Raw genomic sequence first — 72,089 nt, 5'->3', positions numbered from 1 at the left:
AAGGACCTATTGACAGTAAGCCTGCTGCTGCCCAGGGCGGGGCCCCAGGTTGCTTACCGTCTCCCAGACTTGAAGAAGGGAGTTCACACACAGCAATTATCTTCTCAAGGTCAGCATTCTGATCTTGCTCTAGTTCTTCACATATTTATAAACCTTTAAGCCCGGAGTCCTGATAAACACTCCACCCCTTCCACACACACACACACACACACACACGCCGGCTCTTCCGCTATTACCCTCATCCACTGACCAGCATTTTCTTTTATCTTGGGAACCAACAGAATTAAGATACAGATCCTTGGGGTTGTCCTTTGAAGCAGATCTTCACTTTATGAAGAGTATTATTAAAATGCATGGATGCTACTTTGTGGCATGTTGCTCCAGAGGTCTTGGCATTTGGTTAATATGATTATGTCCAGCAAATGTAGCATACAAAAGTTCCTGGTAAATGTAAAATTTCTACTAAAATTTAGGAAAATAAAGGAACAGGCTCTCTAGACAGAAGAGAGAATATATTAACTTCAACAGTTCAAATCCCAATATGCCTTGTTTGCTTGGAGTCAAAGTTAAATTGGAGTGTATTCAAGTTGTTGCTTAAAATATAAAAGTAACGTTGGTGTTCAGTAATTTTTTTAAAAAGAGTTAAACTAATAACCCACTCTCACTGTAAAGCCAATGGGAAATGTCCTACACATTTCCTGCCCTCATTTTATCCTATTTCCCATGGCTCAGACAAAGGTCAGGAGAAAAGCATTTTCTTGTGGGCTGCACAAACATCCAGCTCATGTGAAGACTCTAGGATCCACCAAGAAAGACACCTGAGGTAGCTAAGGGAGGCCGAAAGGAAGAAGTTGTGCTTCCATTTATCTTTCCTTACAGCAAGTCCCAACCCCCTTCCTCTGCACAGCAGGGGTTACTTATTATATCGTTTACTTTATATCTCAGTTTTCAATCTTTCACTAGTAAGAGCACTGGACAAAGTTCATCACGATTTATTGCCCTGACCAATTGTGTGGTCAACAGGTCATACGGTGTCAGAGCCATCAGAGTAGTCTATTGCCATAGATAAAGATAATAGAAATTTATGACCACATGTGTTTTTAGCAAAAGGAAATTGAATTGCATCCTCAAGTCCAAACAAAAGCACTGCTGTGTAATTGAATAAAGTAATATGGCAGTTAATTATTTTATTATGATGACTTGTTGTCTAAGTATCATCTTCTCTGGGTTATTTTATTGAAACCGATCATTGCATCTTACTTGCAGACTGAGATTTCTGGCATTTTTGCCTTGACCATCTCCTCCGAAAGCCAGCCTTCACATGTCAGTGTGAGAGCCATGGAGAGGAGCACGAGGATGCCGAGAAGTTCTCAATATTTGTCCAGAGGAAAAGCAAGCAGAGAAAAACAGCCTCAACAAACAACAAAATCTATGAAACTTTCGGAGAAGAATGTTACCCTTGTTCCCTCTTTACTTATGAGATGCAGTGCAGCACCAGGAATTTTATTTAGAGCAGCTTGCTCAAAATTTGGAATGCACCATGAGCCCTTGGGGAGCTTGTTCATGATTCAGATTCTTGCTCTTCACACCGTGGATGTTCTGACTCAGGAGGTTTGGATGGAACCTGTCGTCTCACTCCCTGTTTCCAGCACTCCCTATCGCCTTCTCTGCTTTATTTTTCTTCACAGCATGATCACTTTCTAACATGCTAGATAAGTAAGTTATCCAGTGTGTATGTTGTCTCTTTGTCAGTCTCCTCCCATCTGTTTTGTTCACCAGAACGGCGTCTGGCACAGGGTGGGTTCGAAGGAAGGAAGGAAGGCAGACAGGGTGATTAGCCATGTGGTCTTCCCAAAGCCCTGTTAGTCTAGTGTTAGAACCAGATGGTAATCCCAAGGCTGAAATGTCCACTTAAATTCCTAATAAACTGTATGCCGGGTTTGGCACAGGCTGTTGATGATTCTTTTGAGGATTGGCATACACGCTACCCACTCACGTCACTCTCACCTCCTGGTCAACTTCTCCGCCTCTCCTTATTACTCATCACACTATGTCAAACGTTCGGAGAACCAGGAAAAGTTGATGGGAATATCGTCAAAGACTAACAGGGGGTGAATTTTCCCCTTCTCATCAAAACACGAAGGAAGGAAGGGAATGTGAAAGAAGGAAATAAGAGAAAACAACTGAGAGAATTCTCTAGATTGGCCCTGGAGGCAACTGAGTGGGACTTTGCCCAGAATCTGCCCAATTACAAGTGCGAATCAACTTTCACAGAAAAAGCCTCGAGAAACTCTACAGAGTGTATCATTTTGGATCCACAAAAAGCCAAATCTGAATCATGTTAGAGCTCGCCTTTCTGAAGAGTTTGCGATGCAAACATGCATTACTTTTAAGGAGAAAACTGTGAGAAATTTGGAAATACTGAAACATTGATGGGCTGGGAGCTTGGTTCACGCTCACATGAGACATGACCCAGAGTTCGCTCCATCAGGCTAATTAAAGAGAGCCAGGAAGAAACAAAATGGGACTAAACTGGGAAACTCTTAGGCTAGACTTTAGGCTGGGTCATTTAACCATTTAAATGTCTCTATTGTTTAAAAGAGATCTAACAATGTAATAAGTACGAAATCTTGTAATGGGCATTTTGTTACTGTTTTTGGTAGACATTTGTCCAACAGGTGAACTCTCTTGACTTTGACTATAGAGTAAGTTTCTATAAGGAAATTTCCCCTACTGATTTCTATTATAAATTGGAAAATTATTCTCAGAGGAAAAATAATAGTATAACGGTAAGTGAGCATAGAAGCTTTTCCAAAAAAATATAACCCAACTACCTTTCTCCTATCCTGTAGATCGTGGTGTTACAGGCTCAAAGGTAGATTTTCTGATGTATTTGCACCATATATTGCACAAAGAAAAACTGATTTGGGGCATGAAGCTATTTTGTAAAAAGCTGTTCTCTAGGCAGATTAATCTGACCACTTATTCACTCAATGAATACTTTTTTTTACAATGCTTAATAACACCAAGCCCTGGAGGGAATGAAACAAATTAAATCCCTGATGACAGTGTCTATATAGCAAACACACAGTGGAATGTCAAATTAATGATATCTATTAAATACATAATATAAACTCAGCATTACTCTAGGACTGTAGGGTTGGTGGGAGAGGTGTGGAGAAATAAAAGATGACTTAGTCCTTAGGTTATGAAGTTCACAAACTTCAATATCGTGCTGTATTTTTCTATGAGGCACTGATTTGCAGCTTGAAGAATCCCGTCAAGTGTGCAGCAAAATGAATGAAAAGCAAAGAGCAGAAAATAAAATAAAAAGGCAAATTTAAGACTGAATATGCATATATATGTCATATCAATGAACAAATGGTGTAGAAGTCACCTATCATAACAAAAAGATTCTGACTGGATATGGAGTAAAATCCAACTAAGTGTTGCCTATAATACATTTTAAACAAAGTGATTTGGAAAAGCATTTCAGAAACTTAAAAATATGGTTCCTGAAGTTAAGAAATAATAATGATAGGAGCTGGCCCGGTGGCGCAGTGGTTAAGTTCACACGTTCTGCTTCAGAAGCCCAGGGTTCACCAGTTCAAATCCTGGGTGTGGACCTATGCCATGCTGTGGCAGGCATCCCACATATAAAGTAGAGGAAGATGGGCATGGATGTTAGCTCAGGGCCAGTCTTCCTCAGCAAAAATAGGAGGATTGGCAGCAGATGTTAGCTCAGGGCTAATCTTCCTCAAAAAAAAAAAAAATAACAATGATAGTGATAAATAACATGGTTGAAAGATAAAGTCAAGGAACTCCGGTATAATAAAGCTAAGGGGAAATGAAAGGTTCAGTGAATGCTCAGTCCACTGAATTGAAAACAAACACAGAAAGGAATATTATTTTGAAATTTCAGGATGCCAGGAATAAAGAGGAGATCCAAAAAGCTTCCAGAAAAGAAAAGAAAGACAAATACAAAGGCACAAGATAGCAGGCACCCCAAGAGAAATTTGGCTGCTGAAAGACAAAGGAGAAGTACCTTCAAAATTCCGAGAGAAATAATTCAAACCTCAAATTTTAGAATCAAATGTGGATGAAGATAGTTTGTGGAATTTTAAGTGCTCATTGTGGTAAACCTTTGTTTTGTAGATTTGAAGGGACAGACCTTTTACAAGCAAGTTCACGAAATCATGATTAGTTACAAACATTAATGAAAACAAATTATTTTCTATTGGAAAAAATTTTAAACGAAAGTTGTTTATTTTAAAGGAGTCAAAATACAATGCAAGATTGGTATCTTGGTGTCTGAAAGCAATCATCTTACCACATGCGTTTTAAGAATATTGTTTCTTATATTGCTTATTGATCAAGGGGTACAAATTTGCAGCTAGAGGATGAATAATTCTAGAGATCTAGTTCACAGCATAGTGATATAGTGAGCAAGACTGTGTCGTATACTTCAATTTTGCTAAGAGACTTCATAAAAAGGAAATAATTATGTGAGGTGATAATGGGCGGTGGCCCGGGATTTGCCAGTTCAGATCCTGGGTGCAGACATGGCACCGCTTGGCAACCCATGCTGTGGCAGGCATCCCACATATAAAGCAGAGGAAGATGGGCATGGATGTTAGCTCAGGGCCAGTCTTCCTCAGCCAAAAGAGGGGGATTGGCAGCAGATGTTAGCTCAGGGCTAATCTTCCTCAAAAAAAAAAAAAGATAACAGAGGTGTTAGCTAACACTATGGTGGTAATCACATTGCAATATATAAATGTATCAAATCAACACATTGTGTACCTTAAACTTATACAGTGTTATGTGTCAATTATATCTCAATTACAAAAATCATCATCTTGTACATCCTAAACCAAAGAAAAAGAATACAGCTGGTCGTCCATATCCGCTGGTTTCACATTTCTGGATTCAACAAATCAGGATCAAAAGGCCTACAATGGTTGTGTCTGTATTGAACATGTATAGACTTTTTTCTTGTCATTATTCCCTAAACAATACAGTATATAGCAACTATTTACTTAGCTTTTACATTGTATTAAGTATTATAAGTAATCTACAGATGGTTTAAAGTATACAGGAGGATGTGTGTAGGTTATATGAAAATACTATGTCATTTTATTTAAGGGACTTGAGCATCCTCAGATTTTGGTATTTATGGGCACCCTGGAACCAATCCCTGGCAGATACCAAGGATGATTCAATGTTTCTAAATATGAAAATAACTACCTGAAGAAACAGTTAAGAGTTAAAGGTGGTTTTGTGTGGGGGTTTTTTTTTTTTTTTTGCCATTATTAAGCCTCCCAAGATGATTCACTTTTTTTTAGCTATCAGATGTATTTAGTTTATTTAAAATGTTTAATAAAATACAAGATACACATTACAAAATAAATAAAGAACAAACAACAAACACCTTCAGAGCTCACCAATATTTAAAACACTGACCCCAGTATTTTTTGCTTGTTTATTTGAGGAAGATTAGCCCTGAGCTAACATCTGCCACCAAGTCTCTTCTTTTTGTTGAGGAAGATCGGCCCTGGGCTAACATCTGTGCTCATCTTCCTCTATTTTATATGTGGGACTCCTGTCATAGCATGACTTGATGAGCAGTGTGTAGGTCCACACCCAGGATCTGAACCAGTGAACCCCAGGCTGCTGAAGTGGAGAACGTCAACTTGACCACTACCCCAAAGGGCCGGCCCCAACCCCTGGTCATTTTTACCCTGTGATGTATTCCCACTATGGTTGATTTCAGGCTACCAACATGACATCACTGAACGTGGAGTTGGGAAGAGATGCAAAGTAACACACTATTGTGTAATATTTCCACCATAGAGAATAACCTTAAGATCACAGATAATACTGAAGTACAGTAAAATAATTAGGAAGTGGTGAATTTTGAGTATTTATTAACTGTATTCTTTAATTCACTTTAATTCATTTATGTTAATTCATTTAGTTATAGGTTTATATCCTTTAATTTTTTTTTAATGACTGTATGTAAAGCATCCAAAACTCCAGGGAATTTAACAATCGTCACTTGCAAGCCTGTGTGAGCCAGCTTCAGCACACAACCGATAGCTGACATTAACATGCTCATCATACTCCTGTGGAATTGGGTAGATGTTGGATGGATGGATGGATGAATGGATGGGTAGGTGGATGAAGGATCAAAATGTAACTAACAGAGAACACTAACCATCCAAGAGGCAATTCTCAGGGATGCGTTCCTCTTTTGTGATTAACACTTGGAAATTGAAGGCAATGTACCCACAATGACAGTCATTCTGTGCGGTGGCTATAGTCATCTATAAAAGTACTGTTTTCGTTCTTTCATTAAAAGCATCGTTGGTTATTTTCTGACAGTTTTGGCCACATTCACAAAAAAATTGGAATGTTTTATTCAGTAACACTATCTTTAAATCTAAAGAAACCATCAATAATCATCAGTAACTGTAAATTTGGACCCAGAGCAGATATTTGCCTGGATTATCTCATGAGGCTAATTGTGTTAATAGAACTCAGTTATTCAAGTAAATTACAAGTATTTGAGACAGATATTGTGTCTGGCTTATTTTTCTAGGCTCCAGAGCACTCACACAATGTTTAAAGGTAGGTTGGAATTTACCACTCAGTATTGCAATTACCTGTATATGCGTTCTTCTCTTCTAATAGACAGTGCACCCTCCTTGAAGGTGAAGTTTTTATCTTGTCAGCTCTATATGCCAGTGCCTGGTTGCCATTAACCTCTCACTAAATACAAGGTCAGTTAGATTGAAGAGTTTTCCAATAAATATTTATTGAAATAAATTAACTAAATTGAATCAGAACTTAATTTAACGTCATGTTGGCATAATCCAAAAAGGACTATCAAATAGGCAAGGCTTCAGATCATCAGGCAATATAATGTATTCTGAATGGGTTTAAATTCTAGCTCCATCTGTTAAATGCTTCCAGACTTTCATCAAGTACATAATCTCCATAATCCTAACATGTAGATAATAATAGCATGGTTGTTAGGATTAAATCCACGTAAAGTGCTTAACATGATACCTAGCACACACTAAGCTCTTAATAAATGCTTGCTGCTATGTTATGATGCCTTTATGTCATAGACAAATCTGATATGTGGTCATGAAACATGATTGGCCTAAAGGGTAACTTGGGCCTTTAGAACAGTGAAGCACATTCCCAATTGCCAGCCACACGGCTTCTCACAAAATTGAACTTGATAATGCCCAAGAGATTGTCATAGCTTCCCTTCTAGATGTTACCTGTGATTTGCCAACCTAATTCAAGACAGAGTATTAAAGGACTATTGAATTTTGATCTTTTTCTGCCTTAGGTTTGCTTTTAGATCTGATATGCTAATAGAAGCTGTATATTGGTCTTCACATTATCTCATTGGATCTTCACGCCAACCACGGCTGTTAAGTTTTGCTAACCCTGACAGGAAAACTGATCCCCGAAGTCAAAAAGCTCCAGCATAGAATACAGGATTTTTGACTCATCAATCCTCACCACACGAAGTCTTTTCTGCTACAGAACACTGCCTCTCTTAGATTGCATAATATCTCACCTCATTTTCCTCACCAAGATTTCTATCTTGAGATGTGTGATCCAGGGAAACCAATTACGTGCATTCACTCCTGATCCTCAGTTGTTAAAGTGAAGCTGTATACTGAGGCAGTTTTTAAAAATGGCTGAAAATTCTCTGACACCTTTTCAGTTGAGAAGTGGGGTCTATGTCCCCTTTCTTGGAATCTGGGTGAGTTTATGACTGCTTTGACTAATAGAACATGACAGAAGTGACACTATGTTACTTCTGACGCTAGGTCATAAAAAGTTTTGAATCTTTTGCCTTGTTCAATGGAGCACTTGCTCTTGGAATCCTGAACTGCCATGGGCTGCCTTGTTAAGAGGAAGCCCAAGCCATGTGCAGAGGCCAGAAGTAGGCCTTCTCATCAATGGTTGCCAAATGAAGCCAAACTTGAGTCACCCCAGCCCAGGAGTCAGAAATGTGAGTACAGAAGCTTCCAGATGATTCCATCTCCCAGCCATTCAGGTCACCACTAGCTGTTCCACTCTTCCTAGATGAAGCCTCAGATTTATGGAGCAAAGAAAAGGATCTCTACTGTGCTCTGTCAAAACTCCTGGCCCCCAGAATCTGTGAGCATAATAAGAGGGTAGTTGTTCTAGACACAAAATTAGAGGTGACTTGTTATGCAGCTATAGTAACTAGAACATTAACATGAACTACAAGGGAAGCCATAGAGACGGAAATTCACAGCCAAAAACAGAAACACACCGTCTGAGGAATGTGCATGGAAGGACACTGTTGCCAGGAAACTAGATTCAAGTGCTTGTTGTACAGGTTTATAGCATCTCCTATATTTATCTTTTTAGTACCAATGAATGTTGTCATCTTCCCTCTAATCCTCTGCCTCTATCTTGTTGTGTGATCTCTGAAGCTATGCTAGATACCCCAAAATATAGACTCCAAGATAATTTCCCTGATGAACTATATGTGAGATGAGGCTATATGTGGGAAGAAATTTTTCAAATATGAGAGAAGGAGAAATCTCTCCTGCTGAGTTAAGGAAAGAAAAGAGCATAAGTTTGGGAAAGTTCTTTTTCTAACGGTTACTCTTTAATTCTATTCTTTTGAAATAAATGATAGAGGTATGAAAGAATAAGAAAAACCATAACCTTTTTTTAAAAACCTGATAGAAAAGAAAGATGACTTATTAATTCACCTTGCCAAATCATATACAAAATCTTTTGACGTCTACAAGGTCCTGGATATTTAACAGTGCCTGCTATCGGCTCTCTGACCTGACATGTCTGTAGAATATAAGTGATGCGACAAAATGTTGAAGACTTTGCTACACGCTGTGTTTTTTATTCCTATTTCTCAAGCTAAAAAACCAAAACACCATCAATCACAAAACTAAAAGCCAGTGTAATATTCATGGTTGCAAAATAAGTGAATCTCATATAAATGAAAATACAAAAATAGTCATTAATATATTTTAATAAAAGGCAAGAAGTTAATTTAAAAAGGTCTCGGTAACCCTATAGTTCTTCAGAGGTATTATTTGACATGGATCTTGCTAATGAATGACAGCTATAATTCAATAATAATTAAGGCGATTACCCATTTAATTTTTACAACAACCCTCTGAGTTGGGTACGTTTTCCCCCACTTTACAGGTGAGAAAATGAGTAGGCCCAAGGACACGTCACTACTAAGGTAGAGCCGGAATAAAACAGATGTTGTCTGTTCTCAAAGCCTCTATGCCAGGTTGGCTGTATAAACAGCACTTGATAATTTAAAACATACATGCACAGGCATCATTTCACCTCATTGAATCTGGAAATTCCAGCAACGCTGTGAGCCAGCCTGTTCTTTCTGTTTTATAGATAAGGAATCTTCAGTTCTGGGAAGCCGAGCCAATTTCTCCAAATCAAACTGTAGTTATGAAACACTTTTGTACATCAAACTCCTCAATAAATAATACCTGAAATGTGTTCTTCCATGAGAATGATAAACAATATATCAGTTGGAATTATGATGCCTGGTGAAGAGAGAGATTTTGGTCTTGTGGGGGATGTTTTTAAGAAAAAGAATATATAATTGCAAGTACAAAATTAGGTATCAAAGTGAATATTTGTTCAGAATGAGAATACAAGTCACCATAAATTACAAATTTTAAGAAACTGAAAAATACCTCTGACATTGCAAAAATCCAGAAATTTACAAAAAGATTTTTAGGAAAAAACCACTGACATAGCTCTGCAACAGCTTTTCCCTACATTTTAAGTTGGATGCTCCTTTGTCACCTCTTTATATGACAATGATTTTTTTAAATAATATTCTATAGAGCAAATAACATAATTCATTCTTTTTTCCAACATGACCGATTGACATCTGTTCTTTATTACTGATATTTGAGAGGACTAAAACACGTGACCTCACACACAGGCTTTCCTTTTTGTAAAACAACCATGAGTTTATGTCGTACAAACACAGGAACTCTGATAAATTCTATTTCAGCACTTCCTATCAACAGCATGATGGGTCAATAAATGTATATGCTGCATTATTGAGTATATGCCGGGCATGAGAGAACTTCTATTTTGACGAGGAATCAATGAGAACTGAATCTTCTGCTACAATCGTACGCATCCAGTGATGGAAATAATTTTCCACAAATTAGCTTTTGAGTCTATAAATTTCAAGCCTTGTTTCTGCTCTATGACTCACCTGCTTCCAGGGCTGGGCACTCGTGTATCACAGTGTACCTCCAGTCCTGCTCCTTCGTGTCATACTGCAGTTCCTGAATACCACATCACAGAGAAAACAGCAACAATTTAACTGATTGTAAACACCAAAGGCACACACCAACCCAAATCTACTCTCATCTCAAGATATCCAAAATGCTTATAGCCATTCCAAAGCTGCCGGACAGAAGAGTAAATATGACAGAGAGGAAGTCATAGATGAATGAGACAGAGATCTAAACAAAGTGCAGTGAATATCATACTTCTGTCAATTTTACAAGGACACGTGTCCATATGAAGACGTTGCTTGGACCCTTCCAGGACCTTATAAGGAGCCTGTCCCAGAGGGGCCTTTAAGTGTAAGCTTCATCGGTATCATGGTGTCCACCTCTGTCTTCATGAGAAGGGTGGTAGAGAAGAGTCCCACAGAAAGACTGAACAAGCTTTAGGATCTCAAAAGCTTCCGTTACTTCTTTGATTTGGACTTTCTTTGGCCAGTCAAGAGAGAATCCAAATTCTAATTGTCTAAGGATCTGCCCACAGTGTTTTTAATTTGCCAACAAACTTTATCTACTCTGGGCTGTAAAGGGACAATCTGGGGCACGTAGAGTACCCAATTAATTCAGGCTGCAAAACCACTTCATCTGGATCAATTGAAAAGTGTTCTTGGCTAACTTCATTTGCATATTTATATTAATTCTCCACTTCACTTGGATTGTATGATGTAAAGGGCCACATTTAAATATAGCACAGCCCTTCATCTATCAACCACAACAGATGCTAATGCTAAATAAGTATTATCTATCTATTCAGTATAAAGTCATCATAATCCACAAGGAGCCGTAATCTTCAACTGGAAAGGCTTGAACAAACATGATGCAAGAGAACGGGAATCCAGGATAAGTGGAAAGCAGTTGGAAATGAAGTTCTCAGTGGCTTTAAATAGACACAAGTCACCAGACAGAGATGAATTCCTTCCCAAAGTACTGAGAGAATTTGCAAATGTGAACATTGCTCATTTTTGTAACTTTTGCATAATTACAGAAAACAGAGGAGATGTTGAGAATCTAGAAGTGGGAAAGTTGCCTGCTCCAAAAAAGAGGAGATAGACATATTTGAAAAATGCAAAACTGAGGATCTTGGTGTCAGTTTCTAGCAAAATGCTAAAATAGATTATTTTATCAAGTAGGAATTCCACAATTATCAACTCAATAATCAGATTTGATTTCTGGCTATTAGCCACAATTCTAGCTGATAAAGAAAACAATCTACTCATTTCTAAGTTGAACTCAATGCAACTCAGCCATTTTCTCAATCATTCAGGATTATAATTCAGAAATGGTTATGACTCTCTCTCAGGGTTTTCTTTGTTTGCTTGTTTTTTGTTTTTCTCCCCAAAGCCCCAGTACATAGTCGTATATCCTAGTTGTAAGTCCTTCTGGTTCTTCCATGTGGGACATCGCCACGGCATGGCTTGATGAGTGGTGCTAGGTCCACGCCCAGGATCCAAACTGGCGAACCACGGGCAGCCAAAGCGGAGTGCGTAAACTTAACCACTTGGCAACAGAGCTAGCTCTCAGGGGTTTTTTCCTCTTCTTTTCTTCCTTCAGGTTGATTCTAAGCCCTAGGGGGCACTTCAGAAACTTGGATATTGTCTCCCTTCCTAATAGAGATGGAGCTGATTATATTTTGAGTTTGTTTTATCTGCCTGCATCCTGTGAGCAACCTGCTCCACATGTACATCAACCCGGAAGGTCCTCAGAGGAAGGCAATGGGCACTGCCCACTCCAGTAGCAACCTAGTTGATCCACATGGAGGGGAATAGGCTACCACCGGAGTCTAGAACATCCCCCATCAGCTTCAGGCTGAGATAAGCGCAAGGGCCAGGGTCTCTTCTCAGAGAGACCACATGAGTTGTTGACTTACTTCAGGATAACCTTCTCCATTCCAATGTGTGTTTGTAAACAGCCTTCAGAGCAAATTTATGCTGCTTCTATGATTTATGAACTGTCCTCCATTTGCAGAGGTGAGAACGATAGGTCACAAACTTGGATGTGCCCAATGAGGGAAAAATGCCCTGAACTGCCTGAGAAATTGCAGAATTCAATGAGTTTTCTTCGATTTTTTGTAAGATTACATTTTTCTCCTAGAGAACAGAATGGGAGTTCAAGAATGAAGTGAAGCTTAGTTTTGGAAACTAATGTTCTGTCTTTGCACAACTTAACTGTGGCCTATAAATTCATACATGATAAATACATCACTGTCTTCTAGCACTTAGAAAATGAATCATTTATTACTAAGAAACCATATGAGTTTGCAAATAATAGCTCCTATTAAGCTAACCATCATTTTTTAAGTTAAAAAAAAAATCCGAGAAATCAGAGGAAAGCTATAAACATGTATCTTGATTAAAGAAAATTAGCATTTTTTTCATAGCATCTCAGATCCCAAAACATGGGAGAATTACTTTAAATTCCAATATTTCAAATGAGAAAAATAAGGCTTAGAGAGGTTAAGTGACATCCTCAAGGTCAAACACTCCAACAGTAATAGAGACTGAACTTGAAATCTGGTCTCTTGTCTCTCACAAGTATGTCATTCACAAGTATGCTGTGTGTCAGAGGCTGTGCTAAAAGTTGAGGATATAAAGATGAATACCCACAGCCTTAGTTTAGGAAGCTCAACGCTAAGTCAGGGACGTTAAATGGACCCCAGATGGCTGCAGTCTCTAGGCCCAGGGGAGTTCCTGGAAGCTTTCTTCACAGGGGTGTGCAGAAGCCAGCTCTCAACCAGCTCACAAAAGCCACATGTGTGCGCCTCTTCCCAATTCTGCGTTCAGTGACATTATGTCGCTATATTGAAATTGGCAGTGGTGGGAAAAGTTACACCAGGAGAACCAGCAAACGGTAAAAATCAGTGCTCCCCTCAGCCCCACAGCCAGTTTTAAAACATTTACCAGGATACCACTGCCTCGGGAATTCTCCTGCTTTTCACTCCTCTTGTTGTTGCCACTATCGTCTCTAGCTCTGCACTCTGTTCTCCACAAAACAGGCTCTGGAGTAAAAGCAAGACTTCCTGAGTTTTCTTGTGGCTCCTAGAAAGAGATCTTATCATTTTAAGGGAATCAAGGCTATTAGAAAGGCAACAAGAAATCAGATAAGCACAGGAGGAAGTGACAAAGATTCCTATAGTTTGCATTGTTCTTCCCTGGCCTCTAGTCTCTTTCCCAGTTCAGCTCTGAGTTCATGAATGAATATGGTAAGGTAGAAAGGTCCTAGCACAGTGCTTGGCACATAGGATAGGTACTCAATAAAGGGAGCTACAATTGTGATTATAGTATTAATACACGGAAATGCCATTGGGATTCTGCCCTCGGCCTTTATTGGGCTGAGGTTGGAATACAATAATCCCCCTGACCAGCCCTCCCTGCTCAGGTGAGTAGCTGGCCTCCATGAAGCTCCCCATCGGGAAAACAGAGGTCTGAAGATGCTATTAAGGCAGGCTGATGTTTACCCTGTTTCTTTGATGGTTAATTTGTTTACATCTCTAACTGTGCTTAGACTAGGGCCTACTCTTCCACTGGGACCCCAATCCCCATAAGATAATCCCCACACATAGTGTTTTAGAGAATTTCCTCTTTTGGAAACATAATCGAAAATAAAGTGGCAAGTGCTATAGTAAGGAGAAAAGCCACATATGACAGCAGTTTAACCTGGAGAGAGGGCAGGGGAAATGTAGAAGTCCTCATATGTTCTTTCCTTGCAAGACATGTTTGTGAAGCAGACGGAGAAAGAAGGATTTATAGTTAAGGGGATTGTGTGATGAAAGGGTCAAAGTCAAGCCAGACGGAGGGCCCTAGTGCTTGGCATGTGGTTTTCTACTTGGCCCTGGGCTGCTCAGCCATCCAACGTAAGGGAAGACACAGGAGATTTGCTGATCACATTTTTGTATGTCACAAAGTTGGGAGCGACAAAAAATGCACCTAAGAGAAAGAACAGGAACAGTCATCAGGCTGATAAGATGAACCTTTCGAAAAGAGAGATGGAGTTGAGATGTGGTATAAGCAAACTCTGGTTCTTGGATGTGCACTCAAATGATGAGCATAGGGAACATCCTGTCCTTCAAACATGATCTGGCCAACATAGGCCATGCCAGGGAGCTCTGGACCTCATACGTTGTCTCCTCCGGATCCTGGGCACGGATCTGAGAGATTGCTTGCCTGCTTTGTGAACACAGCCTGTGGCTGAATCACCGACGGTTTCTCTCCACATGCTTGCCTGGCCCTTGAAGTGACTGAGCCTGGTTTTGACATTAAATGAACCATATTCTAACCAAATGAGCTAACTCGAGTTTAACATTTGGATTGAGAGTTTAATATTTGTATTGAATTATCTGGGCAGTTTCTCAATTCTTTATTTAACATTGCTTAAGTAGTAGCAGACAGAATACCAAGGATCTCTCTTCCCTTTAACTAGTTAATGAACACTGAAATGTTCAGGACGGGCTCTAAATATGGCATGTGAGAGTTGAATTCCAGAAGAAAAATTGTTCTGAGTTTTGTCTGTATGTAGAGATGACTTTATGGCCAGTTCTAGGAAATGCTTAAGCAAATGAACTTGATTATGTATCAGGTGGCATCTTCTGATGAATGCATGAATATAGTTTTAATAGCCTAAAAATACATTCTTTACTGGATGCAAAAGATATTTCTATATTTAAATTCAAATGGCCTTGTTTGTTTCCCTCAAAGATGTAAATAAGATTTATTATCTTGTCAATGGGATTTTTGTCCATTAAGAGGTATTATTATATTATATAATAAAAATTGACACAGGATGTAAATCACACTGATTATTTTTCTAAAATGCCTCTGATCTAGATAATACTAATAATTGCCCTTGTCCAGGAAGAAAGAACTACCAACCTGTCCTCAGCTTTTTAACATCTCTATCCAAATATCTTTAAAAGTTTAAAGATATATTAAGGAAATGTACTTACTCAATAGAATAAAGAAAGCAGAGTTAATTTTTAAGCATAGGTAAACTATTTTTGATAAATCAGGGGAAGTATCAGAATGAATACATGCATACTGTAAGGTCCTATCCATTTAGTTCTAATTTTCAAGCCACGAAGAATTTTATCACGTTACATTCATAGTGTCTATAGGATAAGCAATAATCAGTTGAGGAAAAGCATACTTCTTACCACATACAAATGTCTAAGAGATATTCTTCTCGTGTATGCTCAGCTCTTTAACAGCAGACCTGTAGTTTAACCAACTTAATAGGCTTCTCTAGTAATTACAAGAGCGTGGTTCAGTCTACCCTCAGGCCCTGGCCCCCTTCTTTGTAGTAGAATCTGTGACAAAGAACAGCGGTGCCAGTGGATGTATCTGGTGATTTTAAGATAATGTTTATATATATACTCATACATGAGACAGAGAGAAGAAAATAAAATGATTTTTTAAATATATATTTATTTACAGCACTGGAGTTGATCTTCTTACTCTGTAACACCTCCTGCTCTGGGAGAAGGGAGAAAGGCAAGCTCCTCCTCAAAATCATCTGAAAAGCAGAATTGATTTCTGAGGAAAAGAAGTGATTTATTTGCATAGTAAGCCTAAGGATTTTGGTGGACCAAGTGGCTTTGAGTAGGGTTTACTGGCAGCAAAGATCATTAAGGCTCCACATTGTTCAATGGAAGTCAATTTTGATGACCTTCATTTTACACAAGGGCTTAGAAACTGGGGCGAGGCCTGGTTCCAACATAGGGGTAACCCAAGCCGGAAATCATTCTGTAGCTTAGCCCCCTGACTGTGCTTTGAGTAATAGCCACTGGCCATGTGGGTATGAACTAAAAAGAGCTTTAGCCCAGGATTCCAAGCAGAGGGCACCAGTGAGCCCCGCATACACAGCAAACCACTCACCAACCATCTGACACCGGATTGCAGCAGCCAGAAGCAATGGTAGCAGAGGACTGATCCACTTTTCTGATTTTCTCTGTAAGTGGCATTTGGAAGCAGGGCTAATGCCAGCCCCTCTTCCAAAATTAATTAAACCCTCAGGGGTTTTGGACAGTTTAGTAGGGGTGGAGAAGGCATTAAGAGAGTGATTCTGAACTTCCTGTTAATGAGAAAAGTGGTCTTCTCAAACGGCTAATTGAAAAAACGCAAGAGACGTGGCCATATTTATTCTCCAGACTATGTACAAATGGAGAGAGGAGCCAGGATGCACATTTATCCAGTGTGTATGTCAGGCAAAAACAAAAAGCAGGCTTCAAAGGGTGTTCATGTTGAATCTTGGCATCCTGTTTTAATACCCAAAATAGCTTTCCATAATTGAATGTTTGATGAATTATCTTGGAGAAACCACTTTCTTTAATAATTTCTGGTGGCTTATGTCATTCCAAAGTGCTTAATTAATGCTTATCAAAACCATAAACATATTGTGCACCTGTCATTTCCCTCCTGCACATGTTGTAAAACTGCCACCAAAGACAGTGCCCACTATAATATTCAACACTCCTGGCTGAAAAATTCTCTACCAGTTAGAGCTAAAGGGGAAAAAAGTTACAAAGAAAAGGAAACATATCTTCCTTGATGTTCTGGGTTTCATTCATTCATTCATTCTCTCTATTGTACATTTAAAGTACCAAATATGTGACAGTCATTTGCTGTGCACTGGGGATGTAAAGATGTGTGGAACACAGTCCCTAACCTCTGGAGGTGCCCAGTGAAAGTGGAGCAGGAAGATATGCACATAGTATGTTACAGGAGTGCGGAGGAAGTGTTTAACCTGGAAGAGGCTGAGGAAGACTTGTAGAGGAGGTGACATGAACTGAGTCTTCAAGGGTAAGGGAGGGGTAGGCATCAAGATGAATCTCAGTTTTCAGACTTGGTAAGCCCATGAATCATGGTGCCATTAACCAAGATCGGGAATGAACAAAGGAGGACTCATTTCTTAAAGAAGATCAAGAGTTCAGTTTTGGAATTTCACCTTGATACTGCTGCTCTGGTTTTGATCACAGCGTGGCACAGTTGATAAGCACCAGTTTCAGTTCAGCTGAACCAAGTTCATATCCTAGCTCTACCATGTTCTAATGATATTATCTTGGGCAAATTTCTTAAACTCTCAGAGCTGTGACTTTCTCACCTGTGAAATAGAATTGATGATGCATACTTCTTAAATTGTAAGGATTAAAATGTACAATAGTAACTACATTTGTAATCCTTCTAATAATCTCTCTACAGACCTCCCTGAGCCCAATCTGAACCCAAATTGAATGCGTTTTGCTTCTGCTCAGTCTTGGTCTTTGCCAATGAGTGGTGCACTTCTTTCTGTTACCCACTATGCCATACTTCGTACCATGCTGGCTGGTTTCCTAGTACCCTACCTTCTACCTGGAGCTGAATCCCCTTATTCCCAGCAAGCTTCATAGCCAGTGTTGAGAAGAGTGTCCAATCACTGTTGTCTTTAAGCCTCAAGGATGGGAATAAATAAAAGTAAAGATGCATGTTATCTCCCCATTCAGATATGTATCACCTGTTGGGACCACACCTTGCTGATGGATTGGGTGTTTACAACTATGAACTTTGTCCTAACTTCCTTGGTTCTTCAGTTCTCCATCTTCCATAGGGAGTGATGTCCTCCCACAGTCTTGAAGTGAAGCCAGGGTACACAGTAATGTCATTCTGCTGGACTACTCACGTGCACTAGAGGGTGATAGCTGAGTCCCAGACAGCTGTTGTGTGGCAAGCTGAAGTGGGATAATCATGAGCTGGGAAGGAAGAGGAAATGCTTTATGGATTCACTGAAGTGCAACTTCAAGAAACACAGAAAAATTGGAGACAATTAGGAAACTCAGGCTGACAAGCAGCTATCAGGAACACAGCTTTTCTTTTTAAACAAAGGCATTAGGCTGGCCAGGAAACAGTCACAAACAGCAAAATATCTTTCAGATAGCTGCAGCCAGTGGTAATTAAAGCACATTTCCTGTGTGCTCAGTTTAGCAATGACTGCCAGGCCATTGAGGGTATTTTTGGCTACACAATCATCCAGATTTCAATGCCGCCTCTCTGAGGAGGCATGACCACGTGCCTCTCCACGAATCCCCTTGTCTATTTCTCAGGGCATACGGAAGAAGGGCCCTGCAGTCACTCTTCATTCAGATGAAAGGACTTCAGTAGCCACAAGAGAAAGGAACATAGCACATGAGGTTAGTGCGCTGGGCTGTTGGGTCAAACAGTAGACACCCTGGCAGATTTACACCTATACGATATGGCAAAAAGATTCAGGGGTACATTCAAATCCCAACTCTGCAGCAGAGTGAGACTTTGCTTCCTGGTCTGCAAAATGAAGAGAAAGTACCTCTAAGAGTTTCCTAAAAATTAAAGGAAATAATATACAATGTGCTCATAATAGATGTTTTAAAAATAATTAGTTCTTTACTCTTTCTTTGAAGTACTGAAGGAAAGCAGTCGGGTACGGAAGCAGGATTTCAGCTGTCCTGTAGCCATAGCATCTACGACTCCCCAGTGCCCAGGTTTTGCATTCCGGTTAAAGAGATAAACATGATGTTGTCATAACTTAATTTTCTCTTTCCATTTGTGAGTTCACTGGCAAATAATGCAATTACTTTACTATCTAGCTCCCTCCCTCTGTGAGGAAGTAAAATTGTAGAATGCTGACAGTTATGGTTTAGATTAAAAAAAAAAAAAGTCCCGCTTCCTGACAATGTCAGGAAGGGGGAAGGACAGGGAGTAAGCAGGGCTCTGAGGCCCTCCCCAACCAGAGCAGCCCTCCTTTGAAATGTTTCACACACTGGCTTTTTCATAAGGTCTTTCTATACATAGAGGATTCCATGACTTAAAAATTAAGTTTGAAAACCACTTTTCTATAATATTCATGTTTGTGAGAACACTTGGATAAAAAGGTCAATAGTAGTTTTACACCCTGAGTCAATTAATGTGGCCACCCCATTCATTTAGTCTACGCAGGGCTGGAAACATAGAAACAATTACCTGCTCCTACCAGAAATGTCTCTGAAATAAACCAACCCCTGAAATAATACAGGAAGTAGGAAACCTTTCAAGGATCCTGGGTTGGGAGTTCTCAAGACCATCTTCGGGTTTGACGATTCCCTGGGAGAACTCATAGGATCAGCACATAGCCATACTCACAGTTATAATTATTACAGCCAAAAGATACAAAGCAAAATCAACAAAGGAAAAAGGAGCATGGGGCAGAGTCTGGAGGAAACTAGGAGCAGGCTTTCAAGAGTCCTCTCCTAGCAGAGTCACACAGCGACAGGCTGCAACAACATTTGTAAATGTTGTCTACTGGGAAAGCTCATTGGAGACTCAGTGTCCAGGATTTTTATTTGTGAGATGTCACATAGACATCCTCTGTCTAATGCCTACCAAAATTCTAGACTTCCATAAGTAAAGCAGATGTTCAGCATAAACCAAATTATTTGTACCGTGACCTACTTTCACCAGTTAGGATGGCATGAACCTTCCCAAAATGCAGGTTCCCAGATGCCAGCCACCCATTCCTAAGATAGTAGTCAAGCCTGCTATGTTAACTCTTTTTTTGCATAGATATCCATAAAATAGCTTGAAAGTTGATGATGTAAGCATAATGTCAACATCTGGACGTGAATGACTTCCAGTCATCTGTGACCTTATAAAACGATCAGCAATAATGTAAACCAGTCCAGACTTTACTCCAAGAGGAAAGAGATCCAGGAAAGATTGGAATCAAGTGAGAAGATTCTCTATTTAGTTATAACCAATGCCATAAAATGTGAACTTTGTGAATTCATATATTAAGTTATACATTTAAATAGGAGAAAAAAAGCACATAGCCACCACAGTGAAATGTCTGTAAAGAATCTGAGATCATAGTTTAATCCTCTTATTTTACAAGTAAGGACGTAGAAACCCAGAGAGATTATTTGACTGACTCAAGATCACACAGCTGGCTCTGGGCCAAGCAGGGTATAGAACCCAGCTGCCCAACACATAGCAGCCTGCTTTTGCCCTTCACTTCATTCCATTGTTCATATTTTGAGGTCCCTGGGAAAAACAACCTCTAAACTTAAATGCATCGCTTAGAAGGTGTTACATCAGGGAAAATACAATAATGCTGTAGGAATATTACTTCATGGCCACCAAATTAATTAATACATACATCAACAAATACTATAAAATCCCACTAATGATGTTAAGAAATTAGCTCCAACAACTATTTCCAACATGTAAAACGTGACAGGGTTATGACAAAGTTAATGAGATGAGAGCAAGAGTGGGCCCAGCACAAGTGACAATTGCCACCTCGATGTCAGGTGAATCTACATTATCCCAGGGTATGTTCTCGGGGAATTTCCTCTATGTTCAAATACGTTTTGACCTTCATGCATTCACTATTCATATAACTTGTACTTTCACCCATTCTACATTGATTTTCACAAATCTTCTCGCCTCAGTGGATTTCAGTCTTTCACACGTGATTGGACGCAGTTGTGTCATCATGGATGTCTCTAAGTGCCAGCTGGAGGAGAACTCAGGCAGCACAGAAGCAGAGGCGGTGTGAGGGGAAAGGGGCTGGTGTCTGGATCTGAGCTGAAGGGAATCGTCTTTCAACTCTTCATTTGTTCTCTTCCTTCTCTCTTGTTTCTTGAACAGGGCCACTTTTCAAGGAGAGTATGAAGGGACATTGCCCAAACTCAAATTCTCAGAAGCCCTCACTCTCCTTGGGGGTAAGGGGAGGGGTGTCATGGCAGGCAGAGAGGATAGAGCCCTAGACAGCGTTATAGAGGATGTTAAGGGCTACAAAATGTTATTCAAACTTTGGAGAAGGAACAGAGTAAGGAAAACACAGGCCTAGCCTTTGGGGATGGATGGTGAAATGAACAAACAATCAAATGCCCATTCCACTTTCGTTTCTGTATCAGTGTAAGCAATGATTATTGGAGCAAAGTCCCAAATAGGGCAGGAAGTTGTAAATTGCTATGCAAGTCCCCTTGGTCCCCATGCATTGTATCCTCCTGCTTGAAAAGAGCATGGAGCACCCACAGAAAAGCTGATGATCCTTTAGGGAAAAAGAAAAATGATAAGAAAAGTCTGGAGATCAGCAAAAGTTGTCCTCATTTTTAAAAAGGAGAGAAGATAGCTACGGCAGATAAAAGATGTTTATCTTGAGATTCATCCTGAGCAAGATCTTAGAAAAGATAAGAACAGCAAATTGTGATATTATGCTCCCTACACGCCAGCCGTTGTTCTCAGTGCTTTGCAGACCTTACATTTCATGCTATGGCAGCCCTCTGAGGCAGGTAGTGGTGGAGTCCCCACTGTGCAGCTCTATTGGGATCTCATCTTCTCCAAATGGGCTAATTAAAGATGTTCTCTGAAGGTCATGTTCCTCTGCTAGAAAGGAATTCTGATAAATATAATTTTTTCCACCACATACTATAGAGAACTGGGTGCGGTAGAGGAAATAGGTTTCTTTTCTAAAAGAAAAATTAAAAATTATTATTAAAATCCTATTCTGTGTTCTGAATGTGCTGCCTTTCTCTGGCCAGACAACCTGAAATCTGTGGTAGAATCACCACAGGGCCAGATCAAGGTTCCTAAGGTGGGGGACGGTTCCTGGGTCAGCCAGTCCCCCTGCTGTCCGTGTCATCTATGTGACTGGGAGGGGTGAGCCTCATCTCTCTCATTCCCAGAAGTCTGTAGCCTTTCCTCCAGCCCCAGTCCAGGGGTGGGGATAGTGTCCTCTAAATACTACGTCGGGATGTGTAAGGCACTTGAACCAGGATTAGGGAGTGGTTGCGTAAACCTTTGTTTAGTCTGAATATCAGCCTACTTCATTCTATCCTTTCAGGCTCATGTCATTCATTCCTGGTTCAAGGGTTCCTCCTTCTCCATCTTGAATCCCTGTTCTTATGGAAATCCAGGTTGATAGAGAGAGCTCTGCGCAGCTGCATTGCTCCTCAGACACCGTCCTCTCATCTTCATGGGCATTTGCAGATCTAAGATCCTAATTCTATGCTTTTAGCTTTAGGCTGTTTTGCTGAACTCTGAGGATAGATCTGACCATGGACAGCCTTCTCTTCCTGTGCAGCCCCGTCCTCTTTCTTGTTGATCAGTTTGGTATAAAAGAGTAATTCTCATTGTTTCCCTCATCATCTGAAACTTGATTTAGACAAGAAACTAGATTAAGATCCGAAGGGGTTTTTTTTAGCAAAACAAATCTTTCAAAAGCTATGCAAATAGTTGAATTTTAATTTTAGTGTAATTATCAATTTCAGTGTTTTTATCTGTTTTACAGTTTGTATGCATAAATATGAAAGAGAAAGAGAATAGAGGAAGGGATGAGAAAGGCATTTTATTGCTTTTGCTTGTTTGAAAATGATGCTATTTTAGTGGTTCCTATATATGAAAATTGCAAAGAAGACTCTTCAGAAAGACATACTAAAAAATCTGAATAATTCAGTTTTTAGCTCCATTAAGGACAGAATATGTTAGTGGTTCAGAGCATGAGGTTTGGAGTTAAATGGGGCTGGCTTCAAATGCTGGCTCCTTTATTTACCCACTATAAGACTCTGGGACTGTAATCTTTCTAACACGCAATCTCCCCAGTTTATAATGTGGTTATTAAAATACGTCATTGGGGGGTCCAGCCCCATGGCATAGTTGTTAAGTTATTTGGGCTCTGCTTTGGCGGCCCAGGTTCACAGGTTTGGATCCTGGGCACAGACCTATAGCTCTCGTCAGCCATGCTGTGGTGGCAAGCCACATACAAAATAGAGGAAGATTGACACAGATGTTAGCTCAGGACTAATCTTCCTCAGGAAAAAAAAAAAACACCTCATTGTGAGGTAGAAATTATATAATACATAAAATATGCTTAGCACTTTGCTTGGCACATAGTAAACACCTAAATTTGGTAGCTGTTATTTTAGTAGGGACTAGATAAGTCCCTAAATTATTTCAGGACTAGCCTCATGACTAAAAAATATAGGGCTTATGGTTCAGCGTAAGTTATGCTCTCATGATCCACTTGCTCGTTCTCCCACTGGCCTTAAGGCAGTGAGGCTCGTGTGTCTAGTTTATTAAGTAAGTTGGATTCAATACAGTACAAGCAAAAAGCAACTTTTCTCTTTCTGCTCCTATCTCTTTGAACCCACCCTCTCAACTTGTTCTTTCTCTTCCCCTGGATGAATGCTGGGCAGGTCTCACGGCTCTCCTGGTCACTATAAGTAATAAGTCATTATTCAATAAGTAAAGATTTAAGCTTGTCCAATAACCACCTAACTCCAAACTCACATTCAGTTTAAACCTCTACTGTACCACCTTAGGTCTCCTTTAGGTTTGCAAGACTGTGGAGGTGGAGGATCAGTGCTGGCTGCTTCTCTATTTCTCTTCTTGTTCTTCATTAAACGTTGTCTGGGAAAAGGAAAGATTAAATCAGTCCTCATTCCCAGCAGCTCCATTCAAATCAGTTTATTAAATTACCTCTCAAGTCCTGACTTCCCCACGGCGGCCTCAGCTAGTGTCACAGACTCTCTAGCTATGGCTAAAATTGTGTCCATTCTGGCAAGGAGAGAAATAGTACAAGCCTCAACCCCATCAGTCTGGCTTCTCTCTGTACAGGGTCTTAGGCAGTGCTGGTGTATCAGGGGAAACCATGGGAGGGGGCCAGGTTGGCTCGTGGCCATGTGTCATGGACAGACAGGCTATATAATTTGTAGAGTCTTGTGCAAAATGAAAACGCAGGATCCTTAGTCAAAAATTATTAAGACTTTCAAGACAGTGATAGCAGAGCATTAAACCAAGAGCAGGGCTCTTCTGAGTGCACAGCCCTGTGCAACTGCAGGGGTCCTGTGCTCATGAAGCCAGCTCTGATCATGGAACAAATCCAGGATGAGAGCGACAGGAAATCAAGAATTAGAGCTTCTGTTTCCAGGCAGGAGCAGAGACTAAGAACACAGTCCGCGGCAGGAAAAATGAAAGGAGGCAATTCAGGAAGAAGAGGCTAAAGAATTCCCAGAAAGAGACCTGAAGGGCCTCGAGCTGGTGAATAAAACCACCAACTCGTCATGGTGTCATGAACCAGTGTGCATGTGTGTGGAGTGAGCTCTGGGCTCCCAGGCGCAGAGTGAGGGGCAGCCTTCCTGCAGAGCTTGCCTGGATTTTCCCATGGGCACAGGGCTGCTGATCAACACTCCAGTGAATTTTATGTGTGGAGGAAAACAACGTTAAAAGGAAAATGGAAGGCTGAAAGATGGATGAAGAAGCATAGAAGGGAAAGTTTCCAAACTTCCCACTCCTTATTAACAATAAACAAGCAGGATCATAATGCATGGGACGTCCAACTTTTCAAAGAATTCTGCCTCCATTATTTCCCGGATGTGGTATCTGTGCCCATAGAATCACAAGGCTGAGTTTCAGTTAAAACACTCCTGGTACATGGGCACATCCAGAGCCCCCCTTCCGAAGGACGAAATCTGAGAAGACTGGCCATTGGCCACCCTAACGTCACTGAGCCTCAAGTCCAGTCTGGTCCACCCCTGCCTGTGCAGCCTCACTCTCACTCCTCCTGATGCCACTGCTTAGCAAGATCGAGGGGAAATGTAAAGAAGAAGATGCACACTAATCTGCAGGACCAGCACTATCTTCCCCTCAATAGGAGATTGTATCTATTTGTAGAAGTGAAAGCATCTTCCTAAATCCTAATATGCTGTGACTTCTTTCAGTCTACAATACTCTGCCATGTCATCACAGCTCAAGATTATATCAAAAGGGTCAACTGATGTGAAAAATATCAGAGGCCTCTCTATAAAGTATTTCAAACACTTAGCACTTATAACTGAGAATGTAAACCATGACAACCCAACTTTTTCTTTATTTTCTCCTGGACTGACGCCTTTGTTTAAATCTAATGTTGTTTACTTAATGAACCTCATCATAGATATTTAATACATCAGAAAGATACTATAATGTTGAACACTGTGTTGTCACCAATATGTTTTCAAAGCTTATTTTTATGGAAAGATAAACTTTATGGATGAGTACATAAAATATTATTATATAATATTAGTGTGAAGTAATATAAAACAATGAAAATAATATTATATCTGTGTGTGTGCATGCAAAGAGGGACAGAGAGAAAGAAGATTGGAAAAAAATTCACCAAAAAATCTATAATTCTCTCAGTAGTGGAATTAGAGAGGATTTTTATTTTCTTCTTTATGTTTCTTCTCTCTTTTCCAAGTGTTCCATGGTGATAATATGTTTCATATTATCAAGGGAGAAAATTTTACTTTTAGAAGTCCCTTGGGAGCTGATAAGATAGCACATGTTTGTTTAAACATTTCTAGGCTTGCTGCTTTGATACAGTCATCAAATTTTCTTGCAATATATGTCTATTCATATCTCCTTTCCCTACTGACTTAATTTTCTTAAGATCTGTGACTTATTTGTTTTTATAGTCCTAGTTACTCAGCTATCTAGCACGCACAATAAGTGCTTTATAAATATCCGTAGGATAAGTGGATAATTCAACAGCAATTTTTTTAAGTGACTCAACTTTAGATTCCAAAACATTTAATTTTAATTTTGTTTATGAAAACAAAATCTTTTTCTTTTTGTGCTCATTTCCTCTTCAGTTTACCTAGTATTCAGTTAAATTACATAGTTACAAGAACAAGGACAAGTGGCACGAAAAGGCTTAAGTTTAAAAACAACTTGCTGTTGTGAGGCATACAGCTCAATAGCGGAAGGAGAACTGTGGGACTGAATTAGAGAGTGGCCCAAGGGCAGTAAGCATTTAGGGGACATTAGCCAGTGTGTGTTTTTTTCACAAAAACCAGCAAGGGAGCTTAAGGGGAGGTCAGTTAAGAGAGCTCTGGCTTACTAGCATCAGGCCAATGTGGTTTGCTTACAGGATACTTTCGCAAGCATGATTCTCTTGTTCTCCATCATGAGCTTTTCTTCCTGCTCTTCAGAAGCAAAACAAAACAGCTGAAAAGCAATAAACAGAAGAACCTGAACCTTTCTGTTCAGTGTGTGCGTGTGTGTTTCTGGAAGCAGAAAAAATTAAACACAAAAACATAAATCAGTTAGACATCAGAGAAAAAAAAGCCCTAAAGTCACTTCATCACAAAAATATCCTATAATCTGATCCAAATCCTAGGAAGACATGGGCTTCATATTAGACAAGCAGAGTCAACAATAGAGGAACTTTCTGGTAAACATTTGTGCATAAGAATACGATTGGAGGGGAGTGACGTCAGCCTCATGGCAGACTGAGCTCTTCTCTTAGACTCTCCCTCATAAGATAAAATGAAAAGGACATTCATAAACCAACAGAGGACATTCACACAACACAAAAGACATATGAGAGACCCATGTAGCCAAACATTTGAACATGAGGGTGCTGGACCCCCCTGGGAGGAAGTAGAAAGTGGAAATCTCCCCTCCCTCTGCAGCAGTGATCCAGGGTGCGGGACCATGTGCAGCTCTCTGCAGGAACACCTTAGCTCTCCAATTTCCCTCACAGCCGTTGGGAAAGCCTCACACAGAGGAGACCAAGCTATTGTAGGGGTGTCTTCATCAAGCTAGCAACCCAGGAGAGTAGATAGTGAGGGCAGAGCAAGAATGCCCCCAGGATCACACACACACACAAAAGAAAGTGCCCCTCCTGCCTATCGCCTGGTGCTCCAACTCAGCTGGTGGGCCACAGCATCCACACATACATTAGAAAAGCAGTAGCCATGAGCAGGCAAGCCGGCAATCACAGACAGGCCCTGCCAGCATAGATTTCAAAGGACAGACACAGACTCCAGGGATCACTGGAGGCTCAGAATACACAGCTCCTGACTGCCTCCCAGTGGTGACAGGTGGAATCTGTGACCAGATAACATCACTATGTGAAGGAACAAAGCCATGCCATCAAATACTATGAATAAACATATAAATACTCCAGCCAAGAGGAGAAATTATAAGCACCCGGAAATCAATCCTGAAGGCACAGAAATCTGCAATCTAAATGACAGAGAATTCAAAATAGTTATCATTAAAAAACTCAACAAGTTACAAGAAAATTCAAATAGACAGTTCAGTGAAATCGGGAACAAAATTAATGAACAGAGGGAATTCTTCACAAAAGAGACTGAAACTATAAAGAAAAAACAATCAGAAATTTTGGAGATGAAAAACACAATGGATGAGATAAAGAAAAATCTGGAATCCCTGAATAATAGAGATAATATTATGGAGGACAGAATTAGCAGTCTAGAGGACAGAAGTATAGAAATGCTTCAGATGGAGGAGGAGAAAGAACTAAAATTAAGAGAAATGAAGAAATATCTGACTCAATTAGGAAACGCAACATAAGGATTATACGTGTTACAGATGGAGAAGAGAGGGAGAATGGAGCAGAAAATTTGCTCAAAGAAATAATAGCTGAGAACTTCCCAAACTTGAGGAAAGAGCTGGGAATACAAGCAAAAGAAGATAACAGAACTCCTAATTATATCAATGTAAAAAGACCTTAACCAAGGTATATAGTAGTAAAACTGGCAAAAGCCAATGACAAAGAAAAAATATTAAGGGGAGCAAGGCAGAAGAAAATAACTTACAAAGGAACCTCTATGAGGCTTTCAGAGGACTTCTCAGAAGAAACTTTACAGGCTAGGAGAGAATGGAATGATGTATTCAAAATTGTGAAAGACAAAATCTTTCAGCCAAGAATATTCTATCCAGTGAAAATATCCTTCTCATATCATGGAGAAATAAAAACTTTCCCAGATAAGCAAGAGCTAAGGGAGTTCATCACCATAAGACTCCTTCTACAAGAAATGATCAAGAAGGCCTTTATACCTAAAAAATAAAAAAAAAAAAGGATACACAAAGCCTTGAGCAAGAAGATAAATAGGCAGACAAAATCAGAAAATTGCAGCTCTCTATCAGAACACGTTAGCAAATACTTAATTACAACATTAAAGATAAAAGGAAGGAGGACATCAAAAATAACTATGATCCTGTCATTTTAACCACAAACTCATAACAAAAGATAGAATAAGTTGTAACAACAATAACTTAGAAGGGGAAGGGGAGAGGGATGAAATAGGCTTAGACTAAGAAAATAAGAGGCTATCAGAAAATGGGCTATCTCATCTATGAGATTTTTTAATAGAAATCTCATGGTAACCACTAAACAAATAATCTGAACAGAGACACAAATGATAAATAAAGAGAAATTTGAGAAAACCATTATAGAGAACTACCAAACTGAATTGGTAGTCCAAAATACATGGGACAAGAAACAAGGAAAATACAGAACAACAAGAAAAGGAGTGATAGAATGGCAGCGTTAAGCCCTCACATATCAATAATCACTCTAAATGTAAATGGATTGAATTCTCCAGTCAAAAGACATAGAGTGGCAGGATGGATTAAAAAACAAGACCCAACAATATGCTGCCTCCAAGAAAAACATCTTATCTCCAAAGACAAACACAGGCTCAGGGTGAAGCGATGGACGACCTTACTCCAAGCTAATGGCAAACAAAAGAAAGCAAATGTTGCCATACTTATACCAGACAAAGTAGATTTCAAGATAAAATCGTCAATGAGAGACAAGGAGGGACCGTATATAACAATAAAAGGAACACTCTGCCAAGCAGACATAACAATTATAAATATAAATGCACCCAACACAGGAGCACCAAAGTATATAAAGTAACTATTAACAAACCTAAACAGAAATATTAAAACAATGCAATAATAGTAGGGGACCTTAACATCCCACTTACATCAATGGATAGATCATCCAGACAGAAAATAAACAAGGAAATAGTAGAATTAAATGAAAAACTAGACCAGAGGGACTTAATAGATATAATAAGTCCCTCCAAAACCAGCAGAATACACATTCTTCTCAAGTGCACATGGAATATTCTCAAGCATAGACCATATGTTAGGAAAAAAGGTAATCTTCAATAAATTTAAAAAGATTAAAAGGCTATCAAGCATCTTTCCCAACCATAATGCTATGAAACTACAAATCAACTACAAGAAAAAAACTAGGAAACTCAGAAATATGTGGAGACTAAACAACATGCTACTAAACAATCAATGGATCATTGAAGAAATTAAAGGAGAAATCAAAAAAATCTGGAGACAAATGAAAATGAAAATACACCATAGTAACTCATATGGGTTGCATCAAAAGTGGTCCTAAGAGGAAAATTCCTAGTAATACAGGCCCACCTCAACAAACAAGAAAAACTCAAATAAGCAATCTTAAATTACACTTAACAGAATTAGAAAAAGAAGACAAAGCCCAAAGTCAGCAGAAGGAGGTAAGTAATAAAAATTAGCAGAAACAAATGAAATTGAAAGCAAAAAAATAGTAGAATCAATGAACTGAAGAGCTGGTTCTTTGAGAAGATAAACAAAATTGACAAACTCTTAGCCAGACTCCCTAAGAAAAAATGAGAAAAGTCTCAAATAAATAAAATAAGCAATGAAAGAGGAGAAATTACAACTGATACCACAGAAATACAAAGGATTACAAGAGAATAAGTGAAAAACTATATGCCAATAAATTAGAAAATCTAGAAGAAATGGATAAATTCTTAGACTCATACAACCTTCTAAAACTGAATTGAGAAGAAAGAGAGAATCTGAATAGACCAATCACAATTAAAGAGATTGAAACAGTACTCAAAAACCTCCCTAAAGATAAGAGTCCAAGGACCAGATGGCTTCCCTGGAGAATTCTACCAAACATTCAGACAAGAATTAAAATCGATCCTTCTCAAACTATTCCAAAAAGTTGAAGAATACAGAATACTTCCTAAGACATTTGCGAGGCCCTGATCCCAAAGCCAGATGAGAACAGCACAAAGAAGGAAAATTACAGTCCAATATCACTGATGAACATCGATGCAAAAATCCTCAACAAAATATTGGCAAACCGAATACAGCAATACATTAAAAGGATCAGACACCATGAGCAAGTGGGATTTATACCAGGGATGCAGGGATGGCTCGACATCCACAAATCAATGAGTGTGATACACCACGTTAAAAAAATGAGGAATAAAAACCACATGATCATCTCAATAGATGCAGAGAAAGCATTTGACAAGATCCAACATCCATTTATGATAAAAACTCTCAATAAAATGTGAATAGAAAGAAAGTACCTCAACATAATGAAGGCCATATGTGACAAACCCACAGCCACATCATACTCAGTGGAGAAAAAGTGAGAGCCATCCCTTTGAGAACAGGAACAAGACAAGCGTGCCCACTCTCACCACTCTTATTCAACATAGTACTCGAGGTTTTGTCCAGAAAGAAAAAGGAATCCAAATAGGCAATGAAGAAGTGAAACTCTTGCTGTTTGCAGATGACGTGATTTTATACATAGAAAACCCTAAAGAATCCATCAGAAAACTATTAGAAATAACCAACAACTACAGCAAAGTTGCAGGCTACAAAATCAACTTACAAATATCAGTTGCATTTCTATACTCTAATAATGAACTAACAGGAAGAAAACTCAAGAATACAATCCCATTTACAATTGCAACAAAGAGAATAAAATATCTAGGAATAAATTTAACCAAGGAGGTGAAAGACCTATACAATGAAAACTGTAAGACATTACTGAGAGAAATCAATGATGACATAAAGAAATGGAAAGATATTCCATGACCATAGATTGGAAGAATAAATATAGTTAAAATGTCCATACTACCTAAAGCAATCTACAGAGTCAATGCAATCCCAATCAGAATCCCAAGGACATTCTTCACAGAATAGAACAAAGAATCCTAAAATTCATGTAAGGCAACAGAAGACCCCAAATAGTTAAGCAATCTTGAGAAAAAACAGCAAAGATGGAGGCATCACAATCCCTGACTTCAAAATATACTACAAAGCTATAGTAATCAAAACAGTATGATACTGATACAAAAACAGACACACAGATCAATGGAACAGAAGTGAAAGCCCAGAAATAAAACCACACATCCACAGACAGCTAATCTTCAACAAAGGAGCAAGAATATACAATGGAGTCTCTTCAAGAAATGGTGTTGGGAAAACTGCACGGCCACATGCAAAAGAATGAATGTAGTCCATTATCTCACACCATACACAAAAATAAACTCAAAATGGATCAAAGACTTGAAGGTAAGACCTGAAGCCATAAAACTTCTGGTAGAAAATATAGGCAGTACACTCTTTGACGTTGGTGTTAGAAGGATCTTTTCGAATATCATGTCTACTCAGGCAAGGGAAACAAAAGAAAATATAAACAAGTGGGACTTCATCATGCTAAAGAGCTTCTGCAAGGCAAAGGAAACCAGGAACAAAATGAAAAGACAACCCACCAACTGGGAGAAAATATTTGCAAATCATATATCCGGCAAGTGGTTAATCTCCAAAATATATAAAGAAGTCACACAACTCAACAAACAAAAAAACAAACAACCCGATCAAAAAATGGACAGAGGATATGAACAGACATTTCTCCACAGAAGATATACAGATGGCCAATAAGCACATGAAAAGATGTTCAGCATCACTATTCATCAGGGAAATGCAAATCAAAACTACACTAAGACATCACCTTACACCCATTAGAATGGCTATAATCACCAAAACAAAAATTAACAAATGTTGGAGAGGTTGTGGAGAAAAAGGAACCCTCACACACTGCTGGTGGGAATGCAAACTGGTGCAGCCACTATGGAAAACAGTATGGAGATTTCTCAAAAAATTAAAAATAGAACTACCATATGACCCAGCTATCCCACTACCAGGTATTTACCAAAAGACCTTGAAATCAACAATTCAAAGAGACTTATGCAGCCCTATGTTCACTGCAGCATTACTCACAATAGCTGGGACGTGGAAGCAACCCAAGTGCCCGTCGACTGATGATTGGATAAAGAGGACGTGTATCTTCTCGGTGTATACTACTCAGCCATAAAAAAAGACAAAATCATCCCATTAGCAACAACATGGATAGATCTTGAGGGTATTATGTTTAAGCCAGACAGAGAAAGACAAATACCACATGATTTTACTCATATGTGAAAGATAAACTCGCACATGGACAAAGAGAATAGATTAGTGGTTACCAAAGGGGAAGAGGGTTGGGGGGGTGGGCATAAGGGGTAAAGGGACACGTTTATATGGTGACTGACAAATAATAAGGTACAACTGAAATTTCACTATGTTATACACTATTATAACCTCAATAAAATTTTTAAAAAAAGAATTAGTTGAAAGAGGAAAATTGAAAATAAATGGGGAAGGTGAGAAATTATAAGCTGCACCTGGTTTGTTTCAGTTACCCTCGAACTGTATTCTTAAATACAGTGTTTGCTGAATATTGCTTAGGTTTAAATGGTTTAATAAAGAGATTTTTTTTTTCAAAATAATTTAGTTAGACATTTAACTAAGCACTTAAGACTTATTGTTTGAATTCGGTCACCATAGGAATATTCCTGGAGTTTGCAGCCCATCAACAACCCAAAATTTAATTTTGATGAGTAAACAAGCCTAACCCTAGATATAGACCTGGGAACAGAGCCACCACAAACGTCGTAATGATAAATACGTGCAAACATTGATAAAGAAAGTTTCTCCACTCACTTTTCCTTTCAACACTGAACTGAACATACTTATTTTTCTTTACCGTACTAGGAATTTTCCTGGATGCTCCATTATTAAGTTATATTATTAGAGAGTACTCAGAGTAGATGAAAAAGTGTTTTGAAAAGCAAATTATTTTCTAATGAAATCAGCACTATTTCTTGCAGCAGATTACTGGATATTACAGATGTTACTCATAAAATACCAGTCCACAGACCAGAAAGGAAATCTAATTGTACAGTAGGTAGAAGATACATATATCTTGGTTTGCATAAAGAGACTATATTATGTTAAATGAAAGCTTCAGAGGAAGTTTAAGACTTTCGTATAAACTGAGGTGTTATTTTTTATACCTGGTAATGATATCTACACAAAAGTAAATTAGATTAAAATAAATAGTTAAGTCTTATACAAACAAATGCAGAAAACTCATTTGACCCACACTACCAGTTTTGAAGGCAAATGTATAATCCAGTCATGGTTGTTTACATCTATAGAAAAATATCATAAATATAAATGAAAAACATATTATTTGAGGGATATGCTTTGCTGATATACGTTTGTACTACAAAGACACAGGACAAAAAACACTGCTAGTAACAAGCTATTGTGGAAATTTCAATTTCAATATTTGTCCCCTACCAACACTTAATCTATCCTTCTTTTATTGTTTTTTACCAATTTTCTTTCTTTAGTTTTTCTTATCATCACAATGCAAATTCTACAAAGGCAGGCACTTATCCTCTGAAACTGTTCTTTCTTTTATACTATACCTCACAGTAACAATACTGTTTGAACATCTAATCAGGTTTTTCTGTTATACAAAAAGATTCAAAGATTCACCTGTATACCAAAAGCACAAGCTACAAACGAGAAAATAGGTAAAGTGGACATCAGCAAAATTAAAAATTTCTGTGCTGGCAAGGACACCCTCAAGAGAGGGAGAGAAAAGACAACCCACAAAATGAGAGAACATTTTTTCAAATTACATATCTGATAAGGGACTTTTATCTAGAATATATAAAGAACTACTACAACTCAATAATAAAAAGGCAACCAAATTTAAAAATGGACAAAGGGTTTGAATAAACATTTTTCTAAAGAAGATATATAAATGATCCATAAGCATATGAAAAGTTGTTGAACATCATTAATTGTCAGAGAACTGTAAACCGAAACCACAGTGAGACACCACTTCATGCCCACTAGGATGGCTATCATCAAAAAGTCAGATATTAGCAAGTGTTGATGAGGACAGGGAGAAAATGGAACTGTCACACACTGCTGGTAAGAATATAACCTAGTGTAGTTGCTTTGAAAAAAAAGCCTGGCAGTTTTTCAAATAGTTAGACATACAGTTAGTATATGATCCAGCAATTACACTCTTAGTTATACACTCAAGAGAACTAGAAACCTATGTTCACACAAAAACTTGTATACCAATGTTCATAGTATGACCATGATAGTCAAAAAGTTGAAAAGTTGAAACAACCTAAAACATTCACCAACTGATAAATGGATAATCAAAATGTAGTGTATCCAAACAATGGAATATTATTCCACAATAAAAAAGAATGAAGTGCTGATACATGATACAATATGGATGAACCTTGAAAACATTATGCTAAGTTACAGAAGCTAGTCACAAAGGACCACATATTGTATGATTCTATTTATGTAGAACGTCAAGAATAGGCGAATCTATAGAGATAGAATAGATTAGTGGTTTCCTAGGGCTGGAGGTGATGAGTAAATTGGGGGTGATGGCTAAAGTTGCTTTAAAGAAAAAAAAGATCCAGGGGCCAGCCCAGTGGTGTAGCGGTTAAGTTCATGCACTCTGCTTCTGTGGCCTGGGGTTCCAGGGTTTGGATCTGTGGTGCAGACCTACACACTGCTCATCAAGTCATGCTGTGGCAGTATCCCACATACAAAATAAAGGAAGATTGGCACAGATGTTAGCTCAGAGCCAATCTTCTTCACCAAAAAAAACAATCTAAGGTCCATCCTCTATCCACCAGGCTCTGCTGTAGCAAGATAATAGTAAGGCTGCAAGTTGTTCAAGTTGTTGGAAATTCTCATGAGTCTCCATGCATTTGTGTATCACCTGTGCCTGGCAGTGGAGGAGTTCTAGATTTAGCATTCAAAGTCCTGGGTTTTGTATGCTGTATTCCTCTAGCTGTATGACCTTGAGAAATTCACTTAACTTTTCCAAATCTTAATAGAATAGAGATCATAACAACTACCTCACAGAAACATTGTGAGAGCTAAATGAGATAGTGTGGGTCAAAAGGCTTTATAAACTATAAATTACTATGCAAATGTAGGTGGTTGCTGTTATCATTCCTGCAGACCCAGGGCCTTGATTTTTAGTTTACCGCAAGAGACCTGACTCATGTCAGCCAACTACATCCCATACAGGAGCCAGGGTTTATGAAGCACCGTGCCAAGTAGATTGAAGAGTCGTGTCAGTCTGTCCACTCATTTCCTTCTCAGGAGAGAAATTTGTTTGGGAAACTCAATTACCTTTGGAAGATTGCTGAGAGAATACAGAATCACAGCTGAGGGAGTTGGGTTATCCTGGAACATTATCATGAAGATATGACAAAATAATGAGCCCCCTTCCTTCTTTACCGGGATAGAGCTGTCAAGCAGAGTAAACATCCTTTCTTCTCTATTGCAGGAAACTGCTCACAAATATGCTCTATTTTTCTCAGGCAATCCTCCTCCTACTCGGGGTGTTTATAACCACCTCAACTTCATCACCATTCTTCATTTCATACACTGTTATAACAAACCAGTGCCCAGCTTCAAAGTTCTTTTGTATTTATTGTGGTTTGCAAGTAGACTGCTTCCCTGGTGACTGTTTGTGACATACAATTCCTCACTCTCTCCACAGAAACTTTGATCCAATCAAGGTTTCCCCAGAGAAAGCTAATCTCATTGACATTATGGCTTTCTTTCTGATCCAGTTATCTGTCTTGTCTTCTTCCAGACAACTTATCTCTGACCTAAAAAGTCCTCTGCAAATGTAAGTTATTATGGTTATTATGATCACTGTAGGCTTTGCAGATCAATACCTTCATGATTGGTCACCACGGCGTGATTAGAACATGCTGGCAGAACACAGACCCAGTCTCTCTGGCCTTCCTTTCTTCCCAGCACACACTTACGTCTATTTTTTTTTTAAATCAGCTTTGCTTTGAAAGAGTTTTAATAATAAAGAACTGAAATAACATTCAAGTGACTGGACCACCAATATCCGTTTTTACTCTCATTGAGAGTTTGGTACTATTGTGAAATGAAAAATTAAATATTAGTAGATTTATCCAGTCTTTCCAGAAACGTAGACATAATAATGGATGTTACACGGCATAATAGTGAAAAGAATGTGGATTTCGAAGTCAGAGATTTGGAGAGTTCTGACCTAGCTTCTTATTAGTAATGTATCTCGGTCCGGTTATTCAATCACTTTGAACCTCACTCTCTTCATCCATTACAAATATCTTCATTGCTGGTGTCCTGCAAGGGTGAAAAATAATGTAAGATAAAAAGGATCCTGATTGGCACGGTGTAGGAACAATGTAAAGGACAGCTATTATTATTGAGACCTCTGCACTCTTTAAAGAGGCCTCTATCATCGTGAGTTTCAAAGCAGGATTGGTCATGGCTTGCTATGTGGCCTTCAGAAACTCTGGATCTTTCTGTTCGTTATTTGAAAAGTGAAGAGAAAATGACACTTTTCAGGTTTAAAAGTAATAACAGTGTGGTTAAATGAGTTTTTCTCAGCATATTGAATTTTTTTCTTATACATTTCAAAAAAGTGGCTCAGTGTATTATAGAACCCAAGTAAGGTTTAGAGGGCAGGCTCTTAAGAAATGGTCTTCCATGTAGAGAAACACAAACAGTATCGGTACAAATTTTCTCATCTGATCTCACCTCCTATTTCAGGAGAGAGAGAAGCAGCCCACAGCATTACAGGGCTCTGACTTCAAAGCCTTAGTTTTTAAATTGCTGTTTGACTTGGAAAAACCATGGTCAGATGCTCAAGCTTTTAAAAAATCAAACACCATTTAAAAGTCCTGCTAACTGCATTCCCAAGGTTTTATAACCTGATTCTTTTCCAGAAAGGAAAGAATGATCTGTGAAAGGAATACTACGCAATGAAACATTTTTAGTGCGTTGAATTTTTTACTTTCTAAAAGTGTTCTACGTGTTGATGACACTATGTAATTCTTCTACTGAATAAAACAGATACAGAAAATAAAGAAAAATCTAAGACGACAGGCCTGGTTCAGAATACCAGGTGTAAAACAGTTCTAAAGAAAGCAGAGGTAGTTTTTCAAATTTCTTCTCCTTAAGATGATGCTCTCTAGGTTGTTTATTTTTGGGGGCTGGTCTTTCAGGTTTCTTGAGCTGGTCCTACCCCTTGGACAGCATCTCTCAGTTACTCAAAGAAGGATTGCTTCCCTATTTTCCACTGACCCCTGGTACTGCTGTTTAGGCTGCCGTAACAAAACACCATAGACTGGGTGGCTTAAACAACAGACCTTTATTTTCTTACAGTCTATAATCTAGAAGTCTGGGATAAAGATGCCAGCATGGTCTGGTTCTGGTGAGAATTCTCTTCCATGGTTTGTAGATTGCCACCATCTTGCTGTATGCTAACATGACCTCTTTGTGCACAGTGTGGGCAAAAGGGAAAGAGAAAGTGGAAGAGAGAGAGAGAAAGCTCTCTGGTGTCTCTTCTTATGAGGGTACTAATCCCATGATGAGGACCCCATCCTCATGACCTCCTCTAAACCTAATTACCTCCCCAAAATCCCAACTCCAAATACCATCATATTGGGGGTTAGGGCCTCAATCTATAAATTTTGCGGGGACACAATTCAGTTCATAGCACCTCTGTAAACCCTATCTTACCCTTATCACTTCACTGAAATTTTAATGGCTCCATGGTTTATTCTGACCTATGGTATGACAATTACTCACCAGATAAAGTGAACGGATATAGAAGTCAAGTAAGAAAGTTAAACCTCACACCAGGTTTAAGATCCAAATAAGAAAAGGTCAATTGTTTATTGCCCAAAAGATTTCACATGATAACTTTACTTTGATGAATTTGCCAAAATTCAGACTTTGGTCCTCAGTCCTACAGACTCAGAAATCAGGTTTTTGTAGATACAGCTTTCAAAGCTCAATTTCTAATGAAAAAAAACTACACTCACATAGCTCAAGAAACTAATGTATAAATAAGGATGCTAATACATTGGTAGACAATGAAAATAAAAGCTGTCACACACAGTAGAATACCCAAATTAGTATAGACTCCAAATTCTAAGGAGTTCTTTTTGGAAGGTCAAATTATAACCAGAAAGCTGTTTGCTAACTAAGAATTCAGAATACAAGAGATTATTTGCATAATTAAAATGTTTAATATCGTGAGGCTATGTAAGCTTGATACATCCAGCCCCCACTGTAGAAATAGCCTTAAGAAGGGGACAATGGAAACCAGAATCTATTGGCAGGACTTCCTCTCCCTGAAGAGTCCCCGATTTGGCCCTCCCAGATTACTCTGATTTTCCACACTTCTCTCACTAAATAACACCATGTATGATGGAATCGTCCAGTCTTGCTCAGGCCTGGGAGCCCCTTTACCTCTTTAATAGAGAGATTATAATGTGGGAGTTCAGAACAGAGGCTCAGAGAGCCAGAAGATCTCATTTCGAATCTTAGTCCTGCCACTTCTTGGCCATGTGACCTTGAAGACTTCATTGAAAATGCCCTAAACATCATTCCTCCATTACAGTATTAAGAAAATAATCCCATTTAATTTTCAAGGTCATTGTAAGGATTATGCTTGTTATTCTTTTAGCACGTTATCCTTAGTGAATACTGAATAAATCTTACCTGTTATTTAGTGAGAATTTACAAATCTCTGCTTTAATTCAGTATCTAGTTTTATAGTTTCACTCCCAGGGTACAATCTCCTGTCTCTTATTTCCACCTTTCCTGCGCCTGAGGCTTATCTCATATTTGTGCTTGGAACCTACCACCTATCATGTTGATGGTAGAGACAGGTGGTGTAACTCTTTCTAGAATGCACACTGACTTCCACCTCACTAGGCAACTTAAAATTTAACAGAGGACTTCTGGAGATAATGTTATTTACCATTTTTCTAGGACAAAAGTTCAGGCCTTCGTTGTGGAAAGTCTGTCATGGTATTTAAAGGAATTAGCAGGAGAGGATGACTGAAAAGGGAAAAGGCAGAGATAAGCATCTTATTTACGTTCTCATGGGTTTGTCAAACCCATGGTTATCCCTTTCCTTTATCTTATACTTTCTTAATTGCAAAATGTAATGTATCTACCCAAACGTGCATATACTGTCTGTTAGTAATTTTTTCTTGCTTTCATTTTATTGTATTTATATTTTTACTACCTAAATGTTAATCCCTAACTACTGTAGTTTCTGTTTCTAAACTTTACATAAATGTAATTTTGCATTTGAATTTCTTTGTCTTAATTTTATGTTTTCAACTTTCAGTCATGATGTTGGATATAGTTGGAGTTCATTCATTTCATTGCTGTATGGCAACCCATTCTATGAATATAACACCATGCATTTATCTATTCACTTTTTATAGAAATTGTTTTGGTTCCAATTTTGGCTATGACAAATAACATTTCTTTGAACATAATTGTACATGCCTTTGGATGAATCCATAAAAAAGAATCCAATGATCCAATGGACATTCAAAAACTGAAAAATGTAGGCCAGCCCCAGTGGCCTAGTAGTTAAGTTTAGCATGCTCCACTTCAGCGGCCCAGGTTTGGTTCCTCAGTACTCATCAGTGGCCATGCTGTGGAGGCAGCTCACATACGAAAAGAGGAAGATTGGCAACAGAAGTCAGTTCAGGGCAAATCTTCCTCAGGAAAGAAAAACTGAAAATTGAAAAATGAAATACAGGCATGCCTCAGAGATAGTGTGGGTTTGGTTCCAGATCACCGCATTAAATCAAATATCACAACAAAGTGAGTCACAGGAATTTTTTGGTTTCCCAGTGCATATAAAAGTTACATTTATACAACACTGTAATCTATTAAGTGTGCAATAGCATTATGTCTAAAAAAAATACACATAGCTTAATTAAAAAATACTTTATTGCTAAAAAATGCTAACCATTAATCTGAGCCTTCAGCAAGTCATAATCTTTTTGCTGGTGAAGGGTCTTGTAAAAAACACAGTATCCGTGAAGCACAATAAAATAAGATATGCCTGTATACGAAAGTGAAAACTCAACAGATTGGTTTAACAGCAGATGGGATACAATAGAAGATAATATTCATTAACTGAAGGACCAACACAAAGGACCCAAACTGAAGCACAGGGAGAAAAAGGACTGAGGAAAAAACAAAACAAAACAGAAAAGCTCCATGTTGGATCGTGCGACCTGCCCTGGTCCCGATCAGTGAGAGGGCTCATCTTCCTTTGGCCTCATAATTGATTGGCTCAGGAGCTGAAGTGTGATTCAGATTGGTGAAATCAGAGCTGATCTCCGGGCTTGGGTTTGAGCCGCCACAATGAGATGCTCTGTTTTCCGCTGATCTTGAACCAGGGCTTCAGCTGTTAGCCTGAAGGTTCTGGGCTGGTGTCCAGTCAGGGCCAAGAGAGGAGAGTACCTGGGTCCCGATAACATAATTTGAGCCCTCGGAGAGAGCTACACCAGTCCTATTCCTTGACCGGTCAGTTCTGTGAGCAGACATTTCCCTTCTTGCTTTAGACTAATTAGAGTTGGTTTTTGTTTTGTCATCTTCAGTGAGAGTCCTAACTATAAATATTCCTTCAGTCTTATGCCTTCCGCAAATGCCCTCATCTGGGCCTTCCGGAAGGAAAGGTAGATCTCATATTATGGAGAACTTTAGAAATATCCTCTGGTCTATCTCCCAACTTGTATATGATCCTCCTTCCGGGCCTTTCCCAATAAAGCAACAGCACTGATCTAAGACATCTGCGTTGAACTCTTCTTCCTCACTGGATCCCAGTTGACCTATAATCATCTAATAAACCTTTGCATTCCTCTGTCCCTTGTTCACTTTTTGTACACCTAAGTTTAATATATTGTTTTCATTAACATTTTAGGAGCTAAACACTTAGAGAGCTAGGATTATGTCTGAGTGGGAGGGCTCATGATTACTCTTGGAACAGTATCATATTCAAAGTGAAGAACCATTGGTGAATTTCAATTGCTTCTGTTTTTGAGGCTGAGGATGAACCCAATGTTCAAAATGGCCCTCAGAAAGCCTGCTTGCTTAAATCTCTGCAAATTGACTTATCTTAGCTTCACAGCCCCCTCCTGTTGAGTTCTCTTTCTACTCTCCTCTCCTTTTCAGATATGATACTCCAGACCCTGGGCTCTGGGCTCTGAACTCTGGCCAGAGACTGATCATTGCCTGGCTGATTATTCTAAACACAGAGAGAAACTGCCCCCACTTGAAAGCAGATTGAAATCTCTCTTTCTTCAAGTTTTATATTGTTCTCTTTTCCCTCTACTTTACTGGGATAATATTTTTTCTTTAAACTCACAGATAGGCTTTTGGTTCCATTATTTCTTCTCATTCTTTGCTCTGCTTTGCATTTTGTGTGCCCCCACACAACCTCACACACATAAAATCAACTAAGTCAGAACATACAAACCGGCAGGCTGACAGGCCAGCCCACAGATATGTTTTGTTTGACCTTTACAATATCTTTTAAAATTTTGTCTTCGTTACACACAGTTAATATCAGGAGATTCTACATAACAATTCTCACTTCAGGTTTCTCTCAAAATATCAGATGTCTGGCAACCCGGCCCATATTGCCTCATGACAACAATTAGCTGGAGCAAAGTAGCAGCTGCCTCCTTTGTCTAAAACTGGTCCACTTCACTCATTTATCCTCCCTAAGGAGCCCCAGGAAAATAACATGATACAGAGCAGAAATAGCTGTAAGGCATGACCACAGGGCCTCAGACAGCATGCTGCCGTGCCATCCTAAGGAGGGACAGAAGTAGCTCAGAATGCCAGATACCAAGGGACCTTGTAGTTGTAGCTGGGGACTAGAAGCCCTAAGCAGTGATCTATGTTGACGAGCATGAGACCAAGGAGGTATCAGTGGATACAATGATGGCCAAGATTGGAAACCCCTAGTGCCTCACCATTGGCAAGGTACAGAATAAGGAAAGGAACAAATTAAGTTGTGTTATCAAAAATTTAAAAAGTTATTTCTCCTATATATCTGAGTACGTAGACTGAGATCCATGCTTTCCGCATTATCGACGGAGGCTTCATATTAAAATATTTTTCCTCTGCATTTACTTACTGACCACCTTATTTTCTTTAACAGTTTTTACTCCATTCACTTTTGCATACTCTCCTGACGCACCTGATTATCGGAAAGAGTATTTTTCAAAGCGCATGAGTCACATGCTCAAGCATCACCTGGAGAATTTGTTGTTCTGGTTAGTATTGCTGTTTAGTAAACCATCCCAAAACATAGTGGCTTAAAACAACAACAATCACTCATCAGTTTGGGCTGAGTACGGCAGGCTTGGCTTGTCTCTGCTCCATGAAATGTCAGTAGGTGCTGCTTGAAGGTGACCCACATCCAGGGACTGGAATCTTCAGAAGGCTGGCTCACTCACGTGACTTGGGGGTGTTGCTGGGTGTCAACTGGGACCTCACTTGGGGCTGTCAGCTGGAACACCTATAAAGGGCCTCGCCATATAGCTGCTTGGCTGTCTTGCAGCACAGTGGCTTGGTTCCAACAATAAGCATCCCAAGAGACAGGAAGTGAAAGCTACCGGTTTCTTAAGTCTTGGGTCCAGAAACCTGTGCAGCGTCCCTTCCACTGTATTCTACTGGCCAAGCAGCGACTGTGCCCAGAGGCAAGGAGAGGTGACATAGAACTCAGCTCTCAATGCCAGGAGTGTCAAAGAACTTGGGGCCATGTTTTCAAGCTGCTACACTTATTTAAAATGCAAATACTAGGATTTTACCCCAGACTCACTGCGTATTTCTGAGACTCGAGGCTGGGAATTTAGTTTTAATAAACACCCCAAATTTTTCTTAAGCAGACAAAAATTTGATTCATCTATTAATTTGGAACCTTTTGTTTTAACGTAAAGTTTCCACCCCCCCAATGTTTCTTCAGCCAGGAGTATTTCATGACATCCACAACCGCCATGCTTCCTTTGATGGGAAGGGCAGTGTCAAGTGGTCTATGCTAAACTTGAAGGCCCCCCACACCACAAACAGAGCAGAGCGCAGGAGAAGGCGGACAGGACTGAGTGAGGTTGGGGCTGATAGTCCTAAAGGCATCATGGATACGTATCAAGCATGCAGCTGCATGGCTGGTGGAACACTGAAGCTGGTTTTTATCCTGCCAATCCCTTCATTTTTGAGAAGATGTGCCTCCTTTCCATATAAATGTAAGGAGAAATTATTTCAGTAGAGGTGTGTACAGTTGGGCTCCTCTGAAAGGCAGATGCTAAGATGCAGACTGAATGTACACAGTTTACTTGGGAGGCTCAGGGGCAGATGAGACAGAAGAAGTAAGGCAGGGGCCAGCCCATGGCTGAGTTGTTAAATTCATGCGCTCCAGTTCAGTAACCAAGGGTTTTGCCAGTTCTGATCCTGGGCACGGACCTAGCACTGCTCGACAAGACATGCTGAGGCGGTGTCCCACATAGCTCAACTAGAAGGACCTACAACTAGAATATACAACTATGTACTGTGGGGCTTTGGGGAGAAGGAAAAAAAAAAGAACTAAGGCAGGTAATAGGGGCACATAATTAAGGCAGCTACCTAGCAGGCAACTGGAGCTTAATCCAACTGAGAGGCTCTGGAAAAAGGCATAAACACATACACATCAGAGTTATCCTGCCAAGGGGCGGGGAAGCTGGGGTATTTATATTCCCATCCTCTTAAGCAATTTGCAAGGATGCCCCAGAGGGTCATGAATTTCTAGGCATTTCAATATGCAAAGTGGTTTCTAGCTGCCCAAGAGCCAGTATTGGCCACTGTAAATCAGGCTGGTGTGAGTGGAAATGGTAGGGGATCCAAGAAGATACGAGTAGAACACACTCACAACGTGTCAGAAGATCTCACATCTGTGCTCTGGCTTCACTGAAACAAGTCGGACTAAGGACTTGGTCATATGAGAATCGCCAACTGGTTCTTCATGGTGATTCTCTGTCTGTTTTGTCATTTTAGATTATACCTGGAAACGCCTTACTTTTCTTGGAGGTGAAGAATTTGCCTGCACTATTTCATCTTTTTCTGAAGAAAGCAACTTCTTATCAATGAAAGAATTAATGTTCGGAGCATTTGTGACATTGTTTCCAGATGTGTGCTCTCCAGACATGAACTGGCAGATGGAGGGCAGCCCAAGGCACGGTGCAATAGCAGATGCACGAAATCTGCAGGGAGATCTTTGATTCCATTAAGACCCTGGCTCTGTGGACCACTTTGATGTCATCTCTCCCAGTTTATTGTGTGGTATTTTATTTTACAAGCAGGGGGAACATCTGGACTATTTCAGCTGGCTTTGCTCTTTTAGGTGGTGTTTGGGATTGTGGTTTGGAAAGGGCTGTGCTGGAAGCTGCCAGTGATAACATATGTGCTGGCTTTGTCCTTCCTCACGCTCTTCCCCTCTGCCCCGCCTCACATCGGAGCCAGCTCCAGCACTGCCCAGATGACCCTTCAGGTGCTAGTCTCCATGTTCATTCTCTTAGGAAGGCAAAGAAATTTCCAGGCAGCTAATGAGTTCCAACGACCATGCTATGGACTGGAGTGAAAACAATGATCTCATCGTTCTTCACTCAGGGGGTGGCCTGGGGAGAGGTCCCAATTATTTTGTTTGCATTTCTTTGATTTAGAAATCCATCCAGGTTAATAATGCATGCCATTTTTCTCCTTCACAGGTGCCGATCTTCTTTCTAGGCCATTTCTACTGGGTAGAAACCCAAAGTGCAAAACAAATAGAAGAAAACATGAGAGATTATCTCTGACTTTGAAAAAGGGAACATTTTCTTAAGGCATAAAAAGCACTCCTCTTTTGTGTTAGAAGCAAATTCTTTATCCCAGCCACCAAATCCTGACCTGAGGAGCAACCTCTGACATCACCTCTCGCCACACCCCCTCTCCTCTCAGAGGCCTTGGTTCTGCCCCCTGAATGCAGCAAGCCCACCCTGGGGCCTTTGCCCATGCCTGGAATGCTGTGACCGCCACATGGACGGCTTGTGTTCATTGTTCAGTCCTCAGCTTTAATGTCACCTCCTCAGAGATGCCTTCCCTGACTGCGCCATCTTATGCACCTCAACTTTCACCTTATCTGCAATGTAACTACTACCAGAAAATATCAGGGCCAGTGTGGTGGCTAGTGGTCAAGTTCGTGAGCTCCCCTTCCATAACCCAGGGTTCACAGGTTTGGATCCCGGGTGCAGACCTAAACACGGCTCATCAAGCCATGCCATGGCAGCATCCCACATACAAAATAAAGGAAGATTGGCACAGATGTTAGCTCAGTGACAATCTTCGTCACCAAAAAGAAGAAAATACCCTATTTTTTTGTTTGCTCATTTATTGTCTGTTTTTCCCAGTAGAGAGTACGTTTCATTAGAACAGGGCTCTGACCTCCATTCATCACTGTATTCCCCACATACAGCACACAGTAAGTCCTCAATTAATACTTGTTGGATGGACAAACAAATAAAAGAGGTGCCTGTCGGCAGAACAGTGAGTTGTTCAGAAGTAGAACTAAAAAAGCAGGAGAGGAAGGAGCTAGAGAGAAGAGTCCCAAGGGCAGTAAGAATAAACAGGAGGCAGGGGCTTTCCTGCGCGTCTGGGCAGGCCTGCTCGAGTACCCACTCTGTCCCCTTTCCGGCCCCTGCAGCTTCAAGCTCAGCAGAACGTTTTAAAGGCAAAGTGACCAGGGGTAGGAATCAGCCGCCATGGCTCCCTCCAGCCCAGCTCTGTGCTAAGCTCCCAGCCACTCATTCCCCACAGAGAGCCTGGAGGACACAGCCAACCAACCAGCTGGCCACAGCGTCCTGCTTGCAGCCTGGCGGTCTGCTCAAGCCCACGGAAGGACAAGAATGTTGGCAACTGTCCTTGTATTACCACCTCTCCCTCCTTCTTCCACTGAGCCCGTTTATTCCTGGCCCCTAGTGTCTCTCTTAGGAGCCTGAATGACGGATTTAAAAGACTTTGGAAGGGCCAAGTTCATTTCCAGCGATGAGCTGTGGGACCACCTTAATCATAGTCAGAGCCTACATTTATGAGGGCTAACTGGCTGAGTGACTCTCTTCCTCTGCATTATTCCATTTAGCTCCTCCTTATTATTATTCCCATTTCTCAGATGAGCAAACTGAAGCTTAGAGAACTAAACAAGCTGCTCAGCATCACAGAGCTCAGTAAATGATACAGATGCCATGACAACCCAGGTCAGTCTGGTTCTAAAAGCTTTTAAGTCTCATTACCCCCAAATGAGTAAAATTAGACTTTCGATTGTCTTCTGACTTTGGTACCTTGCTCTGTTTAACCGAGTAGCTGATTCTTTCTTCTTCCCTTACGGGTATGAGAGGTAAATATCTGAATATATTCATCTACTTTTCTCTAGTTAGCCACCATGAATTTTAAAGACATGCGGCAATCTTTGCACATCTAATTTTTTTCTGTAGGATAATGGTAGAGCTTATGTTTCTGGTGTTTGCTGTTTGAGGACTCCCTCCTAGCCTGCCCTAGGCTCCCGAAAGCTGCTTCGCATCCTTTAAACCAGCGTTTTCTGCCTGCGCCAACTTTCTGTGCCGTGCTGCCCCCTAGTGGGTAAAGTAAATGCAGCTGCAGCTCAAGCAGCACTTGCATCTTCCTAAGGGCCCAGAAGCTACAACTTCTTACAGCGCCCAGAGATATAGAAATGTAGGGCCAAATCTACACTCGATAGATTCTTTAAAATAATTTGCCTGCATTTATTGAATGGCACATAGACAACCATACTCTATCTCTGCCCTGTGACCCAGGATTGGGATATGGGTTCAAAACGACTGAGAGACACTTCCAGGTGGAACATGCTTCATTTCATCAGCTCCGGGTGCAGAAGCTTTCTTACTGTTTCTCTCCCCATTGATCAGAAGCTGGGAAAGAGCCATCAAGTGCACAGAGAAGACAGCAGTGGTAATGAACGTGCGCGCTACAAGCAGGGCCTTCCGTTTACACGTCACAGAGGGAACATAAATCAGACAGCACTGTTGTTTTTGCAGTGAAATACAAATGTGGAATGCAGCCCACTTCTTAGGAATTCTGTCACTTTCTTCTGAATCTGAAGGAAGAAGTGGGGGCTTTGCAGGAAGAATGGAGAGGCTGGTAATAATTCTCATGTTAGAAGGAGGTACAGGTGAAAGTTGTAAGGATATTCGAGATACTGTTTGTTTGTTGTAGCTCCTTTCAGAGTTTGTGTATCAGAAGAACAAAAATTCTGAAGTTGTGTCTACACAAGTTCACAAGATTGACAGGCTGATGGAATTAACCCATGGTTCAGTCAAATGGATTTAACTGATTATTTTCTTCCCTGAATCCACCAGGTTTTTTTGACCATCCATGGACCAACAAAACTAGCCCAGTGAGCTAGGCCAGACCACAAAGCCTGGTTTAAGTTTGCAGGAATTCTGACTTAGATTCAGTTGAAGGTTGCTTTCGATTAGGTTTTATTCTCAAAGCAGCAAAAAACAGTGTAAAGGTTATAGATGACTTCACGGATACCAGTGGGTTGATGCCACTTGCTGTTGCCTCATGTGTTCAGCTCTGAGGCACATCCAAAGTTCAGTGGTCAGTGCAGCCCATGTGGAGTGATGGGCCTCCCAGGACAGTGGAGGCACATGCAGACCTGACAGGGAGACCCACACATCACCTGGACATCCTGGACTTCAAGAGGAATGCCGTAGCAGGAGATGTTTCTCTTGGAGAGGGTGTAAATGCATTCAATATAAAGTGCATTTATGTGAAAAAGAGTATGGATGGATGACAGATTGTTGAATGGGTAGAAGCGGTAAAGTACATTTTCCCCATTCAAGGATCCCTGAATCTGTAGACAGACACAGCTTTCTTTGTAGGTCAAAGGGGTCACATGACACAGCTCTAACTAATGAGAGATAGAAGTCCCTGGTGAGGGCAACATTTCCCAAGTAAAAAAGCAAGTTCTCTTTAGGAAAACAGGGCAGCCTTCAAATTTCTTTCATCCCTTTGCTCACACTTGGAACACAAGGAAGAATTTCGGAGGTGCTGCAGCCATCTTGTGACTATGAGGCAACAAGCATGGAAATGAAGGCTTATGTGTTAAAGATGGTAGAGTGGGTCACCGATGGCACTGCTGAGCCACCACATTTGCTGTAGACTGGCTACCCCTCCCTGAATTTCTTTGTGAGAACTAACGTTTAAGTCACTTGTTGAGTCATGCTGGTCCCAGCCTATTGATGATAATGCTTTGGGGTAGGAATGTCTGAGATTCTCACCCCACCCATCACGCCTAGCAAGTCCCACAGACATTGGGGCCCAATATTGTGTCTGGGGCCCCCATTGTGGTTCTTATTATGATCACAGGGTATCCTTTAGGAAAAAAATCATCAGGGAACTTAGAGGAACAAGATTTATTATTCAGAGGTCCTGGAAGGTATACTGCATGCCAAAGGCCACACAACATGGTGGTGGGTAGGGAAAGAGAGGGGGGACCTGGGGCTCTGCCTTTATTAGGGTCCGAGGGTGGGGTGTCTAAGGTTTCGTAGGGTCACTCGTTACTGACTGATTTGAAGCACAAGAGTGGGGAATTAGGGCACGGGAGAGTGGAAGCAGGTCCCTCAAGTACTCAGTTATCTAGGTCACCCAGGGTCTTCTGAAAGGGGAGCTCATGGGTGTGCCTGGCCCCGTTCTTTCTCTGGTTGTTTTGCTAGTAGCTGTGTCATCTAGCTGGCACTATGTTTAATCAAAATAGACGTCTTTTGTAATGGATGCTCGACAATCAAAAGCTTAATGTCCGACACTTACACTACCCTTTCTCACAGAGCTTTCTGTTAGTTATAGCTGAATTATACATTCTTAACAGAGCCTCTTAGTCTGCTCAGGGTACCATAACAAAATACCACACACTTGGTGGCTTAAACAAAAGAAATTTGTTTCTCACAGCTCTGGAGGCTGGGAAATGCAAGATCAAGGTGCCAGCAGATTTGGTGTCTGGTCCGGGCCCTCTTCCTGGCCTGCTGACCGTCATCTTGCTGCTTCCTCACATGGCCTTTCCTCAGTGCGTGCTAGTGAGAGAAAATGGGATTTCTCTCTCTTCCTCTTCTTATGAGTCACTAATCCCACCATGAGGGTCCCACCCTCATGATATAATCTAAACCTAATCACCTCCCAAAGGCCCCACATCCAAGTATATTCACTTTGGGGTCTAGGACTTCACTATAGGAATTTTGAGGGGAACACAAACATCCAGCCCATAACACAGACATATCTACAAATCAATATATATTACATAAGTTTACCAATATTCTTTTAACTGCCCTGTGTTTTTACTTGGGATATACAATGCTGTCCTATAAGTCATAGCACAGAGCTAGTATATCGGTAAGGCTATTCTCGGGACCACAAATCAAAGGTTAGCACTTGACCCATTTGGAAATCTGGTAAAATTTAGCTTAGTAGACTATGCCCACTTAGAGAAAATAGTTCGATAAAAAGTATTCATTTAATTTTTTGATCTATAAAATTTAATTTTGTTTATTTTTTGGATTCAGGTTGTGAATAACCAAAAAAGAATTTGCGTTTGGCTATCAAGTTTAGAGACACATATCAGCTTAAAACAAAAGAAACACGTAGACATACAGACATTTACAGTCTTTACTTACTAACCTCATTTTAGCACCCCGCCTGTTTCTAGCTCCTTTCTTTTCTTGTTGACACAGCCTCATCTGAGGAACCATGAGGAGGAATAACCCAGGCTGTGAATAACCATAAAATTGTCAACCTATGGTGGATCACTAGGAACTGACCTACAACAGTGAATTAATGAAAATTTGTAAAGGACTAGATTGGGGTAGTGCACTTGAAAAAGAAATTCGATAGTAAACTACAAGATGTCTTTGTGTTAATTCAGCAGAGAAGTATCTGGGTAACATTGAAAGAAAGCTATTAGCATCAGGCGGGACACACAACTGGATGCCCAATAGTGATTCACAATTGTAATGTTAGGTCACAATATGCTTTGCATTATTATGTGTTTTCATGTTTTCTGTTGAATGCTCTATTATTAATCAAAGCAAAAAAAAGAAAAGAAGCAGCAGCAATGAGCATTTTAAAACATTTCATTGCACTCATTACTTTTTTTATTCCTAACAGTTACAGAGAGCCCTAAAGATAGAATACATTGTAAAATTGCCCTTTCCCATCCATAAATCACTCAGCATTATATAAGAATCCCCTAGGTTTGTAAACTACAGCTTTATATCCCACAAGAGGTTGGTTTTCCCCTCACTCAGTAAGCTAACACCTTTCTGCAGTTCCAGCTGGGATCCTGGCAGGGATTTGAACACGGTGTAAGCTAATGAAGTGGAGAATATGTCATGTTTCAGGGTTAGAAATTATACCCAGGCGGAGAGATGTTTTTTTGAGATGGACAACACTTAGACACGTATTCTTTTTGAAAAGATAAAAAATCAATTTTTATCATAACATGTTTGGGAAGCAGTTAGATCAAAATAAACCACAGAGTTGTGCCAAATGCCACCCCCTACAGCCAGTAAACAACGGTGAGCTTTGGATGATAGCAGTGAGCTATTGGGGTTTACAGAGTTAAGTGACCCTAGAAGTCATGTCCTGCCCCATGGGGATTCCTAGACCTCTGCTTTGCCCCAGCTCCTTCTCTGAGGCATTAGAGGGATTATCCAGATTTCCTGTTGATGTCTAAATGCTACCTTTGGAATCTAGATCAAACTAGGTTTTCTATTGGGCCTGGCCTGGTGGCGTAGTGGTTAAGTTCACTGCTCTGCTTTGGTGGCCCAGGTTCGCAGGTTCAGATCCCTGGCATGGACCTATATACCCCTCACCAAGCCATGCTGTGGTGGCATCCCACATACAAAGTAGAGGAAGATTGGCATGGATGTTAGCTCAGGGACCATCTTCCTCAAGCAAAAAGAGGAAGATTGGCAACAGATGTTAGCTCAGGGCCAAACTTCCTCACAAAAAAACAAAAACTAGGTTTTTTATGACCAGTCTAGAAGTATTTAGAGCTCTACATTGAAAAGAATTAAAATTTCAGGAACTTTTGGGACATGTAAACAAACCCACCCTGGGTAGACGTCACAGGTGGTTGAAAATGCCTGGCCCCATTCCTTGCCCCAAATTCCCTGTCTCTTCTCCCACACACACATATCTCCAAGGGACCAGAGATATTAATATAGGCTCAAAAAAGACCTCTCTTATGGGACCTACGGACTTAGGAATAAAGTAGTGGTTTATTTCGATTATCCAAACTATAGTCTCTCCTTTATAAGTGGTTTAAGGCTATCCAAATAGAAATTAATAATCTAAAGTTATTAAAAAAAAAAACAGAAAAGAAGAAAAGAAAGAAAGAAGGAAAAGAAAGGAAAGAGAGAAAGAAATAAAGGGCAGGAGGAAGTGGGGGTGGGAAAGCAGGGTCAGAAAGGGGAGGGGAGGGCGCGAGAGGGGAGAAGAGAGTGGCACAGCAGAATATCTAACTACAAATGACATCGCATTTCACGATAGAAGATTTCACTTTCGTCAGTTTATTTCTTGGTAGAAAGATATATTTTTTAATTTCATAATTTACAGCATGCCATGAATCTTTGTGTCTTACTAGTATCTAAGAAAACTTTGGCATGGATCCCCCTGAATTTCTTTCTTATGGTCATAGCTCTCCTTCTAAGCGGTAGCTTTGAGGCAAAGGGGCTATGGGGTTATTTCATAAATTGTAAGCTTGAAGACTGGAGGTTATTCCTGTCGTCTGCTTTGAAAAGTTCATCACTTTAAACCCTTGAAATTGTGACCTCCTTCACTCGTATCTTGCCTGTTTTTTCTCTGAGATTTCAGCTTTATCTGAGAGCAAAATCTCATATAATGTCCTCTAACTTTCTAGAAAAGATCTGAAAACAACATGACTTACAAAATAATAATCTAATCTGGTGAAATTATCCTCTATGACTATATATTACATGATTGAAATGATTGAAACTTCATGTCAAATAACAAATATATTTTAGAATATTTATTCTATTTCTAAAAGAATTTCAGTTGCACAACTTGGGAATAAAAACAAATATATGAAGTGCATTTTGCTGTATGTTTATTTCAGTAAAAACATCTTTAAAAGAAATATACGAAACAAGACAAGTTATAGCTACTTGAATTCCCTTCAGTTAAAAATATTATCTTTGTCTATCGAAATCCTTCCAAATTAAATCAGATTCTTTGGGGTTCACATACCCTTGGTGTATAATTTGAATAGATTTCCTTCATCTGTAGTTATGATGACCACTTTTTGGAAGAATTGGGCTTACAATTTTTATTCTGTGCTTGTGAAATACACTGAACTGAAAACTCTAGAGAGTCAAATCCATCATTTATTCTTGTAACTGGTACCACCTGCAAAGTGGAAGCACCACAACCCCACCTACGGCCCCTTTCTGGGTTTCCACAGACAAGGACCCTGGGGATTAAGGAATCTTGATTTGCAGCGTACAAACATATGATTTAGTCACAATAAGGAAAGGAACTTTTACCCATATGTAAAAGTCAGAAGTGGTTACAAGGTTTCCCAATGACATTTTCCATGAGGTTATATATTCGTGAGTCTCAAAGTATTGATTCAGACATCAGTTCTGTACCTTATTTCCTCTGCTCTCTTACCTATGTGTGATGTGTGCATTTGTGTCTGCATGTCTGTATGTATTTTTTTCATTTGCAGTCAAGAAAGAGTTGCTGAAACTAGCATTGCAAACATGTGTTTAAGCAATCATTAACCAGTAGATGTGGAACCAGACAAGGTTGTTCTACCCACGGACTAGCCAGTATTTCTCAAAGTACGCCCCATCTCCCCAATCTGCTAAATGAGAATCTCTGCCATTGAAGCCTGGGTATCTGTATTAAAAACAAGTTCCTTAAGTGATTCTTATCCATACTAAAATTTAAAGAATGGCTAGGTTTGATCATTTATTCATTTATTTGTTCATTCAACAAATGTTTACTCCTGTTAAGTGCTGGGGAATACAAAAATGAACAAGACCATCACAGTCCCTGTCTTCATTAAACTTTGAATCCAGCATTTGCTAAGCTCTGTCTTGCAGACCCCTCCATGTTCTGTAAGAACTTAACAACTTTTCACAAAATGTTGAGCAGACTTTTGGTTGCACAGGACCCAAAGCCAGGAATGATCCACATTCTAAAGAGTAAAGAGAATTGCAAGCAATTGGAGACCAGATTCTCACTATCTCTAGGGCATAATAAGTTGCAGCTGAACTACTTGCAATAACTGCCATCATTATCCAAGACCAACCCTGTTTCCTATATATGACGAATAGGGAGGAAGGACAGGGAAGAGGAAAATGCGTAAGTTCCAGGGCCTGAAGTGCCAAAGGCCTTCCCTCTCCTCCTTATGAAGAGAAGAGTTGCTTCCTCACTCCAAAAACCAAGCAAAGAAGGTGCTTGTTGGGACTCCCGTAGAAACTGGCAGTGCCTTTAAGAAGGAAAGATAGATGTCTAATTCCTGAGTCAAATGTCTACTTATGCAGTGGACTTGCTGGTCTGCCACCTGTGGCTATCTGAGCTAGGTTGAAGAGAATGAGAGGAGGCAGGGTGGAGAGGAGTGGCGGTGTAACAACCTTCACTCCTATGGAAGATCATGGGATTCGAGCCATAGTGCCAGGACTCCATCTAAGAGGGCAGCTAGTTCATCAAGGCTGCCCAGAAGCAAGAGGCTGGAGGGTCCACCATGCGGGTGGGAACTGAGGAGCATTGGAAGAGATGGATCCAGGAGCTGATCAGTGCATCTACATCTCAGAGAATGTAAACAAGGGCCCTAGGAGGGAATAAGCATTTGAATACCTGACGTGCCAAGTCACACATATGGTTTCATAGTTAACCAGGTCCCCCCAAAAGTGACACATGATAGTGTATTAAATTGCATTTTCATTTATACAAAAAAAGAAGCTTTTCTCTTTGTAAACTTTAATTTTTCTTTCCTATCCCAACACGGATAAAGTGGAACCCACAAGAAGTTGGAGAGGAGCAGTGAAAGGGCAGACCAAGCCCCCCCTGCTTTGAATGCCTGTGCTGAGCGTAGAGAATGGTGTATAGTACTATATTGGGTATGAGATTGAAGGTTTTTCCTGGACTAGATTAGACTAGAATGACCAGAAAGCCATGAGGCCTGACCATATTGTTATGGTACACGGGGTGTAGTTAGAGGGAGGTAACTGAAAAAAATTAAGTATTCTATGTTTATACCACACTGCTACAGATTGAATGTTTGTGTCCCCCCAAAATTCATTTGTTGAAACCTAATCCCCAATGCAATAGTATTTGGAGGTGAGGCCTTTAGGGGTTGATTAGGTCATGATGACGGATCCTCCATGAATGGGATTAGCGCCCTTATAAAAGAGACCTTAGAGAGCTCCCTTGCCCCTTGCTCCATATGAGGACACAGCCAGAAGATGACTGTCTATAAACCAGGAAACAGGCCATCATCAGACATCATGTCTGCTGGCGCCTTGACCATGGACTTCCCAACCTCCAGAAGTGTGGAAATAAACTTCTGTAAACACTAGTTTGTGTTGTGTAGTGTGGGATGCAGTGCTGAGGCAGTAGATCAAAGAGATTTCCTGTGGTATTCACATCTTAATATTTTGTTACATGATCATCATGGTTAAAAAAAGTAACTTTGAAAGTGTTATCATTCACAAAGATAATGATAATAACTAATTTTTATTGAGTGCTAAATACCTTCTGGGTATTTTCCATGCATTATCATGTTTAATCTTCCCAAGCATCCTGTGAGGCAGGTACCATTCATATCCCCAGGTTATAATTGAGAAAATGGAGCCCAAGTTTACACAGCTAGTAGTAGAAAGTCGTAGACGCCTCTCTCAGATCCGAGCCTTGCCCTGGACCGCTACGATATATTGCACTGTTTTCATAGTTTTCTCTGCGCTCTTATGGGAAATTATCCAGATTATGATTCTAATGTAACTCGTGACTACATTGAATAATCAGTCATAGCCATGAACCTCATGGCAATTAAATGATCCTTACTTTTCTAACCAGCATTTTTGGGTTAAACAACAATGTAAGGGTCTGAGTAATAAGTGTAGTAATGATTTGAAATTGATATGAACTACAAGAGAAAGGCCAAAGGGAGGCTGAGCAGCTGTAAGCTTTGGAAATGTTAAGGTTCCTCTGGGTGGCATATTATATGAGACTCTGTGTGTGCTGAGGGGGTGGGGTGGGTATGAGGATAATATTTATCTTCAATATACCCTGAGTATGGGAAAATTGGTTGCAGATGGCTCACAGCTGTGAGGAATACCTTTGTTTCACTTGAAACTTGTTATAAATCTGTTCCTTAAACTACCTGCTCCAGTGACTTTTAATTTAGAGGATGTCGGGTAAGTCCCTGTATATGACCCTCATATATCATCATAAAAGTGGTGGGGGGTTGGCCTGGAAGCCCCTGGGAGAGTCCCTAGATTTATCGAGGGGCTGGGTTACCACAGGTTCTTTGGGGAGTTGAAGTAAAGGCTTTTATTGATTATCAACATTGTAAAGAAGAAATCAATTTTTGCAAAGAGCGGGATTGAGGAAGAAAAATCCCCTTTGGCCATAATAAAAAAAAATTACGTTAGAATTATTCATTTTTCACTGAGAGCATTTTGGAAAGTGGAAATATTATATTATTCCGTAAGTTAAAGAAGCTTGGGTGGAAATGGAAAAGATACAATTTTTTGTGGCTAAGCAGTATAACTTGCTTTTCTCTAGAAGGGCAACAAAGATTGAATCAATGTCCAGTGGTGCCTTTGGAGGGAGTGAGGGGGGAAGATAAGCTAATGATAACCAAATAAGTTATTTGGTTTCATAAAGTCTAAAGTAATGGACTTCATTTTTGGAAAACAAAACGTTTCTTTCAACTACGTTTTTGTATCATACAGCAAATTTTCATTAAATCCTATAAAGTGACTTTATGCTTTAAAAAAAAGAAAAAAATTTTCTTAAATGTTGAAAATTGCTGTAATTTCTGCGTTACTAGTTTTTTTATTATGACTGAAATTTCAAGTGTCCTTTTTACACTAACCCTTTGAAAGTCAAAAGCTTTGAACTTAGCATTTTCTTCTGACTCCTCGAAAGTCCTGAAAAGACTTTAGTGGATGGATTTATACACTCTACACCTGCCTCCCTTTCCTCCATCACAGCCAGCAGATTTCTCAGAGAACTGCCTAGGAAGGCAGTGGGCATTGGACCTCCCCTAGAGGTGGATCAAAAAAGGAGATCTGGGGGCTGACCTGGTGGCGCAGCAGTTAAGTTCCTGCACTCCTCTTCAGTGGCCCAGGGGTTTGCTGATTCAGATCCCAGGCACAGACCTATGCACCACTTGTCAAGCCATGCTGTGGCAGGCGTTCCACATATAAAGTAGAGGAAGATGGGCATAGATGCTAGCTCAGGGCTAATCTTCCTCAAAAGAAAAAAAGAGATCTGGATCTAAAAACACCCCGTGAAACCTATCACACACAAGCCATCCAAAGGAAAAACGAAACTCATCTGAAAGAGTGACCAATGAGTGGAACGAAGGAGGCCATAGGATAACAAAGGACACTAGCTCTCCCATAGCATTTCTCATTCAAAGATTTTCTCCAACATTCATATGCGTCAAATTGGCATCAACTTTTTTAAGAGTGATTACCATAATTTTGAATAAAATTTAGAAGCAATGGAGCAGTGAGGAACACCTCTCTTTGCAATACAAGGGTTTGCCAGGGGAAAAAAATCTGTGTTATGTTCCTAACTTTACTGGATGTGTGTTTTAAGATACATTGTCAACTCAGCCCCTGCAGAAATATCTTCAAATGACAGCAAAAGATGCTTGGTTTTACCAAAAAAATATTTTTTCCTAATAATCTAAAAATTTCGTTTCTGTTTTATATCATGTCCCTTTATTTTGTGATCCAATTAGCTGCTTTTGTGGCAGAAATGAATTTCCAGGGACAAAATCCTTAATAACATCATTGCACTATAAGAAATAAAAATTTTACTTGTTATGATTGCCCAACTTATAAAGACGGTCCAGAAACTATTTAGTAACATTTGGGGGAAAGTTATTATCATCCATTAATTCAATTCAAGGTGTTAATACATGTTTTTATTTCCTTCTATTATGACAATTAAAAAACACTTGGTTACCATGTTGCAGGAAAGGCGATCCAAATGCTTTAGAACAATACTTCTCAAATTTTAATGTGCCTGTAAGCTGTCTGGTGATCTTTTTAAAATGCAGATTCTTATTCATTAGACCTGGATAGGTCTGCATTTCTAACAAGCCTAAGTGATGATGCTGATGTTGCAAGATATTAGAATATTAGAATCCCTGCTACTTGGATGGAGAGGGGAGAGTTCCTAAACAAAGGAAAAGACACAGCATAAAATGCTGAGCACCTTGGCATCTTAGTAGCCATCTAGAAATGTCTTTTAAAAAATGGATAAAAAGTATAGTTAGATCCACCATGATAATAAACATAGTTGGTTAAGGAGTGTGTAAAGAGTTATAGGAAAAGAGCACCGGTCTGGTTCTAACGTTAGTTCTGCCAATAATTTTGTGAACTTGGGCAACTCAACTACGCTGTAGGATCTTGGTTTTCTTATCTCTGTCATGATGTAGGCATCAACTGATTAGAAACAGCGTAATTAGTGCAGTCATCAAAGTATAAAGTGCTGCAGAGAAGAAAGATAAATTGGCATCCTCGTATGCTGCTATTGGTATTTTCTGAAAAGCAGATTAACAACCTCTATCTGTCACCAAGAATTCCACCTCTAGGAATTAATCTTGAAATATAATCAGAGGTTCACAGAAAGAGATGTAATCATAGCTTTATTTATTTATCATAACAAAAATTCAGAAAAATCTAAGTGTCCAAAAATCTAGTGAAACTATTAAATTAATTTGGCTTCATCCATATGGGGATGGAATGCCATACAACAATTTTAAAAACAATTTTTAAGGATTTTGTGATAAGACATTATGTAATAGGTATGTAGAAAAATTCTGGAAGGAACTAGACCGGGTTTAAATAAGACTTTGTCTTCATCAAGTTTTCTTTAGTGAGCATCTAACAGTTTTATACTCATAAGGTTTTTTTAAGATTAATTCTCACTGGAGAATTAAGAAAGCATCAGAGATAACATGTCATTTGCTCTCGTGCTTGAAAAGTTGATGAAAATTTTCTTAAGTCCTTTCCAGCTCTAAAATGCAATTATTCTATAAATGGGAGACTGTTTACTAACAGAGCAAGCTGAAGAATTGAAACAACTATTCAGACAATCATTTAAAAGTCTGAGTTTTTCTTTATTTTGAGTTTCCAGTGAGTGAACAATCTCGCTAAGAAGCTTACATAATACTCACTGTTTTCACTCACTCAACCTCCTATATATTGATCCCTTAGGAAGTAAACTTTACAATCCTGCGCATGCTGCAAAAGTGTCTCCGTTTTTTTCCTTTTTCTGTTTTATAATCACATAAATGTGGTTTTACTAATACAAATTTAAATACTGATCAGAAAGCAGAACAAATCTCAAGTGTTAAAATTTACAGAATGCCACGAAATGCTGGCATTGGGGTAGAGGATGAATTAGGCTTATGGGTAGAGAGTGGTATGTGTAACTTCCCCTGAAGTTAGGCATGCAGTCAAAGACTGTTTCGACCACACTACTGGGGTTCCCAGGACCCTTACTTATGTAATAATCTATGAAAGCATGTTTTGGTGAAATATGTGACTGACAATGTAGCTGAAACTGTGCAATAATGGACTTTGTTATAAACAAATGCATATTTTCTCAAAAGCCAGTTGAACTGTAAATGCCTTACAATTAGAACAAAATCCTAAGATGCCTCCTGACTTAAAATATCTATGAATCCATGTTTAGCCTCTCTCTATCTTTGACCTGTAACAGTCAACACACAGAATAATGTCTGCAGGAATTGTTAGTTTTTGGCTGAATATTACAGTGCACCTTCGCTTCCCCGGAAGTTAGGCGTGCGATCAAAGTCTGTATCGACCACGCTATCGGGGCTGCCAGGACCTCTTTCAGCACATTTGCAAGATAGTCGGTGAGTAGATGGAGAAGTCCCAAGTAAAGTGGTGTAGTTAACGTGTTTTAAATTTACATGTCGCTTAATGTTTGCTTATCAATTGTTTTAATTTTTCTCTTGGATAGAAAGAGGCCAAGTGGAAAGTTGCTGGGTGTGTGAATCCAGGATTGTTTAAAAAGCTTCGAAAATTAGCCGGATGATTGCCACCTATTCGACTTCCTGATGATAAAGAATTAGACCTCAGTTTTCACGTTTCTGCCAGTTCAGTCATTTGACTTGGCCTCAGAAATGAAAATATTTAAAAACCTCAAGAAGAATTCAACCTGAAGACTCTCCCACTGTCCCCCAGAATCATTGTGTGTAATCAGAGGGTGTGTTGCCTACCTGTGACCCACACTCTATGTGGCACATAGGACTTAGAATGTCATTTTGCAACTTTCTTGCAAGTGACTTCACATCTGTGGTTTTTTTAGAGTGATGACTTCATTGTTTTGATAAAAATGATACACATTCATGATAAAAAAAATTTTAAGCAATAAAGTACAAAAAGAAAACCACAGATGATCCCAAATCTTACAACCTGAAAATAAACATTTTTAATATTTGATGAATATAATTCTAGATCTCTATACATATATGGAATTAAATAAATGGAGAGAGAGAGAGAACAGAGAGAGGGAGAATGAGAGATCATACTATACAATATTTCTGAATTTAAAGTTGGGGTTGCCTTCAGAATAAGTCCTGATTTTATTTTTTTAAATCTAAGTCCTGTTCCCAAGTTGTCCCAAAGACTTTCATAGCCTCCTCTCCCAACAGTATCCCCCAGATGCCTCCATTTTAGACAAAGTGTTTAGCACATTCCACCGAACAAGGTCTGTGGATCTTCATGCTGACTGATGCCCCCGCTGCGCCTTCTCAACTCCCCCTGAGCAGAAGTACCCTCCTCCTCTGGTCTCTAAAAACACCTAATGCCCCGCACCTCTCTTTTGGCGCTTGCTGTCTGCTGCCTCTTACTGTGAGTTGTCTTTTAGCGTCTTCCTGGTCTCCCTATTATATCTTAATCTTCCTCAGAACAAGGCCTGTGTTTCCTTCTTTTCTTCTGGTCACCAGGGCTTTCCACACAGCACTGAGGACAATAGAGGTAAGTGCTTAATCAATAGTTGTTGATTAATAATTCCCAGACCACACAGATGAAAAGTCTGCATTTTGCAATAGTTGGGTGATTGTGATTTGCTGCCTGCATGCTTTGCAGCCAGAGGAGGGGTCTGGAGGTATCGGAGAAGTGGTGACGCGTCCCTGGAGGAGTCGACAACGTGAACTTCGGGACATGTGTTTAAAAACGCCTCACAAGGGAGGCTGGGAGCTTGGTGGGGGAGCAACAGAAACGCGCCTGACAACAGCATGGCTGAATCACATCCCTGAGCTGCTTTACATAAACTCTAACTAAATGAGGATAAATAACTAAGTGTAATATTTATAGGGAAGCTCATGCCTTATGGCTCCTCGGGTTAAAAGAATGAAGACCAAAACATTGCAAAGATGAGAAATAAACAGGAGAAAATTGCCGTTTGAGAGAGGGAAAAATAATTAGAAGTTCCTCTGGAGGAAATATGAGACAAGAGAGGAACTGAGGGCCAAGTGGAGGCAGGCGAGGAGGTGTCGTTCTTTGTCTAATTGAGTGTCACAAACCTGCTGAAAAATCCTGTTCCCGTGAAAGGCAGCAAAACCGTCGAGCGAGTGAGATGCATAATTGAGACCATATGTAACTCTGTTTTCAGGGTTTTTGGGGACTGAAGAGTGTATGTACTATCAAGACACTCTTAGGAGCCCATGTGCATTATTAAATAATACAAAGCAGTTCTACTTTTTTGTGTATGAAGATATATTTTGTTAAACATGGACAAGGAAAAGATCAAGGTGATTTCTGAACTTGACTTCCAGGTAAATATCCTTTTAAATTTATATATATATATATATATATTTTTTTTTTTTCACATGCTGCTGAACATATTCATGATTCAACCAGCCTCTGAGAGCTACAGGTAGCTCCTGAGGTCAGAAGCTGCTGTGGACACCTCAGAAGCGTGACCTCTGCGACCTCCTTTTGAGACAAGTCCCAGAAAAATGCTCTTTGTTTTGCTGTGGTTCTACTTTGGGTTAAGAAAGGGTATTTCCCATGACATATACAAGAAGCATACATGTTAATAAACTTCTGTTTGTTTTGCTCTTGTTATCCTGTCTTTTATTACAGGGGTCTCAGCTAAGAGCTCAGAAGAGTGAAGGGAAAAGTATTTTTCCTCCCCTACAGTACCAAGGTCCACAGTAGCACAAAGCAGAGAGCCACCACATCAGGTTGAGGGCACAAGGGAATTTTAAGCCAAACTTAGCATTTGAGCGGGCCCTTCAGAGCAGGGAAGTTCTGAGGCAGAAATGTGAGAGAAGCAGAGCTGAGCTCCGAATACCCTGTTCCCTCCACCAGGAATGACCTCTTCTATCCCCTTCCCATTCTCACTAGCTCCTACTTTAAGACTTGGCTCACATGTCTCTTCCTCAGAAAACAGTTTATAATCAATCCCCTCTGCACAAGTCCGGCTGAGGTCTCAGCTCTGTGCTTCTCCCCAGCATAGCATTTATCCATCCCATTACAATGGCCATTTATTCGTCTGAGTGTTCCCCATTAGACCAATAGTTATTAACATAACAATATGGATCAATTACTTTTCGGATATGTCACCAATTTGCTATCAATAATCATTAAAATACAAACTTTACCCTTTTTGGGGGGGACGTTTTAGAATATTTAAGATATTCCCATGATAACTTCCCTCCTCACTTACCATATGCCATGCTTACTTGCCTGGGAGAGAGAAGGTGCCTGTCTGAGAATTCAAGCCATTGCTCCAAACTTCCAATTCCCCATTTGTACAATGGTCCTGAGGTTGCTAAACTTGGTGTGCCACCACAATCTGTTTGGTGATGCTGTGACACTTACATTATGGCAAGCAAGGTATTTCTTGGTGGACTAGAAAAGAGACCCACTCATGCTGGAATCTGGATGGTGATATTCAAAATAGTTAACAACCCATAGGGTATGGGCAGTGACCAGACAGAAGACACATTGGTGGTGCTGGAGCATGATCCTAGGGCCTCTTCCTCCCCACTCTCCTGCAAAATGAGAACCTCTATTGATTAGAATGAGCAGAAGTCTGGAAGAGCTCAGGGAAGAAGCCAGGACACACAGGGCTGCAGGGAAGATCTGAAGGCTCAGAGAAGCTGTTATTTGCCAACTGTTACAGAAGTATTTCAAGACATCTAACAACTGGACAAGCTGTACTGTTGTGTACCAGCAAATATCAGCACTGCCAGCTGGAAAAAAGAATCTGGAGCAATGAATATTGAAAAAAGAAACACTCAGATTTCATGTATGCTGAGACCCTGGAGAGGATTCCTAGACTGTACTCCATGAGGAAATGTAGGCCGTAAGATGTTTCTAGATGTTCCAAGAGAGTTTCTATGGTCAAGTAAGATTGAGAAATACTGTGCACATATACTCCTCTTGTATTCCACACACATTCATGAATTACAAGTCCTGGAGTAAAGAAAACTCTTGAACTTAGTTTAGCCCAAGTATTTAATAAACTTGTTTCCCCAAGGGAATCCCTTCATCATGAGATGATTTAGCATTTGTAGGACGCTAATGTTCTATACAACAGCATTGTGGAAAGAGCATCCAAAATATCCTCTCTCACATTTGGATATACACGGGGTGATGAATTCTCACAGAGAGCTCACCACTGATGTAAAAAAGGCCAGATTAGTCTGCTGCCATCATTTTCAAGATCTTATACTTTGTTTCAGAGGCTCAGAAATAAATATACTTTATTTCTCAGCCACTTGCTTGCTTGTTTCCTACACCCAGGAAATTCCTCAGACACTAACTCCTAGTGGTCAGGGGTCAGCAAATATTTTCTATAAAGAGCCAGAAAATTAATATCTTCAGTTTTGTGGACTTATCACAACTTCTCAACCTGCTGTTACAGTTTGAAAAGAGCCATAGACAGTATATAAATGAATGTGTGTGGATGTGTTCCAATAAAACTTTATTTACAAAAAACAAGCAAACGGCCAGATTTGTCCTGTGGTCTACAGCTTGCCAAGCCCTGATCTAGGCTGAAAAAACAGTGGCCTCCTCAGCCTCCCCTCTTTTGGCCTCAGAATGATCTTTGCTCTCTCTATTTGTGTTGTGTGAAAGAAACTAGAGCTGAGAGAGAAACAGAGCAAGGCCTTGCTACTATTCAAATCTATAAGAAGAAATGGAAGCGGGGTCCAGAGGGCAAGAAAATTCCAAAAGGCAATACAAACCATGCACCAGGGAGTACAAGTAGGAAAGGCCTTTCACTGGGCTCCCTGAGATATTTAAAATTAGCCTTACTTCAGCTACTTCCATGAAACATTTTGGGACTAAAAGTCTAACGACAATTCTTTGGCTGAGAATCAAATAGCTGTCACTTCAGTGATCCTGCTGTTTGCTACTCTTTTTATTTGATAAGCAGAACCTTCCACTTGGGCCTAGATTTGAGGCAAGATCATCAATGATTCATGGTTTAGGGATGAGGGCCCCATCTCCAGGTTGGCCTGTGTTCGGGTTTCTTTGGCAAAAGTATTGTAGATGTTTTCAATTAGGTGAAAAACAAAACCTCCAGAGAGTATGGCTTTAACCCAAATAAAACCTCCCTTTAAATATAATTTCTCTCTCTCTCAGTCTCTCTCTCTCCCTGTATGTGTGTATGAGCGTGTAAGTGTGTGTAAAATGGTTGAGACAGCTGCATTACACAGGTGGTATCCTAGGCAGTAAATAATGTGGCTTTTATAGACGGCTTGAGACACACAGTCTCAGAACAATTAATTTTACCACTACACATTTGACCTAAGAGCACTTTTTATCACAGCAGGAATTCCTTATCAAATTCTCAGGTGCAGGTGCCCCATAAACACTTCGGAGGCATACGGACCTTGTAGCCGAGATGGTTAGTAACTCGAGAAGGGAGTGAGAGGAGTCCTGGGAAGAAAGAGAAATAGAAAACACTGACCCCAGCTCAAAAAGGCAAACCCAAAGTGTCAACCCTGCCCTTCTGTGAGGTCTGTATAGCCCACATCCAGTCACAGGGCTGGAGAGCCTTGGGAATTTAGAAGTCAGCCATCATGGGGGAATTTTGCTTTGTTGTCTTAAAGCATGCATACTCATATAGCTACAGCAACTACATTTATATTTAGAAAGAACTGACAAAAATTTCCAAGTGGTGGGCAAGGAAGTCATCCTGCTCACAAATTGGGACTGTGGAGTTCTCACCAACACAACCATCCAATGAAGATATTTCATAGGAAAACTCATATGACTGGAAATCTGTATATGTATGTACTTAAGTATGTCTTTAAGTATTTATATATTTAAAGAAAGAAAGATATTCGTCTGTCTCTGATACTAGTAACAATTAGTTTTATTTAGAAAATTATGTATTTTATCTGCAGAAAACTCCTGGTCCAATTTTCTCTACTTAATTAGCTAAACAAAAATGTATGCAATACAGACATACAATCTGCAAATTAGAGATTTCACCAGAATTTACATTTCAGGTTTTGTTGTTGTTTGTCTGGTTTTCCATTAAATGGCCTCTGGGGCATGACGTTTTTGTTAAAAAACAAGAAGAAAGGGGAAAAGCTATTACAATTATTTTTGAGATTCATCAAAATCCTAACACTTTTCCCTGTTCAACAAACACTTTTGATGGGCCAGCAGCCCCAAATGACAGTCAAATGAACAAATTATTATCGTTAAAGCAAAGGCTGGAGACATTCATTTACCGACCATCCCTGAGCCTCTCCTGAGACAGGGATCCTTATCAACTGGAAGAGAGGAGAAATTTGAAAAGACAGGGAAAAGCATTTCATGAGAAAAACTTGACAAAAATTCCTCTTCTGAATCTGAGCCCATATGTAAGTTTCATGTAGAATCATAAATTTATAGATTTAAAAATTCCTTTCCTGCTTAAAAATAGTAAAGAGATTATATTATACTTCTCTAACTCCCTCACCTAAAATCCTTTTTTTATTACGTCTTTTATATCCACTATGTCATTACAAATAAAATTGTTTCAGTTTCTTCCTGACCAGCGGATGCTGACTTTCGACGACCGAGGGCCTGATCTCAAGGGAGGAATGCTGTGGTTGACATGGGACACACATAACATCAACACATGACTAATTAGAAATAATGAGAAAAAAGTCCCAAAGGTAGCGTTTAACCCAGATCTCTTTGTAGGAAAAGTTTATTCTTTTTTTAAAAGTCTAAAATGCCTGTTTCAAGTACTACTCCATTATTTTTCTCAAAAGTCTGAAATGTTTGGCAACTTGTAAGCTTACCAATGATTCTCTTTCGAAGGGCAAAGCATAACAGACATTCTCTTTTAAGGAATAACTGTTAATAAGATAAAAATGACAGAATATTTTTTCTTTGGATTTCGTTGGTACTTGGGCATCTGCCTTTTCCCCACAAATAACGGGGACTATATATTCAAAAGAACCATAAATATGAGAATCTTCTAATTTATTTGATCAAAAGCCAAAAGTACTGACCTGTCTGCCATGTGAGTGGAGGTAACTGAACACTCCAGATACACAGATTTACAGGTCAATTCTACAGATGTTAGTTGGAGAAATAAACCACTCTCCATTGAACAATGAAGTCATGAGAACACTCCATAACTTTTTTTAATTTTAAAAAAGTAATGGTGAAACTACAACTCTGTGTCCTCTATACTTGAAAAACTGGGAAAGAGAAATAGATTGAGGATCTATTCCGAGGCAGAAAGCACCTCCCTATAACATGGCTGCTCTCCGTAGACTTGAGGAAGCCACAAAGCCTTCTCTACTTGCCCTCTAGTACCTTTCTGTCTGCTTGAAGAATTTTCCCAGGTTCCCCTGTGTTTCTTCTTCTCCTGGGCACTCAGAAAAACTTCCCCCAAGTGTTCCAGGGGTGTGCTGGACCCAGCTCCTACCTGCTCATGTGAGCTGATCCTGGAAATCTCTTCCCAACTCCCTGTTCAGGGGCATCACGTTGTAGCTTGAAATCAATCATGGTGAGAGTATTTACACCGTGGAAATTGGCAAATGCTACAGATCAGGGCCTCTTTTCTCCCTGGAGATCTAGCCAGTTGTGAAACATATACCAGCATACCAGTGCCTTCGACACATCTCTCTACTTCTTCCTCCCCTTCTCTCATCTCAAATCCTATCCTCAGATCACCACACACTTGAAATACTCCAATAAACTAATTTACTAAGTTATTCATGGGGAAAAAGTTATTTAATATGCTACCTCTGTCAAGCACATATTGAACACCATCCAATGATAATGCCTTAACCCAAAGTAAAGAATTTCCATCTGTTAAAGTCCAGGTATTGGTGATGGATAGTGCTTTTGTCTAGGACGAACTCAGCATCCTTCCAGTTATACCATTAAGGTAGCTAGTGAGTCTGCCTAAATCCAGTGTTAACAAAGGATATTGAAGGCAGGGTCGGAAAAACATCTACCTGGATAGAGGGCCCAATGTTGACTGAAATGCAAAGAGAACCTTGTCAAGATAAAAAGGAGAAGCTAATTTTCAAATAAATAAATGTCTTGTTATCACAGGGGGAAGAGTAAAGAAATAGGGTGTTTCTTTGATGCTGTCCATCTTACAATCAATAGTTTTTCTCTTTGGAAAATGTATTTATTCCAACACTAGATTGTTATCATATTTCATTAAATCTAAGATACCATTGGTTACAAGATATACCATTATATTACACATCACTAAGAAAGGAGATAAAATTGCTACCAAATGATGACCCAAAGTTTTCTTCTCACTTAGAATTTTTCTTTTTACATTTTTTGAGTTATTTTAGATTTATTTAGACAGATTTTATCATATATTACTCTTGTATATGCCTAAAAAGAAATGTCTATGCAAAATAAACTGGTTAAGGAATTTCCAAAATGTTTCCTTTTCAGAACTGACTTTTCTGAATCACTTTTGACTGAGAGTCCCTGGAGTCCGCGTTACACGTGATATTGCCACATTTCTTAAAGGAGTACAATACTGGTCCCAGCATCTTCCTCTGAGCTGCTGTCATCCCAGCCACAGGTGGTGATGCACATGCTCAGGCCGGCTGAGCACTGGGCCTGGCTGACCATGTCCCAATTTCAGAGATGTATAAACTTAGCAGAGGTGTGTGGAGGTTGTGGAGTGCACCTTAGAATCAGTGAAATATGATCATTGGACTCTCAGGTTTGGACTCCAGACCTGGGGTCTAGGCCCAGAGGGGATGGCCCCTCTATGGTGTCATTTGCCTGTCTTTAGTCCAAGCTGATCTCATGCTAGAATCACCTGGCGGGGTTGGGGAGGGAGTTAAATCATCCCACCCCAATTAAATCAGAATTTCTTAATTAAAAAAAAAAAAACCCTCCTGTCCAGGCAACTATAATGTTCAGCTATTTTTGAGAAGTACTGAGCTCATCTTCCAAAAACCCATCCTTTACATTTTCTCCTTATAAACTTTATCATAGATAGTATACAAAAAAGGTAATGTTCTCTGCATTTTCTAAATTATCTAAGGTTAACTTGTCAAGAAGTTGTTAAGGCAGAAATAAATTGCAGCTGCTTTTTTTTTCAGCGTTTTTTTTCCTTTAGCTTAAAAATCTTATCTCATAATTCATCTAGTTTGGGTTCATACTGATGTTTTTCCTTTACTATTGCAGATCCAGTTAGTGCAAGTTTCTAAAACTAATGAATAATTCCTTATCCTTTTAGTGCTAGTTCCTTCAAACTTATTTTAAATATTTGAAAAACATTTAAATATCTTTTTTTTTTTTTTTTTTTTTTGCTGCAGGAGCTTCACCCTGAGCTAACCTCTGTTGCCAATTTTCCTCTTTTTGCTTGAGGAAGATTGTCCCTGAGCTAACATCTGTGCCAATCTCCCTCTATTTTGTATGTGGGTCACCACCACAGCATGGCCACTGATGAGTCATGTAGGTCCACAGCCAAGAACCAAACCTGGGCCACCAAAGTGGAGCATGCCTAACTTAACCACTAGGCCATGGGGTCAGCCCCTAAATATCATTTTTGATAGAAATTTTTAATCTTCCTATGAAATAATTTTGGATTTGTAAACAACTAAGCATATAAACATTATAAAAACATTCCCATTCTCCAGCCAAATCTTATCCTACTGTAGAGGCAACATCATAGTTAATTGGAGATGACTTTAGTTAGGGTTCCTTCTCCCCTAGAAAGGACATCCATTAATCATCCTGGGAATATTTAGTCTTACTAGCCCCAAAAGATCCTGAACCACTGCTCCCCTCTCAACTGATTTTCCACTCCCTCTTTTTTAACAGACTCTTAATTATTGTCCAAGTATTCACCCCACTTCTAGCCCCAGAGGGAGACTCTTGATTATTCTCTGCCAGCTAATGCATACAATTCTCCTGGCCACTATTATTACTCCAGAGACACACACGGAGACCTAATCAGACTAGGAAAGGATTTATACGCCATCTTTGAAAGTAAGGTTTCTCATTTCTCTCTCCTGCTCAGCATGGCAAAGATACATATAGTTCTGATTACTATCGGCCACCACTTGAGACCACGAGGGAAGCAACTTGAAATGAAATCAACACAGAGCAGAGCAGAGGGTAGAAGGATTCTGGGTCCATGAGGGTACCATTGACTTCAAGTCTTGTGAGTTAATAAATTTCCTATTCAACCCAGTTTGAGTCAGATTTCTGCTATAGCTAAATCATCAGACTATACCTTCTTCTTCTCTGTGCATCGTTCTAGTATCTGAGTTCTAGCTCTGTTTGAATGCTGGTGGGCCAGGCTGGGGAAAGAATGAAACTTTTAATGATGTCTGACTACTTGTTTTGTAGGATACTGAATGGCTTAGTGGGAGGGCAAAGAGGTGGAGGAGGGGGGAGAGACAGTCTAGAAAGAAGGCTTGGAGGGTCCTGCCTCCTCCTACTGACTGTGTGATCTTAGACAAGTCAGTTTAGCATTTAGAGCCTGAAATCCTCACTTGGAGGATAAGTCTGTCATTACATGAACACATTAACCCAAGATCAACGAACTTTTCTGTAAAGAACCAGATAATAAATATTTTAGGCTTTGTGGGCCATACCATCTCTGCCCCAACTACTCAACTTGCCCTGTAGTGCAAAAGCAGTCACAGATAATACTTAAAGGAATGTGTGGCTGTGTTCCAGTAACACCTTATTTAAAACAGCAGGTGGATCCAGATATCACATACCTCCTGGTGTGATGCAGCAATAACTAGAAAGCACCATCTATAAAGGATTTTTGCACCACCTCCCTCAAAAAAGCTTAACTTAATGTGATTAAAACTAACTTCTAGTTTACAAGAAATACAGGAGCTAAAGAATCAAGTCAAATGATGCAATGGGAAAACATACAGACAAATCCAGAATGTGGGATATTCAAGGTGGGCTAGGGACTACTCCATATTAAAAGGGCTTAATATTTAATGTCGTGTGTAGACTTAGTTTGAAACCTGAGTCAAACTAACTGTAAAAAAAGAAAAAAGTTTTTTAGGCAATCAGGAAAATTTGAAAATGTTATTGGTATTAGACTGATACTGAGGAATTATTAACTGTGTTAAGTATGGTAATGACATTGGGATGATATAAGAAAATATCTATATTTTTATGATGCATCCTTAAGTATTGTCAAATTAACTACCAGAAACTTTGTTCAATTGGAGTCAGGAGGCCAAAAGGGGGAGCTCTTATGCCCTACGTCAAAAGCAGAGTCCAACAGGAAGAAGAAAGACGTCCTCTTCTTGACCAGCAAGAAGCTCAGCCAGTGAGATGCTGACACAACTCAGCCACCGAGATGCCACTATACCTTAAACCCTCTGTTTACAAAAGCCCTCCCAACTCTTTCTTCCCTCTATAAAAGGGTTTCTCCTCTCTTTGCTGCTAGGGACTTGCATGTGGCTCACCATGGTTGCAAACTCTGAATTGCAATTCTTTACTGATCTCAAATAAACTGACTTTTGCTAGAGAAATAACTAGCTGTCTATTTGTTTCGGGTCAACACTTTGGTGGCCCATACAGGGATCCAGAAAGACCCCCAATGGCTTGGAGGCTGGTGAGCAGAGGGGTGCAGTACACACAACAGAGCCCATTGAGCTCGATGATTTTCTTGCCGACCCTGGGGTTTGAGGGTGAGTCTTCCTCCTGGATCTGAGCTTCCACCCTCTTTGCGGTTGAAGCTCTCCAGGCTTTATTTGAGATCCATTTTAAGGCTTCGTCCTTTTCTGGTTAAGGCTTTGTTTGTCTGTGAGCACTCTGGTGGCACCTCGGCCTGACTCTGAATCAGGCCGTTCCTTGGAACTGTGCTTGGAACTAGCCTTCTGATTCCTTTTGGAACTGGTCTGTTCCCATACTTGAAACTGTGCTACCCTTCAGCCCAACTTTCAGACTGTTTCACTGGACTGTCCTTTGGAACTGCATTGACCAGTCTTTGGTCCGATTCCCCTTGGAACCGGACCGTTCGCTGGAACAACAAGGTGTTGTTCTCGACCTTCCATCCAGCTTAATGAAACTGGACTGTTCTACAGGGACTGGCTGGTATTAAGCCTGCAGGCTGTTTGAGCTATTCAAGCTGTTTGAGTTATAAGCTCCTTAAGCTGTTTGAGAATTATTCCTTTGCTCTAGAGAAAAACCTCTAGGAAATGGGATCTCAGTTATCCTTTTTATTTTTTGGTGAGGAAGATTGTCCCTGAGCTAACATCTGTGCCAATCTATTTTGTGTGTGGGACACCTGCCACAGCATGGCTTGATGAGCTGTGTGTAGGTCCATGCCTGGGATCCCAACCCGCGACCCCGGGCAGCCAAAACAGAGCATGCAAACTTAACCACTATGCCACCAGACCAGCCTCTCAGTTATCTAATATTTTGAGGGAACTCACACCTACAGAGACCCCAGCCAATTTTATGTTTACAAACAGCAGTCATTCCTCATTCACATTTCTAACTAAATGGACCAATTTAACCAAAAGTAATTTAGAATACCAACAGCCATTGTGGGAAACCTTTGAACTCCCCAGACTTACTTTTCCTAAAGCCAAATTGGACAGCCATAGGTCTGTAATTTCCAAAACTGAATGGAACACCTATTTCGATTGGTATTTTGAGGTTTCCAAATACTATTAAGACTCTAAAATCGCTTGTTTACAAAATAAAATTTTAAGATTAACTGAGGTGAACAAACTATTAAAGAAAGACAAAAGGCTGTGAAAGCCTCAAGTTCCTCTTCCCTGGCTTCCTGTGTCTCAGGCTCTGTGTCCAGTGCCATCGTGTTTCTCTCCCCCGACTCCTAGTGCTCAGACCCCACCTGACGCCACCTTCCTCCTTCCCTTCTATGTGGTCTACACCTCCTCCACACCCTCAGTTCCCCCATATGAATTCTCTTGCCAGACTTCCCCTTTTCCCTGAACTTCTTCACTCCCTGTTCCTCTGAACCTATCAGAACCTGTCCCTTCAAAATTAAACCTCCTGAGTATCCAAAGGCTAGACCCTTAATTTCTTATATTCCTCAAGCTAAAGCTCAACTGTGAGCCACAGTCAAAGATTGTCACAAAGTAACTGAAGATGCT

Source organism: Equus quagga, chromosome 3 (assembly GCF_021613505.1).
Source record: "Equus quagga isolate Etosha38 chromosome 3, UCLA_HA_Equagga_1.0, whole genome shotgun sequence".
NCBI lineage: Eukaryota > Metazoa > Chordata > Mammalia > Perissodactyla > Equidae > Equus > Equus quagga.
The sequence above is the reverse complement of the archived record's forward strand: the minus strand, read 5'-3'. Positions refer to the sequence as shown.